The 72,089-nt window shown below is 42.9% G+C and overlaps 4 protein-coding genes across 5 annotated transcripts in view; 2 read left to right on the top strand and 2 right to left on the bottom strand.

Annotated features, from left to right (window-relative positions):
• Positions 1-12,372: 12,372 nt before the first annotated feature.
• slc32a1 (solute carrier family 32 member 1) lies at positions 12,373-14,925 on the top strand (the record flags this gene model as incomplete). The annotated part of the gene is made up of 2 exons (XM_080845446.1): positions 12,373-12,777; positions 13,738-14,925. 2 exons carry the CDS (start codon positions 12,373-12,375, stop codon positions 14,923-14,925), a joined length of 1,593 nt encoding a protein of 530 aa, XP_080701572.1.
• Positions 14,926-19,143: 4,218 nt separating this feature from the next.
• Positions 19,144-26,327, bottom strand: aurka (aurora kinase A; the record flags this gene model as incomplete). Its single annotated transcript, XM_080845742.1, has 9 exons — positions 26,240-26,327; positions 25,830-25,895; positions 24,748-25,045; positions 24,541-24,571; positions 24,262-24,453; positions 24,001-24,139; positions 23,659-23,807; positions 20,835-21,009; positions 19,144-19,329 (listed from the first exon to the last, which is right to left on the bottom strand). The coding sequence occupies exons 2-9, from the start codon at positions 25,890-25,892 to the stop codon at positions 19,144-19,146; spliced, it is 1,233 nt and encodes a 410-aa protein (XP_080701868.1). The 5' UTR covers positions 25,893-25,895; positions 26,240-26,327.
• A 2,205-nt stretch (positions 26,328-28,532) lies between these two features.
• On the bottom strand, positions 28,533-35,800 carry prelid3b (PRELI domain containing 3). 2 transcript variants are annotated; one of them, XM_080846223.1, is made up of 6 exons: positions 35,687-35,800; positions 33,302-33,470; positions 31,698-31,787; positions 31,378-31,448; positions 31,088-31,190; positions 28,533-30,739 (listed from the first exon to the last, which is right to left on the bottom strand). In XM_080846223.1, exons 1-6 carry the CDS (start codon positions 35,716-35,718, stop codon positions 30,623-30,625), a joined length of 582 nt encoding a protein of 193 aa, XP_080702349.1. In that variant the 5' UTR covers positions 35,719-35,800; the 3' UTR covers positions 28,533-30,622. The 2 variants fall into 2 exon arrangements, with proteins under 2 accessions (XP_080702349.1, XP_080702350.1); XM_080846224.1 differs by having other exon boundaries at positions 35,683-35,756.
• A 16,582-nt stretch (positions 35,801-52,382) lies between these two features.
• Positions 52,383-72,089, top strand: part of camk1b (calcium/calmodulin-dependent protein kinase Ib) — a 41,533-nt gene continuing 21,826 nt past the window's right edge. The window contains exons 1-2 of the mRNA XM_080846656.1: positions 52,383-52,494; positions 57,289-57,405. Coding sequence (XP_080702782.1) covers positions 57,320-57,405 — 86 coding nt within the window. The 5' untranslated portion in view covers positions 52,383-52,494; positions 57,289-57,319. The remainder of the gene's footprint in view (positions 52,495-57,288; positions 57,406-72,089) is intronic.

Consider the following 72,089-nt stretch of genomic DNA (forward strand, 5'->3'; position numbering starts at 1 on the left):
GAGTGTCCAGTGGCCTACTGGTCCTGAAGCTCCTCCGGGGAGATGGAGCACTGGCCAGTGCAGCTGAAGTGTCCAGTGGTCTACTGGTCCAGGAGCTCCTCTTGGAGATGGAGTGGAAATGCTCATTCATATTTACAATGTTGATTCACTGCAACATATAGAGTAGGCCTACACCTACTCCACACCTATAGAGTGTCAATACGGTCATACAATATATTCTTTGGAAACCATAAAAGACTACTGAAAAACATCCAGTTGATGACCAGCTTTGTTTAGCATTCTGCACTCATTGGAATTAGCTACAGTATTACAAGCACTGTCTCTCCCTCTTCTCTTCCATGATTTGGTGACTAATGTCGACGTGTCACGGACAGAATGTTGCACGCTTGGTCACAAACCCCCTCCTCTAATTAGCATCTGGTGGATGCGAGGTGGCCATGACTACACGCGTGACAGCGGGGAGTCTGCCCGAGTTTGCGTGAGCCACGACACAAGCTGCCTCAGGCTCTGACTCATTCCACTGGACAGCAAGAAAATCCCATTCCACCAGAACCGTGGGAATACCGACCAGACCACGCTTGGATGCCGTGACTGTTTCACATCCCATCAAATGCCATCCTGCAGCCTTCGACATACACATCATCAGCCTACCTCAAGAAACAGAATGAGAGAGAGAGACTTGCGTGTTTGATCCTGCTTCATGCCAGTTGAGTTGGAGATGCACACAAAGCTTCAGACTAGTGCAAAGCAATCAAGTACTTTGGAAATGTGAATCAAAGAAATTGAAATGTGACATGTTTTATCATGTGCACTATCATAAAGTATCTAAGGAGTATATTTATGCAGATGATGTGCAGTTGGAATATGTAAGGAGTGTATTTATGCAGCTGATGTGTGGTAGAAATGCCTTTACTGCGCCATTAGACTTGAGGGCTAATTCATTACACGCCAAACTTTCCAAGTGACTTTGTAAATTTTGCTGACACTGCAAACTTCTGAACCATGACCGTAGAGAGTGAAACAGTGTTGTTTCGTCAGTGCTGCGCTGAGTGTTTGCCCTGAGCTCAGGAATCACTCCTTTAGGACGTGACTACACAATGGCATTTAGAGACATTTGGCATCCCCATGCCCAGCCAGCCCTGGCGTTTGTACAGGGCTTCCATTCCCAATCGTCACACACGGAAGAATATCTGCTCCGCAGTCAGCGCAAACAGAGCCTTCTTTGTTTAAACAGACTCCAATCTATTAGGATATGTATTCACACATCCTTAATGAGATAAAAGTCCTGTTCCACCAGAGACACAGTAACCCTCAGAAGGTTGACCTTTATTACAGAAACATCTTGTCCACTGTGGTTGTTCCCTTCTACAGTAGGTTTTTCAATAATATGAAATATGAACAGGTTATTATTATTATGTGCACGTAGACATGTCACCTTTATATGATACTGGACTTTAGATTAACCTCTTTTTGTCATTTGTGATGTGGATCAAGCGGAAGCGGATGAGTGATTTTCATGCGTACATATACAGTCTGTGTCTCTCAATAGATCTGACACTGGAAATGAATTAAGGGGTTTGGACTCCTCAGCTTTTCACCTCTCCAAAAAATATCAGTTGCCACATGAAAGGGCTCAAGGGAGAGGAGTAAAGTGAAAGAGATCGAAAAAAGGAGAGTGACAGAGCGAGTGAGAGAGAGAGAGAGAGAGAAAGAGGAAAGGGAGGGATAGAAAGACAGGAGGAGGGAAGGGGGCTATTAATCTCCCCTCCTTTCACTGCTTTAATGAATTGCAGCTGTAGCTGCAGATAAAAATGGAGCTTTTAAATGGTGATTATCTCCAATCTGGAGCTGGAGCTGGGATATAGGAATGATCACACTACAGCAGAAGGACAAACAGAGGAAGAGAGAGAGTGAGAGAGAGAGAAAGTGAGAGAGTGAGAAAGAGAGATTGTGTGTCAGGACAAGAAAAGAAGGCCCCCGTTGTTAATGACAGGGGAGATGCTAGAGAGGAAACATCAAAGTCATTTGTGTATTTTTTAGTGTGTGTGGTTATGTGTGTTTGTGGGTGTGTGTATGTGTGTGTAAACTGCACATGCAGGGGTTTGTGTATGCATGTGTGTTTGTGTGTGTGTGTGTGTGTGTGTGTGTGCGTGTGTGTGTGTGTGTGTGTGTGTGTGTGTGTGTGTGTGTGTGTGTGTGTGTGTGTGTGTGTGTGTGTGTGTGTGTGTGTGTGTGTGAGTGTGTGTGTGTGTGTATGCATTGCACATGCAGGGGTTTGTGTGTGCATGTGTGTGTGTGTGTGTGTGTGTGTGTGTGTGTGTAACTGCACAAGTGTGTGCGCCTATACATGCATCGAGCGGGGGGGAAGCAGACTGTGAAAATGATAGCAATTGCGTTGCCTGGTACACTCACAAGAGGAGACAAAAGGCTGCGAACTGCCTGTGATTATGAGGAGAGCCAGGGCCACTCACACACCGAGGCACGGGCATTCAGCCCCAAATTACCCCCACGCCAGGGGAGGAGCACGGCATGAAAGGAACACAGCCGCCAGCCAGGTCAAAGAGAAAGAAAGAAAGGTAGAAAGGAAGGGAAGGAAGGGAAAGAAAGTGAAGTTGGATGGATGTGTGAATGAATAGGTGTACAGATATATGGAACATGTCAAAAACGTGGCCTGTGTGTTTTTTTTAAGAATTTATCATTTATCATCCAACATGGTTATATTACCTTAAGATGAAATGGAAGTGCAAAATGGATTTTTGTATGTATTGTGAACCCATTCACTGTACATAAAATGTGACACTACAAACATATTTAATCTTCTAGCCTTTAGCTCCTCACTGATGAGATCATATTAGTTTACTGTCAACACAGCCTTCATTCTTCATGGTCAAATGTAAATATGAGATTGGAAACATGACAAAGAGAGACCACATTACCACATTACCAATCCCCCTTTTAGTGAGCCACTCATCCCCTTCTCCTCTCACCTCAGTGTCTCCTTCACAAATCCTCTGTGCTAATGCTCAATGTAGAAATGATTCAAATGCTACGAGTACGAAACAACCGACCAGTTAACACTCTTTGTGAAAGCAAGAGATCATGTACACAGCATTTTATAGGAAAATATATGTGTGTGTGTGTGTGTGTGTGTGTGTGTGTGTGTGTGTGTGTGTGTGTGTGTGTGTGTGTGTGTTCCTTGTATGGGCATGCTACAGACCCATTTGTCCAAGTGTAGCTTCCAGACAGAAAGGCAGCCATGTTGTGACAGGAATTGATTCCAAAGGCAGCCCGTGGTCAGAGATAATGCAGGAAGAAAAATGAGTACGGAGCTATGGAGAGTCCTGAGATGAATAATAACTGATGGTACCTATTTTCAAAGCCGGAAAGACTGATATCTTCCAGATCTATACATTTGCCCCTGCAATTCCAGTGTGCAGAGATTGGTGGCTCGTGCTTCCTGCATTTTATCATTTTTATGAACATCAATTAAGGACAAACGTCACATTTTACCACGGAGGGAGTCAACCCCATTCAACCCACTGAGAACATCACTCACTTTCTGGTTTTGTCAGTAAGGTGCGGCACCCGCCTTGATCATTTCACTTAAATGGCATCAGATCCGCAGCAGGCCTTGCCGTGGGGCACAGGAGTCACAGACCAACACTGACAACACACACTGTAGCCTCGGTGACTCACCGTATGAATCAGGGCAGTGGGACACAGAGCCTATGTCCCTGTGTGCCAGGGGTGGAAGCCTCGGCTGCACTTTGGTGTGATTGTTGTCGCTCCGATTTGACTTGTCAGCCTAACCAAACATTACATCTGCAAAAGCTCACACTTGACCTTTTACCGAAATCCTCCCAGGAAAGCTCCATTTAAATGTCATGTGTCTTTGTGTGCGTGTGCATGTGTGTGTGTGTGTGTGTGTGTGTGTGTGTGTGTGTGTGTGTGTGTGTGTGTGTGTGTGTGTATGTGTGTGTGTGTGTGTGTGTGTGTGGGAGCAGGGGCCCTGACGGTGTGTCACCAAGACACCTCAGGTACACACCTACCAGGGCTGTGTGTGCATGTCCATGTGTGCGTGCTTGCCAGCGTGCGTGTGTGCATGTGCCTGTGTTTGTGTTTGTGTGTGTGTGTGTGTGTGTGCGTGGTGCCCATGCATACCACACCACACCGCACCACACTGCATCACACACACAAACACACACACACACCACATCACACCACACCACACATGACTAGTACACATGGCTGACTATTGATGACTGTCTGGGAGGTGTTTAAAGATGCCCCCGGCATTTCACCTCTATCCACAAGCAAGAGGCCAAAAGCCCATGTCAGGGGCAGATATGACAGGAAAGGGGGAGGGCAGAGAGCAACAGTCTCAGTGGGAATCTAGTTATTGATCGCAGTGTTGTTTTCTGTAACGCTAGAAGGACTGTGTTGGCCATCGTTTGGTCAGTGGACCCCAACCTGAGCAGGTCCACACAGAATAAACAGAAGATATTTGAATTGTCATAATTACAACAACTGGATGAATAGCTCTTTCCTCATGGCACCCTCATTGTCAGTTAGTGACGAGGGTCAGATCCAGACTAAAGCATGGTTAAGTGCTTGTTTGGAGCCAGTAAAAAATAAATAAATAAACACCTTTCCGGGCAACAGCATCCTGTTTATTGTTCCGTCTCTCACATCAACACAGAAATCAATAACAGAGGCTATTGTGGAGGGAGGTGTGACTGGTGGCGGATGACAAGCACGGGAGGGGAGTTTTTGCTAAGTGTGATTTTGCGTCAGACAATGGCACTTAATGATGTTCATGAGAGGCCGGAGAGGTGGAGTTTGAGGGGGGGGGGGGGGGTGCTGTGGAAAGTGGGTAGTGGTGGGGTTGGGGTTGAGGGGTGGGTGCTGTGGAAAGTGGGTGGCTGTGGGGGTGGGGGTGCTGCCAGGGTTTATTCACCGTCAAGCTAGCCTCCGTGCACGCTGCAAGTGCACTCTTCAGTTCCATTGGGTTTTAATTCATACCAAAGGTCCCCGTTCTCATGGTCCAACACAACCCACCAGAGTCAATCTGCAAGGCAGCCTTTGAATATCAATGAATTACCTGGAATTGGCAATGTATGCAAATGAAAAATGGTTTGATGCTAATTATAGCGTGCAGTGATGCAGGCATAAATGGCTAAAAGCTGTACACAGAGAGACCTTGATAGGTTTTTTTTTATTCATTTTATTTTAAAGCTACAAGCCTCCATCCATCTAAAAGACTGAAATAAACTCATGGCATGGAGAGGGCGTGAGTACTATGTGGCTGTTTTGAGCCCACAGACGATGTTTTGAACATCACATCTGGCCTACTGTCCCTTGCCTGTGAATGGCAGAGCCTGCATAGAGCAGACAGGTGGAGACAGTAACGGAACAGGAGCAATCAGAAAAGCACAGGGGCTGAGCCACATTAGGAGGAAGAGAGAGAGAGAGAGAGAGAGAGAGAGAGAGAGAGAGAGAGAGAGAGAGAGAGAGAGAGGTGTCTGGCGTTTCCTATTGTCCTCATGCATTAATAATCTCATATATGTCATAGTTTATGTCATAGTGTGACGTGTGTCTTTACTGGTAGGGAAGGTGGTGGTGGGGAGAGGTGTAAGTGGTGTCCAGGGAAAAGCATTGATCCACATACAAGCATCAAACTTTAATCAGAACACACTTCACACACTATTCCGCAGGAGCTAGCTGTGTGCCCTGATTCATTCATGCACTCTGGACACAGAGATGTCCACACACTCTCAGTGCCATGACACGCACAGAGTGTGTGAGAGTGAGAGGGTGGGGGTGGGGGGGGGGGGGGGGACAAGAGACCAAATGGTATATAGCCTTGGGGCTCCAAACTCCCCTCTGAATAAACCATTGTTTGTAAAACATCCATTGATTGGTTTTCAGTGTAAGTTGTTACAAATGTAATTGATCTTATTAAGGTGCCAGAGAGTTTAAATATGCAGAAAAATAAAGGCAATGAGATAGTATCATATCACCATCATATCTCCCTAATCTAACTCACTATGCCTTTGTGATAATAGGGAAAATGTGAGAATATATTTTTTTCAATGATAAACCCTAGACAAACTAAATATGTCTTTATGAAAATGACTGGTGGTGTGTCATAAATGTATACTGGTAGTGTCCAGTACAACACATTTTCTTTTATAGGCAACAGTACATATCTAAGCAATGGACTGAAAAGACCAATCCAGACATTCCATTATAGTATTTTATTTTGTTTTATTTATATTATTTGAAAAATGAAAAATGAATAAAGGCAATACATTTATTTCGGTAGCCTACATGTAATCAGTGCAACTGTATCTGTGTTGTTCTTTTGAACCATTGTATAAATCAAAATAACCTCTACTATCCCAAACCCAGTGTGTAGACTGTACAGATTTTTAATGGCTGTTATGGTTGTAGTAGCCCCAAAAAATGGGAAACAGATTGTGGTGGAGATTGTGTCGGCCGCGGGCTCTGGGCCCCTTGCGGGAAGGCAGAGTTTGGTGTGTTCAAAAACGGGGGTAAAAGGCAATTACAATGTTAATATACAACAGCGGGGGGAACTGGGCGCAGGGGCTGTCAGGAGAAAGCGAAAGGTGATGGAGTGAACTGCAGTCATTCAGGTTAACAGCAAGCGGCGTCTAGGGACCGAGCAGACTTGCCCCAAGCCACATAACAACAGGACAATTTTTAATATTGTTGCAAGATGACTAATGTCAGCAGAGTCAGCTAATGTATAAAATGATTGAATTGCAAACCATGTATTAGTTATTAAAACGGGATCTCGTGAAGACGTGATTTCATTTTTTTTTTAGGAAAGTCATAATCAAAAATAATGATTTTCGAAACCCGCAACGCTGAGACGGAACTACTTTTTATTAAAGGTTTCGGCACTGTATTTTTGTGACATTATTCTTGTCCTAGCGAGACTGTGGACAGAAAATCCCCCCCCCCCCCTCCCCCCTTACATCTCTCTGGGGGCCTCATAATAAGCCATTAAACAGGCGCATTAGGATAAATGAAAAGGCTTTTAAGCAGTTACCACAGGGCCACCTGGATTTCTCTCTAGGGGGGAGTGTGTGTGTGTGTGTATGTATGGGGGGTTTACCAGGGACCGCTTCGGTTTCAAGAGAGCTATCAAGATGCAATTTTTATGCTACAGAGCACTAACCCCTCTCATGGCTTCAAACACACTGGCACACCTCTAACGCATATTCACTGTGTGTTTTGTTGTATGTTACCTCCACTGGTATTTATTTTTGTGTGTGTGTGAGAGTAGCCTACTCGCGTTTCAAGCTACTGTACCACTATGTTGTGTTTACATTTCTAAATAAACGCATTTGTAGGCAGACTGCATATTACAGGCTGCAGAGGTTATTTTGAGCGGGATGAAATTGACTACCACTGCCAATTTCAGTACTACCGGCTAATCAGTGCGATAATGTACCTGTGATTGTGATGCAAATGGTAATGGATTCGGAGAGAGGCCAGCGCTGCGCATGATTGGCTGATTCTCCGCGGCTGGAGCCCCTGGAGACGTGTGTCTTTTCAGTTTGGCTCATTAATTGAAGTGTGTTATGTGTTATTTTCTGCCTCGCTGAGCTGTCTATGGACGAGAGCGATGGATCCAGCCCCAGCCACAGATTCGAAAGAGGCCATGATGTGATGTGATGCTTTCTAAAACGAAATACTCCTCTAAAAGTGCATTTTAAATTCCGTTCATTTCATTGCTTCATTTTGTATCACATGTTTGAAAAAGAATAAAAGCGTGGCTTTAAGGGCTTATTTTAGTGATACAATGTGAAATAAATTATTTAACGTAATGCGGGATGTGTACATTTTATGCAATACCACTGAAGAGGAAAGGAAAAGAAAAGAAAGAACGTTGGAAAGCGTGTGTGTGATTTTAGTTTTGTCCACAGACATACCGCCTGTGGTTTTGTGTCATGCAGACAATACTCTCTCTGCAAAGGAGCAGTGCTGAAGCTCTCGTGATTCAAGTGCTCCAGTCAGAGGGCCCGGTGGAGCTTATCCTTCTTTCGCAGTTTCACTATCAGTCTCCTCTCATATTTCTCCCTCTGCAAGTTGCTGTCACAAACCATCCTTCATCACTCAATACTCAAGGCACCTTGCCACCTTCATGTTTATAAATGTAGGCAATAAGGAACGACACACACATACACACACACACACAGGCCAACATTGAATCACATAGCCTAAAAGGCTCGCAGAAGCTGCCACCTCGCATGGTGCATTTGAAACCCATGTGCATAACACAGTTTGAGTACATATAGGTCACGGACTTATAGGCTATCTATAACGAGTCAGTAGCTACACTTTTGTGTGTAAACAGAGCCAAGTATGAGGTTGTGATGCATCTTGTCCCCCTCTGGATGGAATATTACCTTCTGTGAGAGGCTAATTAATTATCTTCCTTTGATACAGGGTGGGGGTGACATCAGGCCTGCCAACACAGAGCCAGCGCAGCCAAGTGTGAAATGGGAAAAAGGAACGAGCAGACTCTCAAAGCCTGGAGGGAGGGAGTCGGAGGAATAGCAGAGCGGGGGTGGGGTGGGGGTGGGCGAAGAGACGCCGGCTTCTCACCATTGGTGAACAATTTGATTGACACTTGACGACGTGCAAACCCAGGGTTTTCATTCAAGACATAAATGCTGCATAACCCAGATACAGACCGCGGGATGTCTGTATATTGCGATAGAGACAAGGGGATGATGCTGAGTGCATGTGCGGGACATACCACCCAGGGACTGATTATCGTTATCACTGATCTGCAGGCTGTTCCTTAGGGGATCGGACTGGGACACCACATCGGTGCAAAGAATCTCCCTGGTCTGCAGTCAGTCTCTTTGTGGAGAAAGACGATGATGCGGTGTCAAATCTCCTAGGCCGGGATCCTGACCCCTCATTGCCCTCACTGATAGGTAATAAACTGTGAGCACTGAATGAAGGACATCAGTTCCGACCCAGAGAGCTGCGCTGTCAGCTCTTTCACAACTCCCCTTCACGCCTCGCCTTTCCTTTTTCTGTCGCAGACCCAACACACGGGAGCTAGTATTGATCAGGGGAAAAGAGTAAATGACTCTTATCAGAAAAATATATTTCACCTCATCAGCACTCCCTTTCGAAAAAAAAAATCTCGAAATATTTTGCAAACATCCCACATAGATGCACTATAAGAGGCGATATTGCATGTCTTCATGGCGTGCCCATTCATTCACAAAATAAATGGATAAAAGTGTGCCGCCCTCAGTAAGGTGAGCAAGGACATGCGCCCTGAAATGTATCATGACACATTCCATCCAATACACTCTGATGAGGATGCAGGGAAGGCCAGTGCTCCTCCCGGTCAAGTGAGCGCACATCTGCATCTGCAGGTATGAAACACTCCTTCCATGACAAAAGACGGCATTTCCATCAAAGGTATTTATGGTGACGATAACACAAGTTGTCAGCATATCACCATCCAATTCTATTTAACAAAATAATGTTCACAGATGTGTCGACTGAAGCAAAAGAATACAAAACAAATACTTGGTTTAAATTCTATTTTTCGATATTTAGACCTCTATAAGGGAATATCCCTTACATATATGTCGGTGTGATGGTGGGGTGCGATGGGGGGGATAAACGCCGATTTAACAGAAAAAAATAAGAGTCGTCTTACATTATTGCTTTATTGTGGTCGCACCTGCTCGCAAAATGTACCCTGCACTTGATGACACCTTACACTCAAACCTTCTCGCATTTTGTGTCACTACTGTTCTTTTCATGATTCCACTGCTTTTACGGTGTATTAAAGCACACGGTCGTAAGTACATATCAAACGAGGTCTGCAGGCTGCTGATAAGACCGCGACTGATTAACCCTTCCCTCTCTCCAAAGATTGCGTCCTCTGAAGCAGTCACAAACGTCTTGGTAGCAGATGTGATTTAAAAAAAATTGTACAATAGGTATTAGTCACCTAAAATATAGTAAGCTTACTGAATGAAAAACGGCAGACATCATCTATTGCACTTCCTCGTAAAATAATACTACATAAAAATCACATAAAAAAATAAAATGTTGCACATGCCTGAGAGTGAACTTGATAAGAGACAAAAATGAAACGACAATGAGAAAAATGAATGAATTATATTACTGTGTGCCTGGGGAATGCACTACCACATAGACGACTATTGTTTGGATACAACTCCGCTACACTGAGCACCAGTCGAATTCTGCGCAGTGTTTCAATGTGCGCGCGTAGTCGCTGTCCAATGTGCACATTGTGCTGAAACGCAATCATAGCACCAAACAAAAGGGTCAGCCAAAGCAAATATTCGCCAGCGCCATTTTCTAGACCTCGCTCTGTCGACTGAAGTTTATTAGTTAGGTGATCCACTCCCATATATCTGAATACCATAAAAACCCGCAACATTCTCCCTCTCGACGTCTTCATTTTACAAATGTTCCATTCCAAACGGCTCTTTTCTGAATACAAATAAAATGCTTAATTTCAGAATTAAATGCAGCATATAATATATTTTGAAGTTCAAACAGGAACTGCAATGTACCTTTGCGTTGCAATGTCAGTTTCAAATGGATAGACGGATGATAACTATTTTACTGAACACTTTTTTAGCAACTATTGACATATTTGACCGTGACAATGCATTAAAAATAAACGATTCAATGTTGTGAGAAGGAAAAGACATTTCTTTAAGTGACGTGGGGCGTGCACTAAAGGGGCAAGTATTGCCAAGAGCTTTATTAGGTTTGATGGAATGTACTCAAGTCTGTGCCATGATTTAAATGCATGTGTGTAAACAGTAACATGAGAAAGGGGTGAGGTTGAGGAATTACCATCATAAGGTTCATTTTCCGATACATTTTCGATTTAAGAGGAACAAAAGGAATAAAATGATATGTTCAAATAAAATGCGAGAAAAAGATTCCATTGAAAAAAATCCTAAAAATCCACTCATAGGTTCTAAACGAAGTTAAACAAAAACGAACTGGATTACAACTCTAAATAGCTGATAAATGAACGAAACTAAAATATCGGACGACCTAAGATTCTTTTTAAAGACAATTTGTAAGATTATCATCTATAGCCTTCAATGAGATTGCATGGCGAAGGCCGACATTTTATGATTGAATGAATGAATGAATGAATGAATGAATGAATGAATGAAGACTACCAAGTGGTCACTTCATTCAGCCGAATCACCCAGCGAGTGACGCTAAACAAATAAATAAAGGCAGTAAAGGAAAATGAAAACAAGCGAGCAAGATAGGATGAAAGACACAAATAAATCCACAAGTGAAACATTTACGCTACATAGCTAAAACCTTGTGCAACTTGTACACACTAATTTCTACAGTCCTACGATGTGGTCGCCGTAGAAATGGCCACAAACACTTGTCAAATAACAAGTGTGCGCTTCCGTTACAAGTCTGTTTGCAGGGTCTCTTCATCGCATTTGTTTTGCATAGGTTTTTTCCTCTTGCAACTGCATAGCCAAATGAAAAAACGCCTATGTTGGGTTAAAAATGGAAAAATATATTAGCCTACCGCAAATATGCACCGATTCACCTGAAAATAAACGATGAAACTAGTCCATGAAGTTCAGAGTTGGCGCACGGCGCTACTCACTTCTCTTTATATACACGTAAACTTACACACGTACCCAAGTCTGGACATGTCATTGGGTGCCATGATAAACTTTATTGTGTCTGATGAGAATGGGAGGGGGTAAGGGTGCAAGCACCTCCCCTAGAAATGCAGCAAACCTCTCCCATGTTCTGGCGCGGGATTGCTGCGCACAGTAGGGGCTAGAGACGTGCTTTGCGCGGCAGTCATCGCATTGGCAGGCTGATGATGACACGTGTCTCCTCCTCGCCCCCCACCCCCAGGCTCCTGCGCACCGTTCGGGCATCACTAACGGCTGAGGGGAACAGTGGAAGCGCTGCTACAACCACCACCACGGACTATTCATCCTGAAAATCGAACCACTTTGTCCGTGGCACAATTTGCAAGCGAGCGGACGGATTGCGGGTTTCATTGCGCAAAACGCAGGAATTATCGTGAATGACCAAATAGAGCGGCGCGCGATAATGATGAAGGAACCGAGACGCGACGTCTGAAGGTGACATGAAACAAGGGATTATCAATAGCAGCAGGTGTACTTTTAAGAATTGGAGATAACAAGTGAGGCGTTGGCAAGTTTCCTCTTCACAAGATTTTATTAATGCGTAAAAAGAAAGCCTAAGTATAGAGCATTAAAACTTGATTATTCACAGTAGTATATCAATAGGTTTTGTTTTAAAAAAGCAAACATGGCAACCTTAATCCGCGGCAAGATTTCGAACAAGATAACCAATGCAGCCAACACCGTGTCCAATAAATCGCAGGCGAAGGTTAGTGGGATGTTCGCCAGGTTGGGTTTCCAGGCCGCCACAGACGAGGAGGGTCTGGGCTTCGCCGCATGCGATGATTTGGATTATGACCATAGGCAGGGGCTACAGATGGACATAATGAAAAATGAGGAGATGGGAGGGGAAGGCAGTGGGGCAATGGGCGGGGATGGCACGGTGGATGGGGACAGCCACTACCAGAGAGACGGTACCGGACCCCCACCTTCCACCTCGAAAGACGACGGACTTTGCGCTGAACTGGCTGCTCAAGATAAGCCAAGCATCACCACTTGGGAGGCAGGTTGGAACGTCACCAATGCCATCCAGGTAAGAGAACGCACCCGAAACTAAACACGTCAAATCCTTAAAATGATTGATGATGTAAAGTTGCTAAGCACAGTCATTAGCTCACGGTTATTAACCTAATGAGGGTGTTCTCTAAGCACGATTACATTGCATCTGAGGCAAATTAATATATTTAAATGGTTGATCTGCCCCTACCTCTACCCCTGCCCCAATGCCCATGTAGGCTCACATCGTATCGTTGACATTTCAATAGCCAAATAATTAAATCTGACATTTGCAGTTGCTCTTCAGGAGGCCAAACATTCTGGACGCATAATTTCGATTACTTAGAAAATGCAAACAGTAATTGATTTCGCTATCTCTCCACTCTCTATCGCTATGTACCCCCTTCACAAATGACCAAGATAATCCTCAAGGTCAATAAAATATATTTGTATATATCTAAGAAGCTCAAATGCCTCTTTTGATACAATTTTGTACATAGCTGCCACATGAAAAAGGGAATTCCAGGATGTTTTTGAAATCACAAAAGTGCATGCTCCTGTGGCATTTGGAATTACTCGACAGAGCATTAATGTGTTGTGTTGGAAAGAAAGAAATAGAGTGAATGAAACAGAAAAAAAGAGAGGGGGAGAGAGAGAGAGAGCGGCGTTTTATGCATAATTACGCACGGTGTGACCACAGCCGGTCACCGTTACGTCATTCTACATGTCTTTGATCCTTCCTCATGACGACAAATGATCTGAAAAAGGATGCGCTCCCAGCTAAGTGGAATACCCCGCTATGCAGGCAATGCATACAGTGGCTGTAAATAAATAATATACACTTTAAAGCTGCACATTTAAAATAAAAATGAATTCACGAAAGCCTGTTTACAGTCAAATCACACATACCACACAGGCAATTTCAAAAATCATGTTGGAAATCTAGCCGTTTCCAATAATCACACTCATGCTCTCTATCCAACATTTTTTTTTTCAGGGAATGTTCGTTCTTGGGTTACCATATGCCATTCTCCACGGCGGATACCTCGGACTGTTTCTCATCATTTTTGCCGCGGTGGTGTGCTGCTACACGGGCAAGATCCTCATCCAATGTCTGTATGAAGAGAACGAAGATGGACAGCTGGTGCGAGTAAGAGACTCGTACGTGGACATTGCCAACGCCTGCTGTGCGCCCAGATTCCCAACCATCGGTGGTCGTATAGTGAATGTAGCCCAGATCATTGAGCTAGTGATGACCTGCATTCTGTACGTGGTTGTCAGCGGCAACCTGATGTACAACAGCTTTCCCACCCTCCCTGTATCACAGAGATCATGGGCCATCATCGCCACCGTGGTCCTTCTCCCCTGCGCCTTCCTCAAGAACCTCAAAGCTGTGTCCAAGTTCAGCTTGCTGTGCACACTGGCTCATTTTGTCATCAATGTCCTGGTGATCGCCTACTGTCTCTCTAGGGCGCGAGACTGGGCCTGGGACAAAGTGAAGTTCTACATCGATGTCAAGAAGTTTCCCATTTCAATTGGGATTATCGTGTTCAGCTACACGTCGCAGATCTTCCTGCCGTCGCTGGAAGGGAACATGTCAAATCCCTCCGAGTTCCACTGTATGATGAACTGGACGCACATTTCTGCTTGTATCCTCAAAGGCCTCTTCGCCCTAGTGGCCTACCTCACCTGGGCAGACGCAACCAAGGAAGTCATCACAGATAACCTGCCAGGAGGTATCAGGGCAGTTGTCAATCTCTTTCTGGTGTCCAAAGCTTTGCTCTCGTACCCTTTGCCATTCTTTGCTGCTGTAGAGGTCTTGGAGAAATCGTTTTTCCAAGACGGGGGACGTGCCATATTTCCAGACTGTTATGGCGGTGACGGACGCCTGAAATCATGGGGCCTCTCTCTCCGATGTGGCCTTGTCGTGTTCACCATGTTCTCGGCCATCTTCGTGCCCCACTTCGCCTTGCTTATGGGCCTGACGGGAAGCCTGACGGGCGCCGGCTTGTGCTTTTTGCTTCCCAGCCTGTTTCACCTGAAGCTTCAGTGGAGAAATCTCCTGTGGCACCAGGTGTTCTTTGATGTTGCTATATTTGTTATTGGGGGTATATGCGCTATCTCTGGTTTTATTCACTCAATGGAGGGTCTCATAGAAGCATACACACTGAACCTTGAAGATTAGTTTAGTCGGTACTAGAAGTTACCGCACATTCCCACAGAATGAGTAAATGAGTTTCCCCATGCGAGTGCCGTCCTCTTGCTTTGACTAAAGTTCATGCGACACCAACTTCGCGCAGTCACTCACAATGCACACGCAGGTGTGCGCACACGGATAGCCTGCTACTACATGCCAGCACGCACACATCCACACCCTCTGTCTCTCTCTCTCACACACACACACACACACACACACACACACACACACACACACACACACACACACACACACACACACACACACATAAAACATGGACCCCGAAATGTGTATAAGTAAGAAAACAACAAATTCATTTAAAACATGTTTCAGTGTAGTAAGTTTACGAAAGAATAGGTCGGCAAAGATGTATTGGGTTGTATTTTTGATCACCCTTGGGATTTTCCCAAATCAAAGATCATTTCATTTGACATATTGAGTTTGGGGAACCCTATACGGTGACAAAGAGATGCTACGAAAGTTGTGAACTGACATAAGTGATTTCTTGTTCTGACCCTCAATTCTTAATTTGCAAACACACGAGACAAAAAGATATTTTGTGGACCATTAATGGTAATAAATCGAACGAATTTAGATTTTCCGTTTCCGTGTGCTAGTATGTAAAAAAAAAAAAAAAAAAAACGCTGACGTTATAATTCAGACACTAGGCTATTTCCAAAACACACAAGGGCATTTTATTATCGGTGATCTGGATTTCGACCAATTCGTAGAGAGGGCAAAGGTATTCGAGTAACTATAACTATGCATTATGAATGTACAATATTCATGCACTGAATTGTCACTGAAGCTGGCTGGGGAGTTATACATATATTTGCAGTGTTTCATTTCCAAATGTATTATACATTGCACCGGTTGAATTAGTAGGCTACTCCACACATCTGAAAGGAAGAACAGGGGGGAAAAACAACAGGATAAAATTGTAAAGGAAGAAAGCTCTTCAATTATTTATATCATTGATCGATTCATTTTAATATATTCCCGTTTTCTTAATAAGACTCGTCTTAAAATGGCGATGTCCCCAAGGAAGTTGATTTGTTAATGGTCCAGAAATTACGTGTCTAAATCTTATTCTGAAAAGATTAAATGAGATGAAAACGTGCATAAAGACATTTTTCATTCTGTGCAATCCAAGGGTCCTGTGGAAGTGTAATAAAACCGTATGTGTAGTGTTATTGTGGTTTCAAAAAGATGGAATGTATATCACAAAAGCGTTATTATATATCGTGAAAATGAATATATTGAAGAATAAAGACATACGTGAAATTCTATTGTATAAATGTGTATTGGTTTTATGTGGTGACAACGAAAAACGTGAGAAATATGTATTTCCCTCCAAGAATAAAATCTGGAAACATCAGACGGAGAACATTGATGAGGAGCATTTATTTCAATACATCAGATACGATTATGACAGCAAGATAGCCGACCTTTTCCAAATAAATGTATCATACTTAGTCTACAAAATGGCATGCCAATATTAAAACATAAAGATTACGAAGTGGGAATGTAACAGCTATGTTCATACATTTTTAAACATTTACTTTATGTCGCTTAAGTTGGGCTATAGGCTGCAAGAAAGGAACACAGACAGACAGAAAGAAAGAAAATTCAATCAAGTTGTAGCCTACCCCTCGATCATACCCACGAGCTTAAGGTTACTTTGTCTGTCCTGTCATCTGCGTGCCTGTTGGAAATGCAACAGCAGTCACAAGTATGAGAGTGAAAAGAACTTTGGACAGATTGTGGGGCAGATGTTTTGCTGACGGGCTCGTTAGAGTTACCTGTTTGCTGACCGTGAGAGATTTGAGTAGCCCACTGCAGTCAACATCTGGACGGTCACATTTGTAGTCATTTTAGGTGGGCCTGCAACAACCGGCATTGCTGCAGCTGGAGTTTAATGCTTAATTAGATGTGTTAGGATTGCATGACATAGAGAGAGAGAGAGAGCGAGAGGAGAGGAGGGTGGGTGGGTGGGGGGGGGGGGGTATTCTGCTAAATGTGCATCATGGAGCGGACAGTCGTTCCTCCTGCGCTTCAGTTGCCAAATAGTGACAATCTAACATTGTGCCGGTTTAGAACAAAATGGAATGCAATACAAACAATTGTTGACAACAACGAAGCCAAAGCGAATTGACTGAGGCTCATGTTGACTGGCTTTTTGACGGTCAACAATTTCATCCATGTTGAAATTCAACATGCTTTTTAGCCTGCGCTACCCCCTAGCGACCTTTTGCAAGAACAACAAGTCTTCATATCTTCTTAGCGCATGCTGCTCCGTTAAAAATTAGGAGACCACTTCAAAATGATCAGTTTCTCTGGTTTGACTATTTATTGGTATGTGTATGAGTAAAATGAACATTTTTGTTTTATTCTGTAAACTACTTACAACAAGTATCAAATAAAAAACATTGTCATTTAGAGCATTTAAAAATGACAACTGGTCAAAATAACAAAAAATATGCAGTGTTTTCAGATCTCGAATAATGCAAAGAAAACAAGTTCATATTCATTTTTAAATTACACACAAAACTAACGTTTTAACTCAGGGAGATTTCAGAAATAACCTTGATTTACAATCACATAGCTTTCATGCGTCTTGGCATGCTCTCCGCCAGTCTTCCACATTGCCGTTGGGTGACTTTATGCCACTCCTGGCGCAAAAATCCAAGCAGCTCGGCTTTGTTTAATAGGTTGTAACCATCCATCTTCCTCTTGATCACATTCCAGAGATTTTCAATGGGATTCAGGTCTGGAGATTGGGCTGACCATGACATGGTCCTGATCTGGTAGTCCTTCATCCACACCTTCACTGACCTGGCTGTGTGGCATGAAGCATTGGTCTGCTGGAAAACATGGGGAACATGGTCAGAGCAAAAGGAAGCAAGTTTTCTTCCAGGACAACTTAATACCTGGCTTGATTCATGCGTCCTTCACAAAGACAAATCTGCCCGATTCCAGCCTTGCGGAAGCACACCCAGATCAACACCAATCCTCCATCAAATTTCACAGTAGGTGCAAGACACTGTGGCTTGTAGGCCTCTCCAGGTCTCCGTCTAACCATTAGACGACCAGGTGTTGGGCAAAGCTGAAAATTGGACTCATCAGTAGGATGACCTCCAGTCCTCTATGGTTCAATCCTTATGGTCTTTTGCAAACCTCAGCCAGGCCAAGTACAACGTTGTCCTGGAAGAAAACTTGCTTCCTTTTGCTCTGACAATGTTCCCCAATTCTGAGGAGTGTTTTTTTCAGCAGGACAATGCTCCATGCCACACAGCCAGGCCAGTGAAGGTGTGGATGAAGGACCACCAGATCAGGACCCTGTCATGGCCAGCCCAATCTCCAGGCCTGAATCCCATTGAAACCTCTGGAATGTGATCAAGAGGAAGAAGGATGGTCACAAGCCATCAAACAAAGCCAAGCTGCTGGAATTTTTGTGCCGGGAGTGGCAGTCGCCCAACGGCAATGTGAAAGAGTGGCAGAAAGCATGGCAAGGCGCATATATATATAAGGGATTTGTAGAGCCGAACTCATTGTAATTTGGCTGTTCACTAGCATTCAACGAAGCACCTACAAAAAGGGCTCACACCAAGGAAGTTTAAATCCCTTAATAGCCTTGCACTTCCTCCATGTCTGAACTAGACATGCTGAAAAGCCATTATACATGACTTAACTAGTTAGGAATGTCCAAATAAAGATCAATAATAATAAAAAAAAAAGTCAGCAGTTTCAAATGGCTAGCTTTATTCAGTCTAAAACGGTTGAACGAGGCAGTGATTGCAATAAACCCATGGACAAGGTAAAACACTTAATCTTGGCCAAACAATTGAGAACATTGAGATCCAGACAAAACAATATAGGTCACATCTCCCTACAGTACAACTTAATATATATTTTAAATGATCCCTCATATGCCACACATCTTGTTAAAACCTCTTTATTGGTTCAAGTAATAGATGAAAAGGTCAAATATTTAACATTCATAATTTCAAAACAGTAAAATATATACAGAGAAGCATAAAATCTTGTTTACACAAAATAAAAGGGACAGTACAAGGAAAGTGGCACGGGACATTAAGACAGACGTTCACATTAAAAGCCCTTGAAGGCATCATCAAGAGAAAGTTCTCCAGGAGCAGGAGGCCCTCACAAGCCCAATCCATCCCAAGGTTATGAGGCATAACCACATCACTGGCTGGTGCCCGAGTTGGGGTCTGGAAGGGGGATAGTTGGCTTCTTGATCGAGTTCTCCGCCACCCAGGGGTGGGCCATCACGCCCTGGGTCGGTAGCCTGTGCAAGGGGTTGTGCTTCAGCAGGCGAGAGATCAGGTCCTGACTGCCAGCACTCACGTGTGGAGGGAAGGCGAAGTCGACCTGCAGGGACCAAGATCAGGTCAATCACAATACCAACTATAATTGATGCAGGGCAAAAATAACTTGTAAGGACCAGTTATAGCAGGGCTGCCCAATTTGGGGCCCGCGGGCCAAATGTGGCCCGCGCTGGATTTATTTTGGCCCGCGCTCCGGTCAGAATTATAGTTAGAACGTCATTTGTTAGACAGCATTTTAACCCATTTTTAACAGGGTCTCTGTTTCAACGTCATATTTAACTAAGACTGGTTGCAGTTCACTGCTTGGCCACAGTTTTAACATGGTTTCAGATGGGTCAAGGGGGGCGCTATTGACCTTTTGTCAATACAGATCCATATCTATGGTTATCTTGTTGCTATGCTAGCTAACTAGCTAGCTTTTACCTTAACCTTAAACGATTTAAATGGAAGAGCTCCGTTTGCATGAAATGATAGCTAGTTATCTAGCTGATGTTATAGTCTTCTCAACTTACATGTATAATGGGAAAAGGTAGAACAAGTTCATTCATGTGTTCAAATTCACACATGTCAACACGAGTTTAGCAACTGCCAACTGTAAGTACCTTACTTATGTTTGTGTAAAGAATGTTGAAATGAAATATGAAATCAACCAGTAGTCAATGTGCAAGCTCTCTCTCTCTCTCTCTATCTGAGTTGGGGCAGTCTGTCCTTCAGTTGAGGTCAAGGCATGATGCTCTCTTGCTACAAGTTTCACCTGTTCGTGTTGGCTTAACAAATGTTTGTGGAGGTAGCCTTTGGAGTCAAGTGCTGTCACGGCGCTTGTTTCCACGGCACAGCTTACACGTAACTGTTATATCTTTCTCTTTTGACGGATACAAATAGAAAATAATGGGAGTATTTCCATCGAAACATCAGTAGTCACTCTTGTTGCCTGCAATCATGTTTATTAGCCTTTAACTTGCTGTTAGTTGATTGGCCATTATATAAGTCTCCTACCTATCTTCCCTGTGTATACTAATAGATTACATTAAATTAGTATGATATGTTAATAAATGTTTCTTTTTTTAACCTGAAGCAAATGTTATCTTTCCCCATTATTTTCGTCTTGGAGTATACCAGAATGCTTAATTTACATGTTAAAATAACAAAAAAATCTGGGGGGGATACCCCCGGACCCACCTACAGGGGCTTGGTTTGTCACCTTTTTTAGCCCTTCTTAGTTTGCAGGTAAGAATATTAATGGTAATGTTAATTGGGTACACATATGCACTACATTTCAATATAATGGGACCTGACCTAACATGAAACTCTGGTTTTGGCCCGCGGCCCTCCACTCCGATTAATATTTGGCCCCTGACAAGAAAGAATTTGGGCACCCCTGAGTTATAGGAATGAAACACTTGAAATTAATTAGTTATTTATGCAACAAAATCTAAGCGATATCTTAGGGGGCCTGGATTCAAAGGCTAGCTGCACACTAAAACAAGCACCACTGTAGCGTTTACACCCCCCCCCCCCCCCCCAACCAACCCCAACCATCCGGCTCACCCTGGATATCTTGCGATAAGTTTCTTCATGAGTCTTGGTTTCAAATGGTGGCTTTCCGACCAGAAACTCGTAACAGAGCACACCCAAACTCCACAGGTCCACTTTTTCATCATGCGTCCTACCCTCGATCATCTCTGGTGGCAGGTAATCCAGAGTGCCGCACAGAGTAGACCTCCTTTAGAAACAGACAAGGAAATCTCTTCAAATGATAATAGAAAACAATGGTGTAGTCAGCTTCAACAATAAAAATAAAAAATATAAGACTGAAAGATACATTCCTGTTGAAACTAAACTGCTTTACAGGCACTGGGTAGAGTCCATGATTGTGATCACATACACTTTGGTTCAAAATGGTCCTCTAGGCGCCATATATATATATATATATATATATATATATATATATATATATATATATATATACAGCCGCGGAAAAAATTAAGAGACCACTTCAAAATTATCAGTTTCTCTGGTTTTACTATTTATTGGTATGTGTTATGTGTTAAAGTAAAATGTACATTTTAGTTTTATTCTATAACCTACTGGCAACATTCCTACCAAATTTCAAATACAAATATTGTCATTTAGATAATTTATTTGCAGAAAAATGACAATTGGTCAAAATAGCAAAAAAGATGCAGTGTCTTCAGATCTCGAATAATGCAAAGAAAACAAGCTCATATTCATTTTTAAACTACACAATACTAATGCTTTAACTTAGGAAGAGTTCTGATGAGTCACAATTAGTATTGTGTAGTTTAAAAATGAATATGAGCTTGTTTTCTTTGCATTATTCGAGATCTGAAGACACTGCATCTTTTTTGCTATTTTGACCAATTGTCATTTTTCTGCAAATAAATTATCTAAATGACAATATTTTTATTTGAAATTTGGTAGGAATGTTGCCAGTAGGTTATAGAATAAAACTAAAATGTACATTTTACTTTAACTCATACCAATAAATAGTAAAACCAGAGAAACTGATAATTTTGAAGTGGTCTCTTAATTTTTTCCGCGGCTGTATATATATTTTTTTTTATTATTTTTTGCTTGGCACACTCTTGGCATTGTCACAATCAGCTTCATAAGGAAGTCACCTGGAATGATTTCCATTATACATTTTGTAGCAGTTGATGTCAAACCACCACTGATGTCCCTGTAGCACTGACGTTTTAGTACTAGTAAGAAAGACTTGTCAAAATGGTATACAATTACTGTTCCCCAGAACACAAAAACAAACGTCTGTAAGACATTGGAATGTCGTTTTACCATTTCCTAGAGATTTTCAAAGAAGAAATTACTGGTTTCAGCTGCCACTCAGAGTTTATTCATTCAGTCACTGCAGCTCAACATCCACCTGTAGTAGCCTATATCATTCATGAATTATATGAAAACCTTCAGCTAGAATCCCAGCATTGGAAATAATGTTACGGCTTAATAAATTAAGCAAACGGGAGATTAAACTGCTTGCTACAACCAAGCCTAAATATTTTTGCCACAAAGTCCAAACTATCAAAGCTAATCTTTTAGTGATCGGTCTTGAAGTGTAGCCCCCACGCTTTCCCAGTAGCAGAGAGGCGTTATGCTGTCAGGTTACGGTACTCAAGTTGGATACCAGACTCAAAAACCTGTTTTGGTCGATTTGTAACAGTCTTGGCTTTAAAGCCCTTGAAGGGAACACATTATGACTTTCAGCGCTACATCTGGGTATCTACAGTGCCTCCCACACCAGGAACTCTGAAATAAGCCTAACCTGGCAGTTTGTTTGGGACTGCCCAAGAACACATGCTATTCAGCAAGCCATTCAGATATAGCTCCAGCTGGAGTCACATCAGCTCTCATTAGAATCTGAACAAACCCAGTTTGCAGAAAGGTCAGTCAATTTTACACATTCTTGCTCTAGCTTTTTGAGTCTTCAGTGTTTAAATGTGCCGTAACTACAGTTAGTTTCAAACACATTGCTTCATTTCAATGTCATTGAACTTGGCAATCACCACTATTTGCTGATTGGTGGGGCCCAAGAATAGCAATCGCTTCATCTTGTGAACATCTAGTCCATGATCACCACACAAAAACTGAGCTGGGAGCAATAGGCGAGCAGAGCCAAGCCACTACAACCATCCAGAAAGCTGCCCAAATTAGGGTAAAGGGCAAGCATCAGACAGTCAATGTACTCGGGAGTAAGCTTTGCAGGTAAAAGGTACACCATATGGTATAGGACAGTCTTGTTTTACAGCCGCACTGATATATGAAAACGAGGACACAAGTGGTGTCCCACAATCCAGGGTACATTCAAACTGGAGCTTATGGGGCAAACAAGTGTTTGATAATGTAATGTGAAGAGACCGGGGGGGGGGGGGGGGGGGGCAGGGTAGTCCATCATACTTTAGTGAGTTTGGGGCAGAAATAGACCAAACAGCAAGACAGGCTTCACAGAGACACTCCTATTTCCAGGTGCCCGATGTGAACAGTTTCGCTATGGAACGGTGGGACTAAGGAAAAGCTAAACTGCTGTGATGAGTCTTTCTGCTTGCACCTTGCTCAAATAAACGTCAGGCGCAAGGCAAAGCCCAAAGTAAAAAATGAGTTGAACTTTTGCAGTTGTGCTCCCCCACACAAACCCTAACAATTGAATGCAGGTCTATGGGGCTGTTAGGTTAAGATTATCAATCCTAACCATAAGATATTGGGGTTCAGTTTGTTGTGCAAATTGGATCAAAACAGAATCCCCGTGTTGCTTTATGACTTACTTTCACACATAAAGAGGAGTTAACAGCACACAAATTGACAAATGTAAGGCAGGCAAAAGCAAATACATGGATTTTACCTTGACGAGGGAGTGTGAACAGACCAACCAAAATCTGCTATTTTTAGCTCGCCATTGGGTCCAAGGAGTAGATTCTCAGGCTTGATATCTCGATGGATGACATCCTTCGAGTGGCAGTAGTGCAAGGCATCAGCCAGCTCCATGATGTACTGAAAGAACCAACAGCCACAACATGAGGTACTTGGGCCAACTTTAAAAAAAACAAACAAACAAAAAAAAAAAACATTGCCACACTGAAGGTATGACCAAAGTAAATTAATAAAACCACCAAGGGCATGAGTTCCAATGACCCAGCCTATATTGGATTCTATGGTAAATCTGAATAGGGGTTGCATTCTATACCGTAGCACTCCTCTGGTCATTGAAAGTTCCACGGCGCTGGAGTTCACTGTAAAGCTCTCCTTTGGGTGCAAACTCCAGTATGAGGTATACACGGGAAGCATCATGGAAATAGCCATACAGACGAAGTATATTGGGGTGTCTACAAACAGAAAAAAATAAATAAAAATAGGCTTGATTTAAGACAAGCAAAAATATGGTTTAAAAATGTTGCAGATTATAACAACCTGCATACCCACTCCCAATCAAAGAGGCACTAATCACCTGAGATGGGACTGAATTTCTACTTCTCTTCTGAGCTGATGCTCAACCCCAGCCTTCTCCAGCTGCTTCTTGAAGAGGACCTTTAGGGCCAGAATGAACATTGACTGGCGTTCCCTGGCCAAATACACATTACCAAACTTGCCTTTTCCAAGAGCTCGGCCAATTTCAAAGTTTTCCAGATTCCAGCGACTCCTGAAATTAACAAAAACAATGCATTATACCTTGTCAAAATTGGATACAATGCTAAATAAGATGGTATGGCAAAGCATTTAGACTTACTTTGAACTAGAGGATGTGCCACTAGATAGCTCTAAAGGGGGGGGAGAAAATAATTGGTAAATACTTAATATAGAAAGTTCACATACATATTATTTATTCCAACAATAATTTCTCTGAATACCACAAAGTGCCACCTGAATCACATCAGAATACATTTAACACGATGCATGAATAATTAATGAAATTAGGGTGTTTGTAGATTCTTACGGCTGGTCTTTTCAGGCTTTGACTTTGCGACCCTTGAAGTATCCGTGGCAACAGGTCCCTGGTTAATCTTTGTTTTGAGCTGAGGTGGGGGCTGGGTTGCAGAGTGGGCTGGATTAACGTTCTGTTCATCAGGACCAGCCGGCTTCACTCGAGGTGTGTGATGCACCGGTTTTTGGTGGCTAACGGGTCGTGGAATACGCTGTGGTCCATTTGGGCGGTCTGGAACGCGCTGTGATTGAGACACCATGGGCTTCACATAGGCTTGTACCGGAACCCGTTGAGGCCCGTTGCTGCTTATCTAAACAATAAGACATTTTACTTGTTGTTAATCACTTATCCGCGTTAACCACTAAACTGGTTCAAAAAGCTTGCCACCCAAGGTTAGTCAGACAGCCATTAGGTTTGTACTTTTCCTTCAATTGGCAGGCTCGTTATACATTTTCCGACACATTTCACAGCGCAAGCAGGACATTGGCCTGATGCAGTTAACAACTAAAGTTTACGTTACCTAACAAACACATTGTGCAACAAATTGATATTTTGGAGGCATGTTATGAGCAACAATGAGATTATGCAATCAAAATGATATGTAGATTTAGTCATGTGAAGGACAGATAAGCACGCGTCGTTCACAGTAGCCATCCATGCTAGGCACTATGCAGTTTTGTTGAAAAGTTTTTTATTTTATTTATTTATTTTTTACCAGTACTGCTGATAAATGGGCTGGCGGTAGTGTTGGCAACGTTTTTGCATGCCTTAAGCTAGGTAGGTTATCTAGATCGCTAGTTTTAGAACAAAACTCCTTAATTCTGCTATAACGTTAGGATGAGCCATCCAATCAAACATCAGTTTTCAAGTACGCGAGGCAGCCCTTGGAAACGACCAGTATGAATTATGATAACTCAGCTAGCTGCGGTTAACCATACCAGTTAGCTTCTAAGTAACTTTTAACGCTATGAATAGTATCGGTTTCTGGTGTGTCAATCGTCCAGGTAACGTTGAACAAGTATTGAGCGTCAAAGATCCTACAACATCTTTGAGTAGTAAATAAGTTGGTGAATGATATGTAGCAAGTAACTAACCTTCTCAGTATCTGTTCCGTGCGATTTGAAGTCTTTGGTCGGCTTGATCATTGCTGCATCCATGGCCTGAAATGGTAAGATTTAACGAGTTAAAAATCAACGTGAACATTTATAACGTTAACCTTTTAGTTGGTCATAAACACATAACGTTAGAGTTAGATACAACATACAGCGACATTAGCCTGCCAGCTAACTTAAATTGAGACAGGTGCTAGCGCTAACGTTAAAATATAAACGTCGTCAACAACCAATACCATTCAATATCTATATCTGCATGTTTATTTGACAAGATTAAGAAACATAGCGAGGGTCGTTGCCAAGACCACAGGGCAAACAATTCCCCTCACATTTAGCGGATCGCTAATTCAACATTAACTATCGTAAGGTTAAGGTTAACCAAGGTTACTTACAGAGCTCGAAGACTCCCCGGATTGTTGACAAATCTAGGAACAAACCACGATAGGAAATGCCTAATAATATTACGAATTTTAAATTCGACTCAAACCCACCAGAACCAATTTCAAGTAATCAGCAAATTAACTATTTCCTATGCAGATGTGTGCGATCTGCTGTTTCGCAAGTCAAGTGAGCCACTTCCCTTGTTTAATTTCAAAAAACCCTCTTTTAAATACCTTTAAACAAGACTACGTCTCTGGTTGGTCAAAAGGAACCGCTTTTCCTGTTGCTTATTGGCTGGACGTTGGTGCGTGACTGCTTCGATACGACTATGTTGACGTAGCACGCCGCATGGTATTTTGGGTAATATAGACTCTATCTTGACTGTATTTCCCTTAAAACACTAGATGGCAGCATTGTTAGGTTAACTGCTGTGGAATTACTCGATTGGCTTCAAAGTGAGAGCATTTCCTTGTTTGAATGCATGTACACATACATTAGCGCGAGACTCTAATGTCAAAAATAATCTAGAATAAATACAATATTTATAAGTTTTTCATTCTTCAGTGCTTAAACAGATGAATCAAGTGCCCAACTTTAGTATATCTCCCCACTAATTTTCACCCCAACAATGGCATCTGCACAGTGTCCTCCAGAATTATTGGCACCCCTAGTGAATATACGCAAAACAGGCTTTGAAAAAATGTCTTTGCTGTTTATCCTCTTGGTCTTTCACTCAAAAATATTCACAAAAATCTTACCCTTTCATTAAAGTTAAATTATTGAAAGAAAAAAAAATATATTGACATTGAATAAACATTTTTCTCCAAAAGATGTTTGCAACAATTATTGGCACCCCTAGAAAATAGTACTTCTTAAATCAAACTGAAGTATATTTCCAGTCATGTTTTACATTTTTAAGTTAACCTAGGAACTCTTAAGTGGCTAATCATGTCTTCCTGTTTCACTGGGCTATAAATATGAGGTGACAAGGCACTTTCCTTTAGTCATTCATCACAATGGGAAAGACCCAAGAACACAGTGAAGATGTGCAACGAAAAGTTGTTGAGGTGTACTAATCAGGAGATGGACAAAAGGAAATCTCTTAATAGTTGAAAATACCCATTTCCGCTATCATGGAAATAAATAATAAGTTTAAAGCGACAGGAGATCTTAATCTGCCTGAAAGAGAATGTGTGTGTACATTGACCAAAAGCACCGTTAGGAGGATGGTTCGACAGGCAAAAGAATCTCCAAGGATCACAGCTGGATAATTGCAGAGGTTAGTTGAGTCTTGGGTTCAGAAAGTCTCCAAAACTACCATCAGACGCCATCTACATCACCACAAGTTGTTTTGGAGGTTTTAATCAACAGCAAACTAAAGCGCCCACAGTTTGCCAAATGTTACTGGGACTTTCAATGGGACCAGGTTATATCGTCTGATGAGACCAAAATAGAGCTTTTTGGCAACAAACATCAGAGGTGGGTTTGGTGTATACTGAAAGATAGCCATACAGAAAAGCACCTCATACCCACTGTGAAGTATGGCGGCGGATCTTTGATGTTGTGGGGCTGTTTGTCTTCCAAAAGCCCGCACATCTTGTTAGGATACATGGTATCATGGACTCCATCAAATACCAGCAGATATTAAATGAAAACCTAACGACCCCTGCACCAGGACAATGACCCGAAGCACACCTCACAACCTTGTAATCTAAAGGATCTGTAGAGCTACTTTATCGAGGAATGGTCTCAGTCATATCCCGTGCCATGTGTTCACCAACCTCATCATGATTCATGCATTATAGAAGACGACTCAGAACTGTTATCTTGGCAAAGGGGGGCTGCCCAAAACATTTAATGAAGAGGTGCCAATAATTGTGGCACACATATTTTTGCAATGTTTCTTTCAATTATGTTACTTCAATTAAAGGTTAGATTTTTGTAAATATTTTTAATGAAAGATCATGAGGATAAACAATCAAGAAATGTTCTCATCTCGTTTTGCTCATTTTGACTCAAGGGTGCCAATATTTCCAGAGGGCACTGTATGTATCAATATATCGATATATTACATATGGGACCCTAATTTCATTGATGGGCGATGAGTAAAGTGTGTTGCTATTATATATGTCCTATTGTGTTTAATAATAGTAAATTAGCAAGATTATTCTGGCAAGTTATTAAATAAATTCATGCACAGCGGACTTGTTGCTTGTTGCCCATCAACCAAATTAGGGCCAATGATGTGCAACCTTGTTCAACATTCAACATTCGTGCAAATCTTAAAAACATCAATGAGCAAAGTTTATCTTTCCTTTTCTTTATTTTAAGCAAATAATCCCCAACCAATGACTTAAAATGAGTAAATGTGTTACAAAACAAATTAGATATGCTTTTCCAGTAGCCGTTGTTAAGTCTGAATGTTGTGAACATTGTTAAATGCAGTGCACAATTTAAAAAGGCTTCCTTGAGGTACATTTACAAGTGTAATACTGAGAAAACACTGCAAACAGGAGTCAGTCTAGAAGAAAAATGTGTTAACAATATTGTATGCAACATCCTGTCTATTTTGCATTTCATACAATAAAGCACATTGACCTTCAAGATAACAGTGTTTTGGAAAGTACATTAGTTGCATCTTTTTTTCCATCGCCATCACCACTGCATGGAAAAACATATGAAGCCCATCATATAAATAAATAAATATTTATTTTCCAATGTCGAAAAACTAACCAAAACAAAAGAAAACTGCAGATTTTTTTCATCAAAAGATGTCTACATCTACATGTTTACAACTCACCACATGTCCTGCCATACTTTACATATTGGCCTCTTAAAAAGACAAGCTTTCCTGACAGTTTCCATGCCTTCCCCACCTACAGTTTAAATCTGTATGCAGTCATAGCTCTTCCTCTACAAGCAAACTAGCATTTTCATTCAGAGATTGAGTAAAAACAAAACTTCAAAGAAAAACGTAACAAGTTAGACAGATGAGTTTTTTTGTGTGGAAGTATTTTAGAAACAAATACAGTACCATCATTAGACACGGCTTGGGGACAACAATCTGACAACTTTATCAAACATGCAACAGCCACCCTCTTCAAAGGTGACCCCAGAAGGATAACTTGTCCAGACAGACACCGTGTAACAATTTCTGATTACTGCTTTGCCTTAAATGCCTTTGAGATGTAGATCAAATAATATAGTTTTACCTTTGCTTTAGATAAGACTCAGTTCTGAATATATTTCAAAACTGGATATCAAATGGTGGGGGAACTTAATTGGTATTGCAGGCAGTTTTCTTAAGGAAGCCACCCTGCTCCTCAAGGGCAGATCTACTCAAAAAGAAAACTGCCACCTTACACATCAAGCCAACACTCAATACCTAAATATAAAGCATTCAAGATGGTCCTCTCTGTGAACTATTGTCAGAAAAAGAAAACAAACCAGATTTTGTTCCCTTAAAAATAATTTCTCTTGAATAGACATATCCATAATAAAAAATAGCCATGACAATGTCTAAGTTATTCACTATTTATTATTGTTATTACTGGTACAGTACTTGACATTCAAGTCTGGAGGAGCCAGAAGGGAAACCCTTGCTAGCTCTTCCCCACGTTAAACAAAATAGCTGTTGAGACTGGACCGAGGTGTTCTGAAGACAGCTCCTATGACCAGGCTTAGGGAGTGCTGTTTCGATAAGAACTCCTGTTGGCACTGTACTGCATAAAGCCATTGCTGATCCTTTCATAACCTGACACCATTAGTTGTTGCTGTTGTGGTTATCCCGCATGTGTGAGCACGGAATGAGTCAGGTGGACTTGCACAGTGACCGCTGCTGTTTTCCAGTGCAGCCCTCTTAAAATAAAACCACTTCCACTGGTCAGAATGCTGGCCATGTGACAAGAGAGCTACACAACTCATCCCGGGCAAAGGCTAGATGCAAAAAGCTTGTTAGGGATAGCTCCTGGCACTGGCGTCCTTTGTTGGTACCTTTTTTTATTGTCATTGCATATCCACTTCCCATTCCTACCCTGTGACCTGTATGAGTTCCAGTCCTTAAGTGTCCACCCAAAGGCAGGCTCGAGAGTGTCTGTCTTGAGGCTGTGGTATGAGATCAGCCTCCTTGTGTGTTGCCATTCATGTATCCCTTCGGCGTCTAATGTAGAGGCCTGACGAAGGGAGATGGATAGAGTGCCTTTCCATGAATGGAAAATAAATAAATAACTGAAAGAGTTACGGAGGTATTAGCAACACAGAAGGGGGTTGGTCGCCAGTGCGGACACAGGAAAAGAGTCCAGAGACAGAGAGAGAGAGAGAAAAAGAGAGAGAGAGAAAGAATTGAGACAGAGAAAGAGTGAGAGATGTTAGATAGGTATCGGAGGGGGATAGGGTCATTTCTCAGTGACCGCTGCTGCCATTGGGGCTCGCATGGTTCCACGGGCTGTTGCGGCAAGCTCTTCGATCTCCGTGTTCAGCTTCCGGATAACCCACTCCATTGCTTCCCTACCCTGTGTACAGAAATGACAATGCATAGTTGGTTATTCAAGGTGCAGAATATAGTTAAGTCTTGGGTAAGTAGATTCTTTAATGTCAGTCTACTGTACGATTTCCAACGGGTCATAATACATCTTTTATACATTGCTGTGGTCTACGTGCATGAGGGTATGTCTGCTCTCAGAAGGCTTTACTGCATTGATCCAAATTTACGAAGATTTTTTTTTACATTTAATAATCTTTCTTTGCAGCGTAAACCCTGACCTCGGCAGGAAAACTTCTGTTGACATCTTGCAAAAGTTATTGGTATCGATGAGATTATTACATGACTGTTTCTTGGCCCTGCAAAGGCACTCACTCACCTTGCCCGCATTTGTCGATATGGTAGTAGCCATGACCCCCTCCAGGTAGCTACTGAGACTCACTCCCTTCACCGAGATGAGGGCCTCTTGTGTCAGTACCGTCCTGCAGAGATTAACAGAGTGAGCAAAACTGGGACACTTATCCCTGTACAGTCACTGTGTGACATTAAGAGGCGAGTAGACCAGGACAGCACGAAAGCTCAATTCAGACGTGTGCTCTACTTGGCAGAGCACCATGAAACGTTCATACGAGAATACATGACAAGGATGAAGAATATTGAGGGTCTTACTTCTCTGGGTCGTCTGGGTGCGGCCTGTATATCAGCCTCTCATCAACTGAAACCATGTTTGTAAATGTGAGCTGCAACGGCAAACAAAAAAAAAAACAGTCAAGTCTCTGTTCACTTCCAGCCCTGTGAAACGACTCTGTGTTCTGCCCTAATCTGGTCAGGTCTCATTCCAGAGATGGTTCAACTGTAATCACCCATTATTTAAGCTTGCAAACACTCATGCATGAACACCTAACCCCCACGATGTGAACATTAAGGCTTTGTATTTATAACGTGGTTAGGGCGGGTTGCTGTGGTAGAAGTGTTGTTGGGGGACTCACATTGGCCGACTGCAACTCTAGTGTCTTTTCTCTGGGGTCCACCACCGAGTGCTCCTGGATGTAAGTGCAAGTCCGTGTGTTACCAATGAACTGAGGGGACACAATTAAACATACAAATTCAACAAACCAGATGACCAAACAATACATACAATGTGTGCCACCTTTATAGTGTTCTCCCCTTAGCTGATACTGGCTGAGTGGTCAACCGAATCTACCTAGCAACAGAACAGGTAATCCTCTCACTCAGTAATTAGTCAGACAGTTGCCCTTCTTATTTCAAGATCCCTCATGCATATTAGACAGAGCTCTGCTTCAATCACTTGTTGCAAGTAGTTTTAGTTTACCAGGGTGAGGTTCCTTAGTTTTTAGAAGGGCATTTATAGTGAGTGATATTGGAGTTTACTTTTCATGATATAGCCTACCTCATGGAAAGTAAGAGGCGAAGAGTGCTCATGGACTTAGGTATGTTATTAATAGATGACTCGTACTACCTTTTGTGACCTTTCATGGACCTACGCCAAGAGGTGCACACTCATTGGTCAGCCTAGTTCACTCTATTGCAGGCATCCCAGACTGATTAGCTTTAATCATGTAATACTGTATGGACACGTGATCAAATTAATAGGTCAGTCAAGCGGTCCACCATAGAACAGAAATTTTAAGACTTGAAGATTTCCTCTTTTGTTTTTGCATTTTTCATGTATTCTCATTTACTTTATTGCCACTCCACAATCTCCAAATGGTCAAAGACAAATAGTGCTGTAAAATATTTCCCTAATCAGCGTGACTTTCAAATCAGAAAGCTCACACAAAAATGAAGAATTCCATGCAGTAGGGCAAAGATTAGGTTCACTAATTGAACCTGGCCTACTATTGTAATCACTTCTAGGGCAGCAGCCGTGTCAGCATTTACACAACATTTTCAGACACGCAGTTTATAGAGGGGAGCTCATAAAACTGCCAATCTTTCAGTGACTGAGCTAGATCAATGTGCACAACAGCACTCTGCACAGGCCAAGGGTAGCACACGTTGTACAAGTCCAAAGGTGAGGGCCTTCAGAGTGCCTCTCTGTCTGTGCCAGCCAGAAAAAATACTACTGGTAGAGCGCTCTTACGTCATACCACAAGGGTTACAGCTCCGTTCCCTCAGAATGGCCCTGGACAGCATGTGCAAGACTCAGGAATGAACTGGCAGTGAGCCCTGCATGTCACCCCTCTAGCAGCCTTTTTCCCATACAGAAATAGACCTTCAACATGGTCAGCTGTTTGGACACATTACCTGGCAGCTAATGTGGAGGGAACTTAAATTTGGCACTGTATTGTTGGATAACGTGAGTGAGCCCAATGCTGACTGAGAACTAAGGTAGTGGTAGGAAGTACCATGACTACGACAAAAGGAAGTGACACCTGAGGACATCTTCTGGCTAGGTCCACTTGCTGATAAACATGTCAATTAACATTAACACATTTAACTAAATAAATATATATAAAAATAAAAGAATGCTGGCTTACAATTGGTAGAGGACTACTCATTTAAGACATCCAGAACTATTCACTCAGGGATATAGTGAGTTTTACATAAGGCCAGAAGCACTCTCACTCACCGATTTGACTATTGATGGAAGACCCCAATCTGTGCTTAGTAGTCTTTTGCTGTGGAGCCGTCCCTGGGCGTCCACGCTCCTGTCTAGGACGTCCACCCCAACCACACTGGGGTTCATGGGGTTGGGGTACTTCTGCATTGCAGCTTTGGTCACTGTCTCCCATGGGTGGCTGTAGAAAATAGGACAGACACAGACTTTTACCCTGACTGCCAAATACACGTGGTGTAGCATTCACCTCAGTTGACCTGGTTCTACAAAGTGTGCTTTATGTGGGACCTTGGATAGCCCATGGTTGATATCAACTGGTACTGTCACACTCTCACAGCAAGAGATGTCATGCCTTGTTCATTCTAGCCACATGATTTGGAGTTTCACCTCACTATAATGTAAACCTTGTGAGTTGCATAAGATCAGTGAAAATCACTGAACTAAGGCCGGATCTCAAAGCTAGCGTAATACCAAGACACCTGGATAACGGAGACTAACCTCACACATGTCAATCCATCTACTCTTTCCACATGGTTTTTGAAATACCCCATAAACTCTTTCCACATGGTTTTTGATGTACCTACAACCAAAATTCAGCTTTAGCTTGTAGCCACTCCAATTGTGATTTCCTAAAAGCTCAATAAAGGAAAACAATCTAAAGCAATACTCATTTTAAATGCAGAGGAAATGCCATCTAGCCTGTTAACTTCAGCGTTGTAAAGGAAAAAAGAATTCCATAGGAGTACGATTAAAAATATGTGATTATAATTAATTTAAGTTTCCATTTGAAGATGTAATAATGGACTTAAGCCACCATTATGAATGGCAGTCAATGTAAGTTCTAGATCTGTGCAGTGTAATTCTGGAATGCCTTACAAAAAGAAAGCACTCCTCAAAGTGTTAACTGTGGGAGCTGTTGCCATGGTATTCGCTAGAAACCACGTGCACGCTGACGCAAGTCAGGAGGCGCGGCAAAATCTGGGGAAAAGGTTAGCAACTAGCTGTTCAGTCAAGGGTAGTTACGCAATAAGTGAGCATGTCGTAGTACGACGTTATAGCTGACATTGAACGCCGGTCGGACTCGGAGGTGACAATCACACGCACCATCCAGAGATCTTCTAAGTTTTAAGCCATAAGGTTACTAGCCAACTGTTAAATACAACCATTACAAATGAACTGGATTGTTAGCCGATTTCGGACTGAACCCATCCCATGCTCCACTGGTTTGACCCCTGAAAAAAAGTGTTAACATTGAAAGGGGTCACGTTAGTGTAAACATATTTCAGAATTAAGATTGTGTGCATCAATCGGCTACATTCCAAACACCGTTAAGTGCCGTTATATTGCAAAGCTCCTTTTCTACTTGCTACCGTTAACTTAATCTACATGACATCAATCTCAAATGGGTTTTAACAAGCTCAAACTTCTGTAAATGTACTTATTTCCATACATATGTTTGACATTGGGTAGATGAAACCCCTAACCTACCGGCTAAAAACTAACGTCAATTCATTAACTTTCGAGTATCGCTAACAAAAATACATGCAAGATCATATCGGGTTCGCAAACCAAAATGGCTAACTAGATGGGTACGGTGGACACTATATGATGTCTATGGTGGACACAGTAGCTAACGCTAGTCCGTTCAAGGCATAGACATCCTATTACGTAATAGGATGTCTATGGTTCAAGGGCCACCCGGCTAACATTAGGAATAGCTAATTTAGCGCTAAACTGGAGGTCTCCATTTCAGTGTAACTTGCACCAACAGCTTAATTAATTCCACTAGGGATCTTCAAAAATAAAATAATAAAACTGCAATGTTCACGTCTGACGTGTATTAAAAATAAACAAGGTCGAGTACCTATGTTACACTGTCAAATATGCCAGCATTAAATCCCGGGCACCGGCAAAAGTTTAGAACCCTACTGACAGACAGCAGGTCGTCAATGCGATCATATAACTCATTGCAGGTATGCAACACATACCAAATAGGACTAAAAACCTAAGCAATGTCCCTATCAAATAACCCAACGTTATGCATGTTTGCCATTCGTTACTTTTACACTAAACGTTACTGTTAGCAGTGTTAGCTAGCTAGCGTAGCTATGACAGTTATCAGCAGTTTGTTAAAAATCGGCCATTCTGTTAAACGATCGATATGCTAAGTTTAATAATAGATTACCATGACAACGCGAACATAGCCGATAACACACGGATGACGGTATTTTACCCCGTTACGATGTATATGGCTAATATTTGCAGGCTAGAACAGCTAGCTGGCTAGCAAAAAGCTAGGTTATTCAATGGCAATTTCACATAGTTTCATAAAGAAATGTAGCTTAATAGAAAACAAGTATAATTGCTGTTAGATAATTGAAATGTACGAAGACCTACTTAAAAATGTGTTCAGAGGTCCAGATCTTCATGATGGTAGTAGTTATGATGTTTCCAAGTTAACCTCCTGGTGAGTGTAGCCACACACTGACAAAATTCAATGCCTCACAGTCTAGAAAAGTACATGCAGTTCCCTCCTCCTGTCACATGAGTTAAGCACTTCCGCTGGCTTCTCGCTTCAACACTAGCCAATCGACTGCGCAGGGACTGACTGGAAAAAGACGCACCCCCGCCACGTTCTTGACCTGAAGTTCCAAGTCAAATGGGTCAAAAGGTATACAGTGCGAACCTTCACAGTGCGTTACATCAGAGGATAACCCGTATTGTTACATCAAACGAACAATATGTCCTCAGTAGTCAAGGAGAGAGCAAGGGTTTTGACATGTTTGGTACCTAAATGTAAATATAACTTTTGTGCCTTCAAACATTTTGATAATATTAGCTGAATGTTATGTTTCTAATAAGGTTTCATACAAAACAGCGTTTAGTTTACTTTAGCCTTGCACTGCAAGACTACCTCTCAATAACTTAAAGCCTATTGTAGTCTGGAAATAGATAGTCTATAGACCTAGTATTCCTATACTTTACTTAGTTTAACATTGTTAAACAGCCGTAATGTGACACGCTATAAAGTGTCAGCTACCAATGTCCAGGCTACGGTTATTTATCATGTTGACCTTGAGTGTCATGAAAACAAAAACATTTAACTAAATGTATTTCTATAAAAAATAATAATAACCATAATAATAATAATTTATCTACAGATATTTCCATAGATTCACCCACAATTCCATTGATGTATTTATTTTGCAAGGATCTAGCAGGTTCATATTGGTTTTTCTGCCCTTCAAATACAAATATCTCGCGAATTCAAAAATCTTCAAGATCAAGGATGCACAGGTTCATGACATGCGTAAGCTACATTACTTTGAAACTTAATATAAAGAAGCTTAAAAATAAACTAATAGATCAAATCAATCACTGTCTTAAGATTACCTGAGCAAAAGTCTGTATCTGTTCACCAAGAAGAATTTGAATGCGGACCTCACCTCCTCTATCCAACGGTATTCTGAACTTTGAGTGAAGGCAGGATAGTTACTACGCGTATATTGTTTGATCGTGACGTCACTACCCATAGTGCCGACGGGACGGGAAACGATAACCCATTGTTTCCTATGGGAAACGGTAAAATACAAATATCTCGCGAACTATAAATTCAAAAATCTTCAAAATCAAGGATGCACAGGTTCATGACATGCGTAAGCTACATGCGAAATCTCATAACTAACGGAACTACCGTCAGGGAGATACGCCCTAGACAGACTGACACTGACACACACACACACACACAGAGATTCCTGGATTTATAGATAGACTAGTGCAGTGCCCGTAGGAATTATGCATTTTGTAGTGTTAGCAGACATAGGTGTTGCTGTTGGTTAGTGTAATAGCAAGACATATTTGCACATAGGTACAGGTTACACTGAAGTATTATTGTGATGCAGCAAGGGGGGGATTATGTCAACTGAATGTAATTTATATTACCTGTGCAATTCAATAGGGAGACAGATTTGCTGAAGAAGTGCCACGACCCATGTCTCATCCATACAAAGAAATGTCTTTATTATATACATGTCAAAATATAAAATACATGTACAGTAGGACTATAACGGTCACAAAAGATGGGTGGAGGGGGCCATAATAACAATTAAAGGATCAAGTGTTAATAGAGGGGTGATATTGATTTTCAGGGAACCATGTGGAATTTTTTTTATTGTCTGAAGATGGTTTAGTGTGTCAGGACTTCAGTGAAAACAACATTGCTCAGAAAATGGCGCTTTTTCTTTGTTTCTTCGTCTAGAGCAAGTATACAAAGTCTGTTTGATTTGCCAACTCTGCTTTGCAACATAGAATTGTCCATGGCTGAAGAAGTCTCTTGTGCAGAAAACACCAACACGCTGTAAAGATTGACCCTGTGACTTATTGACAGTCATGGCAAAGCAGGGTCTCACTGGAAATTGTTTACGGCGTAAGGTAAAGGGAAAGATGTTGTCAGACGGTATGAGAGTGATTTGTGGAATTAAAAGAGTGCGTCCAGCATTGACCCCAATCACAGATTTTGCAACTAAGAGGTGTGGCAGTATTTGCTCTATGATATATCTTGAGCCATTGCAGTGTCCATGTTGTTGGTCAAAGTTTCGGAGAAGCATGATCACCATTCCAACTTTTAAAGTGATGCGATGAGGTGGCATTCCGGAAGGGCAGAGTGTATTTAAAAATTCAGTAGGGTACACATGGTGACCCTCAGAATCTGCTGTGTCAATGCTGTTGCAAACATGTTCTTCTCCAGGGAAGATCTTGGTCATGTATTCATTTACTGTGTCGACTTCAGAGTTAGTTGGGCATAATATGACACGTTCACATAGCCATGTTGGACTGGAAATGTTGGCCAACATGTCTTCATACACCCAATTTACAATGTCCTTTAGTTTGTCACCAGGAACTGTTTGTGTGCTGTTGAGTTGAATAGCATATTCACCCAATTCAGGAATTGTAGGAATTTTTGCTTCGCCAAGGTCTAGGAGGAATTTGGCAAAGTCTTCTTCTTCAGCTTGTTGATGTTCAGCAGCTTGAGAGATCCTCATGTTTATTGTCAGGCGAAGAGTTTCAACATGTTTCCACAGGTATGAGCTCTTGCAACATCTTCCTATAATGTCGGTACGGCTACCGTGTGGTATATAGGGAAGTATTTGCCTCCAATCACCACTGAAGACCATTGTGATTCCACCAAATGGTTTGTCAGATCCACGGAGCCACTGAAATGTACGGTCTGCTGCTTCTAACGCACGACGATCCATCATTGACACTTCATCCACAACCATCAGGTGCGTCATCCGAATGAGTGTTGCAGTGCTGTCATGTTCACTTATAGTGCAAGTGGATTCATCAGTGAGGATGATAGGACATTTTGTCCTGCTGTGAAAAGTGGTGCCTTTTGGCAACAGGGTTGCTGCAATGCCACTTGTGGCAGTTGCAAGAGCCACTTTGCCTTGTGTGCGCACTTTGTTCAGGATGTGGCTCAGTATGAAGGTTTTTCCTGTCCCACCACTTGCATCAAGCGCTATCATCTTTCCAAGTCCCTGTTCCACACTCTCTAAGATTGTTTTTATAACAGTATGTTGTTCGTGATTTATTGTTTGTTCTGCTTGAGTGATATGAGCTTGAAGTTCCTCCAGGTTGTGTTCTGTCTCGTGTTGGATGATGTGGGGTGTCTGACTATGGTCATGATGTGGAACTGGTTCAGGGAGTCCAAAGTTTCCACTCATTGTGAATCCGTGTCTTTCAACATGGTCTTTGAGCTGGAGAAGTACTTGATTCAGAATGTTCTCATTTGGCTCACTGACTGCATCTTTGTGCATGAAGTCTTCACTAAGAACACGCTTGTGTCTTTCCCAGAACTGCAAGTGCTCTCCTCTGAGCACAAACATGAGTATGTTGGCAAATACTTCACGCAGTGCTGGGCCAAAGGTGACGCTCGCTGCTTCCTCCATTACAGAATCAACTTCCTGGTCATTGTCAATGATGCCATGAGCAATGCAGGCAGCTAGATATGTGTCCATGACCACATCTCCAACTTTACGGAGGTCCTTGAATGAAGTTGGTCCTGGGACTCTGTATAAAAGGATGCGGAGATAGAACAGTTCAGCAGTGAGTGGGTTGAAGGCAACCATCGGAATGCGTCCAACAGTGTTAGCCATGCGGTCATTGCAGGAACTTAGTCTCTTTTTTCGCAATTGAAATGTTTTATGTGTGAATGTGAAGTGTTGAAATACATCTGGGTACACGATGTGTTGCATGTGTGGATGTAGAGACATTGCTTGAAAGAAGGCAGTCAGTGTAGTGGCTGGTGGCCCTGTGTCCAATATGTTCTGGGCAGCGCCGTCATCATTGAACATAATGACTTGTTCATCTTCCAGGTGAATTGCCAGCATTCTTACAGGGGGTTGTTTTTGTTGGATAGGGAAATCGTAGATTCTCCAGTATGACTCTGATGCAGTGATGTAACGTCCCAGTTCATAGCATGTTACCTCATCCCGGCGAAGTTCCTCACGTCCTTCTTCAGTAACATCTAACCTCACCAGACATTGATCTGGGCCCTTCTCTAAGTACTTGTACAGATACTTGACACTTGAGACAGCACAGACAATTTCAAGGTAAATGTGTGCATTGTATCTGAGAAGGAGGTAAGGATTGTACGGCACAACCCATGCATTGTTGATAGACACCTGAATGTTATTTTTGATTGTCTTTAGGATGGGTGAGCCAGGAGCACCTTCGGATCGTCTTCTGTACAGTGGGTAAGAGTTGTCTGAGAAGGTTGTGGTTTGTCTCAATTGTAGTCCTTTGAACACTTTCTGTCGACCATGCATGGACAGTCACGGTTCCATTCTCCACATGGCCCATGGATCATATGTGATGTGACAATGTGATGTAGTTGTGGATTTTCGTTCTTGTCCGGAATCTCCGCAGATATTATGCGATCAATGTCAGTTGTGGTCCTTGGTTTGTCACGTGCCACTATGGTGATGAGCATATGTATATGTGGAAGATGTCGTTTTTGAGTTTCTTTCACCATCACAAATGCATCAACATGTCCCAGTATGTCATGCTTCAGGAGGTCTGTAAGTAGAGCGTCAACCTTCATGTGGATGATGTCTGGTCTTTGACTGGCCTGTTGGCCTTCAAAAAGCGATGCTTTAATCTCAGGCCAGTTGGGGTTGCATGTAAAAGTGAGGAAGAAGTCTGGTTTGCCTTTGACTCTGACTAAAGCCATGGCGTCTTGGAATTCTTTTGCATACCATCTTGGTGATCCATAAATTGTGGGAGGCAGGATGGTTAGGCGTCCTGGGATGATCTCAGCGTCACTATTCAGGGCATCAACAATGACTTTGTATTTTTCTGCCTTGATAGATTTCTGGTTGTGGCGAATCCAGTTCAGACGTAGTGATTCAATGTTGGCCATCATGTCACATACATACTGTTGTGTGAGTCGTCCACCGCGCAGGAGCAAATTAAAGTGATCAGAAGTGTTGCGCACTTGAAGGTGGAATCGGTAAAAGCTTGTGGGGGTGATACCTTTCAGTTCAGTGTGGTATCCTTGAGAGCCCTGTGGCAGAAGAAGCATGATATATGATATGATAGTGGGTCATATGCTGGATGAATGGGATTTATTCTTTGAAGTTCTCCTCCTCTGAGGTGTAGAGTGACATCCAGCTTCCCAAACTGCTCAGACAGAGTTGTTCCTGGAGCAATGACCGCAACATCGCTGCCCAGTGACGGAAGATTTACAGTGCCACGATGAATGTCACGACGCCGAGTGTGACTTAGGACAATTCTCAGATCATCTTCAGTGTCATTATGGGTCATGTACTCAATTGCTGACTTAAACTGTTGCACATATGGGTTGGACTCGTGAATTGCCTCTTGTGCTCTGAGCAAATATTCTTCATTCAGACCTCTGTTTGAGTCATGATCGCGTCGAAATTCCACTTCATGGGAAGGATCATGGAAGTAAATCTGAGCAAAGTATGGCTTTTGACCCTGTTCGGGAAGGGGGCCTGCAATGTAGTGATAAACTTTACCTTGTATCTTTATACCTGGGTTGAAGCCAGGTATAGCAATTTCTTTTATGCCAATGCTTGCCATTGCCAATGCATTGTTGTATTGTTTAGCTTCTTTCACAAAGTTTTGATTCATGAAAAGGTCCTTAATAGCATTTGGAGGCTGTGGTGGGATTGAGCCAGGTTTGGGATTAGTGGGGTTGTACGTGAGGTCTATTTTTCCAGAATTGCAACAGAATCCCTTCCTCTCTTCTTTCCATACATAGGCATTGCAGTGTATGCATGTTGGACACTCAAACAGTGAGGTGTTGCTGAGTGTGTGTGTGAAACAGCCATATACATTTTCTTGAAAAAAGTCTAAATCATCACACCGAGCAAGGTTGCGATTGTCTTTGCGTGCCTGTTCTACACGTGCACGATGCATTTCCCGATGAAATAGGGCATCTCTTCCTTGTCGTTCCACTTGGTGTTGAGGGGTCTCGTTCACTCTCTGGCGTTTCGCATTTTCAATTAGGCGATTACTTCTCTGTTCCTGTGTTTCAGCTGAAACAAGGTTATTTTGTTCAAACGTTCAAACGATTACTTCTCTGTTCCTGTGTTTCAGCTGAAACAAGGTTATTTTGTTCAAACGGTAGATACGTTAGTTATGATATTTCGCAAGTAGCTTACGCATGTCATGAACCTGTGCATCCTTGATTTTGAAGATGTTTGAATTTATAGTTCGCGAGATATTTGTATTTTACCGTTTCCATAGCAACTAATGGGTTATCTTTTCCCGTAGCAAGTCCCACTGTGCACCGAAATTACGTCACAATCAAACAAGCTACGTCACGCTCAGAACCTATAAAACCGGATGGTCAAACTCGATTGTCAGTTTTTGCAACAAGACAATTAGCTAAGTGGCTTATTATTTACACATACTGGAACAAGAAAACACAGACTACATACGGCAGTGAAACAAGGTGAGTTTCCTATAGAAATACTCTGATCTGAATAAGTGCAGTCTGAATGGAAACCATATGGGACCATCATACCTTTCAGAGTAGTCTGTCTAGGGCGTATCTCCCTGACGGTAGATACGTTAGTTATGATATTTCGCATGTAGCTTACGCATGTCATGAACCTGTGCATCCTTGATTTTGAAGATTTTTGAATTTATAGTTCACGAGATATTTGTATTTTACCATTTGCCGTGCGTTGGGTTTAGCGTCGCTAAACCCAATGCATTTCAATGCACGGCAAACGGTAAAATACAAATATCTCGCGAACTATACTGTGGCGAAGTAAAGAATGCTCTGAGTCACAGATGAGGTTCCAAACTCTTTACTGTCTCGAACTTCGAACTTAGACAAAGATTACAATAACTTCAGGGATTAATAATGACATTACATCTATTACACAAACACGGTGGCACTTCACATATATCACAAATCACAACAGGAACCATTACAATCGGGTATTTACATAGATACACATATAACAACAACATATAACCAAGACCTAGCATTGCGGCTAGGCTAACAGCTGCGATGTTTGACTCCCATCATACACCGCGGCATAACAATAACACTTGGCCGTGCAGCGGCATCCCAGCTACGCTACATAGCCCCCTCCAGGCGGGTTACATGTCCCCATAAACCCCAGCCTGCATGACAAAGTCCTGGAGATGGACAGGGGCCCTGCGGGTCGCCCTGAGTGGTTCACTCGCGTCCTCGTTGCAGGCGGAGATGTTACAGTCCCCGTGGACGATTCCCCCACAGTTTCTAATTCCCCACTGATGCGAGCTAAGGGCCGGTAGGGTGCTAGACGGTCACGGTGGAGGACCACAGTTCTTTTACGCCCCGTTAGCTGCACACGGTACACCACATCGGAAAGTTTATCTAGCACAACACATGGCCCTATCCACTTGCTAGACAACTTTGGACACATACCTCTTTTCCGCTGCGGGGAATAAACCCACACTTTGTCGCCCGCAGCAAAGTTCTGTCCAGTTGAGCGGTTGTCGTAGGCACGCTTCTGACGTGTGCCCGCCGTGTGTAGCGCCTCCCGGTTGAGCTCATGCGCTTTGCGGAGTTGGTCACGCAGCCGGTAGAAGTAGTTTAATCCCGGCTCGACCGCTGGCTCCGGGGGTGGTCCAAACGCCAGATCCACGGGCGTCCGGAGCTCGTGGCCGAACATCAGGGAAGCGGGCGTGCATCCGGTGCTCTCCTGGACTGCGCTCCTGTACGCCCACAGGACCATGGGGATGTGAAGGTCCCAATCTGCCTGCCGATTGCCGGTGATGGTCAACTGCTCCGCCAGCGTTTTGTTAAAGCGTTCTACCAGTCCATCGCTCTGCTGGTGTAGTGGGGTTGTTCGAGTCTTTTTCACCCCCAGCAATCGGCAGACGTCCTGGAACACCTCTGCCTCGAAGTTCCTCCCCTGGTCGCTGTGCAGTTCCTCCGGGGCGCCGAAACGAGAGAACATCTCGTCCACCAGGAACTTCGCCGTTGTTGCTGCACTCTGGTCGGGAGTGGCGTACGCCTCGGGCCACTTGGTGAAATAGTCCATAGCCACCAGGATGTAACGGTTATTCCGCTCCGTCACGGGAAACGGTCCCAGGAAATCCACGCCGACGCGTTCCATGGGTGCCCCGACCTGGTAACGTTGTAGTGGGGCATGGGACCGCCGCCCGGGCCCTTTCCTGGCTGTGCAGGCGTCACAGCAATGCACGAACTGCTCGGTGTCGAGGCGGCAACCCGGCCAGTAGAATCGCGACCGGAGTCGGTGTAGTGTCTTTGAGATGCCGAAATGCCCTACCCCCACTGCGCCGTGGTTCATCCGTAGCACCTGGCCACGCACACAGGGAGGCACCAGCAGCTGTAGGATCTCGCGCTGACCTGATGGTGGTTGCCAGCGGCGATACAGCAGCCCTTCTCTGATGGTGAAGTTGGGCCACTGCGAGTACAGCGTCTTGGTCTCCGGATCCAGAGCGGAAACAGCAGACCACGGTGGACGCTGCCCCTCTCCCACCCAAGAACGGAGCCTGGCGAGGACAGGGTCTTGCTCCTGCATCTGCTGCAGCTGTTGACCGTCGAAGACCTCACCCTCGTCGTCTGCGATCGGAGCTGCGTCCGCGGCGTTGGCTGACCGGACCTCCGCCTCTGCCGGATGCTGATGGTGTGTCGTCTCGGCCGCCGAGCTCTTCAACTCGTGACGCTCACACTGCCGACACTGCGTTGTAGCACACGGTCGCCGAGACAGCGCGTCCGCATTGCCGTGCAGTTTGCCAGCCCGATGTTGGATGTCAAAGTCGTAGTCTTGCAGTGTCTCTAGCCACCGAGCTAGCTGCCCCTCTGGCTCGCGAAAGTTTAACAGCCAGGTGAGGGAGGCATGGTCAGTGCGCAGGACAAACTTTTGACCGTAGAGGTAAGTCCGAAACTGCTTAATCCCCAGCACCAACGCCAGTAGCTCTCGTCTCGTCACGCAGTAGTTCCTCTCCGGTCGGCTGAGGGCTCTGCTGAAGTAGCCGATCACCTGCTCTCCGTGCTCGCCGTGTTGTGATAGCACTGCCCCAACACCCACGTCGCTGGCGTCGGTGTCAAGGATGAAGGAGCGAGTGGGGTCAGGGAATGCTAACACGGGTGCCTCCACCAGCGCAGCCCGCAGCCTGTCGAACGAGGTGGCGCAGCCCTCACTCCAATCGAAGGGCTGAGCTTTCTGCGTCAGCCGATGTAGCGGGCTAGCTATCTCTGCGAAGCCCTTGACGAAGCGCCTGTAGTAGGACGCCAGCCCCAGGAAGCTCCGCAGCTCAGCGACGTCGCGGGGTGTCGGCCAGTCTCTCACCGCAGCGACTTTGCCAGGATCGGTGGACACACCGGCCTCACTCACGATGTGTCCGAGAAAAGCCGTTTTCCTCCGGAATAGATGGCACTTCCGTGGGTGTAGCCGTAGCCCCGCTGTTCGGATGGCCTCGAACACCTCCTGCAGATTAGCCATAGCCCCCTCAAAGTCCGCCGCATGGCATAGCAAATCGTCCAGAAACACCACACAGCGACTCCGCGGCACACCCGCGAGCACTCTCTCCATCAAGCGCTCGAAGGTGGCGGGCCCGTTGCACAATCCGAAGGGTAACACTCGGAATTGCCATAGCCCCTGCCCGATGGAAAACGCCGTCTTGGCGCGGGCCGCTGGCGTGAGGTGTACCTGCCAATAGCCGCTTCGGAGGTCCAGCGAGCTGAAGAACCTCGACCCGGCAATGTCGTCGAGCGTGTCGTCGATCCGTGGCAAGGGGTAAGAGTCTTTACGGGTGACATCGTTGAGGCGTCTGTAATCGACACAGAACCGCCATGTGTGATCTTTCTTCCTCACCAGGACCGCCGGCGCCGTCCACGGACTGTTGCTCGGCTCGATGACCCCAGCTGCTGCCATCTCTGCGATCTGCTGCTCCGCTGCCTCCCGTTTGGCTAGGGGGAGCCGCCGGGGACGAAGGCGAATCGGGCGAGCATCACCCGTGTCAATGTCGTGCTGCACCAACCTTGTGCCAACACACTCTTCGTCCCGTGCAGCAAAAATGTCAATAAATCCCAGCAGAAGTTGCTGTAGGCAAAGCTTTTGGGCAGGCAGCAGCCCTTCCTCACTACGAGCACACAGATCTTTGACGGCTTGTAATGTTTCTTCAGACGCCGGCTGTGGTGTTGTAGCGCTGAAGCAGCGAACCCCTTTGTTTTGCTTCCGGAGTGATGTTGTACATCCGGAGCCTAGCTCAGCTGTGGCGGTGGGAGGGGACGGGGACCAGCCTGGACTGGAAGGAGCGCCCTGACTGTGAAGCGGACCTATGAGAGGACTGCCGTGTTTCGTTTGCTGGGCAGCTGCTGACAAGCCCGGACTGGAAGGAGCGCGCTGACTGTGAAGCGGACCTATGAGGGGACTGCCGTGTTTCGTTTGCCGGGCAGCTGATGACATTGCTGCCGGCACAGCCCCAACTGCTGCAGCGCTTCGTGTCTTTGTTACTTCCCCAACAGCGCGCAGACTCACGGTCACCTTGCCTATGTGAAGCAAAGAGTCTTTCAAGTTCACATTAGCCCCCCACACAGTCAATAAGTCCAGGCCAATGATGCTGTTGTCCTGAATATTGGCCAGCCAGAATGAGTGTTGCACTGTGCGGCCAGCGATGGAGACCGTCAGTAACTTCCTCCCTTTCATCGACGCTTGTTCTCCAGTCACTGTCGTGATGCGTGTAGTTGTAGCCGTCCAGCCCGGTGGTGTGGGCTGGTCGGTGTTGGGTAGGACACCGGGTCTGATGATTGAAATGGTGGACCCGGTGTCCACCAACGCCCGCACGGGCACGCCATCAATGTCAATGTCCACAAACAACCCATGTGTTTGGCCAATACGGCCTAGTCTCTGTTGACCGGGGGAGGGGGCTATGATGATAGGCAAGGGTGGCGATCCTCCCGTTAGACCACCCTTCAGCAGTTTAAAGACGGCTGCCGTGGTGCTGGTGCCAAGCAATGGCGGGCCAGATGACCAGGCTCACCACACCGATAGCAGCCGTCGTCTCGCCGCCGCTGTTGTTGACCGGGGCTCCGTCCGGGGTATCGCCGTGGGTTAGTCGTCGCTGCTTGCCTCGCCTCCACCACTTCGTCCTCGCCGAGCTCCACCGCCGCGTCTGCCTGTCGTACCTGATGTCTGGTTACGCACAGGACATGCTCGACGCGCTCGGCTTCGTCCAGTGCTGTAGCCAGGGAGCGGGGAAAGTTCATACGAATGTGCTCCCGGAGCCGTTCCGGGCGCAGGCCTCGCACAAACGCCTGCAGCGTAAGTTCCTCCTGCTCGGCATCGGCAAAGGTCGAGTAGCCTCTCCGAGTGTAGAACCGCAGATCAGCGGCGAATGCCCCGAGGCTCTCTCCGTCCCGTCTGCAGCGGTTGGTTAGCCTCTCCCGAGCATCCTCCGTGAACACCCGCTGTCCGAAACGGCGCTGCAGAGCGTCTCTGATCGCCGGCCAGCTGGCGTGCTGGCCCGGTGTCAAGTCCATCAACGCCTGCAGCGCCTTCCCTTCCAGGGCGAGTGCGACCTGCACGCCGGTCTCCTCGCTCGACCAGCCGTTGAAGTTGGCCGCCAGCTGCACCTGTATGAAGTAGGTCTCCAGCGGTCCCTCTCCATGGTACTTGGGCAGCTTCGTCGTCGCTCGCCTCGCCGGGTTGTAGACGGGTTGGGCGTCCAGCGTCGGCATCGGGAGCTGCCTATCCTGCAGTGGTCCCGGGTAGATCGGCTCCAGGGCGGGCAGTCGATCCAAGGCGGGCAGGGTGATGTCGTCTCCCTTGGCGTCGCTCCTTTGCCGCAGTCCGCTGGCTCCATCGAAGAGACGTCGCGGTGGTGCGTCCAGCGGTGACTCCTCCATCCCGAAGGCTGGTAGAGTGGTCCTCGAGTAGTTCGGTTCGATGACACCTCCAGGTGCTCCCCATGGCGTGTACATCCTTCAGGCTTCGTCCGATCCCACTTCTGACACCAATGTGGCGAAGTAAAGAATGCTCTGAGTCACAGATGAGGTTCCAAACTCTTTACTGTCTCGAACTTCGAACTTAGACAAAGATTACAATAACTTCAGGGATTAATAATGACATTACATCTATTACACAAACACGGTGGCACTTCACATATATCACAAATCACAACAGGAACCATTACAATCGGGTATTTACATAGATACACATATAACAACAACATATAACCAAGACCTAGCATTGCGGCTAGGCTAACAGCTGCGATGTTTGACTCCCATCATACACCGCGGCATAACAATAACACTTGGCCGTGCAGCGGCATCCCAGCTACGCTACAATACATTCAAAAATCTTAATCTTATTGGTTACCAATGGTCTTACATTAAAGTGTTCTCAGAGATTCTAGCCCCGGATCTCAAAATAATGATATTTAAAAAGTGCCCCGTATTATTCTGATAATTAAATACAGACTTGCCTAAACTATCCTGCCTTCACTCAAAGTTCAGAATAGCGTTGGATACGAGGAGGTCCGCATTCAAATTCTTCTTGGTGAACAGATACAGACTTTTGCTCAGGTAATCTTAAGACAGTGATTGATTTTATCTATTCGTTTATAACTTTATATTAAGTTTCAAAGTAATGTCTAGAGTTGTACAGTCATCTAACAGACAGGGAATAATAATCCATCAAAATATTCATATTGTTTATTAGTATAGCGTATTTTTACAGTACATTTCTGCACTTATTCGACTTACAACTTGGCAAACTCATTTCATAAGCATGGTTGAAATGTAACTGTAATTACAGCACTTATTCATGGCATATGCAAAACGCATGAATTTTACTCTATACAACTCTCTCTCTGAATTCATAGTTCGCGAGATATTTCTATTTTATCGTTCGCGTTAGGCACTATGGGTTATCGTTTGAGTATACACCGCTTCAAATGGTAGCTTATTGATAAGCCTCGGAGGCTTTCAGATTGTGATGTCATTTTGAAGATTTTTTAATTCATAGTTCGCGAGATATTTGTATTTTAAAACGATGCATTGTGAGGTCATATTGTAACCATGTATTTGAAAATGGTCAACTCTGTCTATTAAGATCTTTAATGTATGGTTGTCAAGGTTGTACTGAGAAAACAAACAAAAATAGTTAATAAACTTTGAAGTGAATTAAAACTCCAGGCCTGCTCCGGGGAAGGATTGGTGGAGGGGGTTTTCACTAACATAAGTACTGGCAACTATCTATTTTATTTATAGATAGATAATACTTTCCAAACTAAATCCAGAAATCTCTGTGTGTCAGTCAGTCAGTGTGTCAGTCAGTGTGTCAGTCTAGGGCGAAACCCACCTAATGGCATTACTTCATTTAGGCTACAGCTGCAGATTTTTCAAGTCTGCTTTTAGCTATTGATTGCAGGATTACACTGATCCATTTGTAAAATACAAATATCTCGCGAACAATAAATTAAAAAATCTTCAAAATCAAGGATGCACAGGTTCATGACATGCGTAAGCTACTTGCGAAATATCATAACTAACGTATCTACCGTCAGGGAGATACGCCCTAGACAGACTGACACTGACACACACACACACCCACACACAGAGATTCCTGGATTTATAGATAGATGGTTATTATTATTTTTATACATGGGTTTCTCGGCTACGTCATCACTGGTTGCGTGCGCAATCTCGCGGCAGAAAGAAGCAAGATAACGTTGAAGTGGATGAGAAAGCTGTGGAGGAAGGCAACATGACAGGGAGTTGTTGTGTGGTGAACTGCTCTAACAGAGTTGGTAAGATGTTCAGTATACCTAGGAGGAAGCATCCGTTTGCCAAGAAAAATTAAATATCAAATCAAATCAAATATAGAAAAAGGCTCAACAATGTACAAGGTTACGTTTGGGAATATGTTGAGGGTGTGTGCAAGCATTCATGGCAACAGAATAGGGATCGGTAGTCTAAATAAGTAATAAACAATACATTTAAACTGGATTTTCTGTATTCATTTGTATTAGGGTAGATGGCTTTCTGCCGCGGATTTGCGCGCGCAGCCTTCAATGTTTGTATACAAGAAACCCATGTATAGAAAAACATTTTGTTTAATGGCAGTTTTCATGACACTCAAGGTCAACATAATAAATAAGCCGTAGCCTGGTCATATACCATTTTGTTCTTTGATCATACTCCCATTACATGGTTGAGTCTGATTTTGATCCCACTGGCTGTATTGCTTAAAAAATAGCCTTTTCTGACTGAGTTAGCTATAAATATGGCTAATCATAACCTAGGAGGGCTACAAGACTGGACTTTGAACCAATATTACAGTTTTTGCATGGTGTGATAGTTGTAAATAGCTTGATGGTATTGGATGCTCCTAAGAGTGTCGAAAGTACTTGTGTATCAATTTTAGTGTCAGGCACCGTGACTACATGAGTGAGATATCTGCAATATTTCTGTAAGACGTTTCACATGGGTTTTGCGTGTAGACCCATGATGGACACCTTGTCAGACCAGACTGTTTTTGAATGCCAGACAGTGAGCTGTATGGTGTATTTTAGGTGATGAGAACACAGAAGAGCCTTCATCTGAAATGCGAATAGGACAATAGCTGCTGTTGATGAGGTTAGAAAAGACTGAAGCTCCCAACACAAACCGTATGCTCCCCGCCAACCTGGGCCTCGTTTCCCGATAACGACGTATCTTAACGGCCTACGTGGATTTTGGCGACATCGTAGACTCATCATAGCCGTAAGTGCGGCGTCGGGAAACCGCTCTGCAAGGATCCCTCTTAAGACCGATTTCAAGTCCTTTTTAGCGTTCGGGAAACTAGGCCCTGGTCAGTATAAGATATCCAAGGACTTGATCATTTTTTTGAACATGTGGTTTTGGCTCCACCTAGTTGAGATATTGGAAAATTAGTGTTCTTATGCAAAGTCTTTCTGGGAAATTATTGGCAAAAGCAAAGAGTTGAGTGCAGGATAAGTTTACGTGTTTGCAGAAATTTTACAGCTCCACCACAAGTATCAAGAGTCAAGTATCAAGTATCACTGATAGTCCAAAGAGTGTCATCTTTCATTCCTTGATTTTAAGTAAGTCATCATTTCGTATTCTTCATAATTTAGTATTTTCTATTAAACTGACCAAATGTTGTTGTAACATTTATAAGACAAAGGAGTTATTCACATGCATTTGAAGACAGAAGTGTGTCAAGTTGCACATTTCCAATCCCACATTCATGTCTCCCTCTTTCATTACTTATGTCTGCAACAATCAAACTGAGTGCAGTGCCAATTATGTTATTGGTCATGTTTCATTCAAGTGTATTTTAACGCATATAGACAGCCTCCTAAACTCCTTTAATTAAAAAACGCGAAGTCAAGATGTAGCCTGCAAGCTCCAGGTTTATTGATGAGAAATAGTACAACTGAAAGTAATACGAAAAATGTGGTTTTATATTTAAGTTGCTGCATTAAAAGTCTCTCAAGGTCTCGAAGATACACACTTGAAGGGCAGAACAACCAATATGAACCTGCTAGAGCCTTGCAAAATAAATACATCATGGAATTGTGGGTGAATCAATGGAAATATCTGTAGATAAATGGTTATTATTATTTTTTATAGAAAAACATTTTGTTTAATGGAAGTTTTCATGACACTCAAGGTCAACATGATAAATAACCCGTAGCCTGGTCATATACCATTTTGTTCTTTGATCATTATGTTATTGGTCATGTTTCATTTTAAGTAATTACCCTATTGTTTTCTGTATTTTGCTGTTGTTACACTGAAGTCTGTAACTCATATGGGCCATAATCCATAATCCATATGCTTTGGACCATAATCAAGACATGTCCATAGGTTGGTTAATTTAGCTTTGAAATGCATGTTAGAGTAAGTTAAGAGTAGCTAGTAGATTAAACCACTCGAAGCATCTTTGTTGATGACGATACTACAGATGGTTCACTGAGAAATTTAGGTTCAATGTGAACTGAATTTAAAGATTCATAATAAATTGATAACAAAATGAATGTAACAGGTTTCATGATAATAATTTTTAAGTAAGGTCTTAGTTTACTTAGTGTTAAAAAAAAACCCAGGTAAACCAAGTCGAGTAATGCAGCTCTGGAGCAGGCTATTGCGTGAGGTCCTTCACCCGCACCGCTAACCCTCAACTGTTGGGAAAGGAAGAACTTCAATATCTCCCTGGTTTACTGTCTGACTGTTTCTCAAAATGGGCACAGCGTGGCGCAGTTGTTCAACAATAACGTGGCTATGGAATTGGGATTCACATCCTTCAATTTCACAAGTTGAATTAGTCGTATATTTTTTCATACCACCTTAGCTAGATACACTTTGAAATAAAAATATACTTCGTAAAAAAACAACAACAATCAGTTACAATAAATTCGTTGGACGAGTGTACGCCATGTGTGTACACCGTTCCTGGCAAGATGCCAGAGCAAAGGTAGCGAATGATGGCAACGCTACAATTACCTGTGAGTCAAATGGGTCTCTTATTGGTTTAGGACCGAACAGATCGTCCCCTTCCACCGTCAAGCCACTCCCTCTGATTACTCTGACGTCAGGAAAGCACTGCTGGGTTTGTCAAAGGATCCAGTTCTCAGCGAACAGAGGGCAGTTCTGTTCAAGACAATCAGACAGAGGAGAATCCCCAAGATTCTGTAATTTACAGGTAAATGAATGTTTAATGTTTACGCACTGTTTAGCATTGCAGCATGAACGTTAATCTGAGCGGCGCGAAAATCCTCTCGCTGGTTTTGGTAGCAAGTAGCCGACTTTTCAAATACTGACTTGAGTTGCACACTGAATAGGGGTATGGGCGTACTCATAGCAGTAAGAATGTGTGCAACGAAACAGACTTTAGGACTATTATACGAGTATTACGGATTTTTTAGGAGATTATCAATAATTGATAGCTGAACATCACTTATGCATATGGTGCTTGTTTATACACGGCTGTTCAACTAGAGGGCTCGTTCTCCCCTTCCTCATCATCAGTGGGTTAAGAAAGACGGACGTCAGGATTAAGAAGGCAGGAGTGATCGGTGAAATAAACCCCCACTTTTCCTTTTCTGAATTTATCTGGATGACGATGCATGAAGACGTTAATTAATTACGATTTTTATTTATGTAGACGAGCAAGGCAATGAAGCATTCTTTTTGAAGAAATTGGGGAATGTTGAACGAACAATTTCAGTTTGCAACTCGACCTGTCAAACTACAAATAATCCACTTTATTTCCTGAACTAAAAAACGTCTGGAATGCGCTGTCTGTCTCTACATCTCTGAAAAAACAGGTGGGTCATCTGTTCTGAAGTGGCAGTCTGTAGGAGAACCAATCACTAATTAGGAGAGAAGAGTTTTGTTTTGGTCTATCCCTTAGGTGCTCTGATCATTTCATCTCGAAAATGTGAGTGTAGGCTACTCTGTATCTTGGTATGCTTCTCCTTGGTTTGCATATAGTTCACCCATTTTACTGTCTCAATGGAGATAGGCTCAGCGTGGTTTATTCACCATGACTTGTGGTCTAAATATGGTCCAGACTTTATCATTGATTGGACTCTAGCTTTAGTTTTTAGTGAGCTGGGACCTTGATGCTGCTAATTGACGGCATAGATGACAGATGGCTGATGATCATGCAGCATTAGAAATGTGTGCTTAGTTGCCCTGCTGAACAGGTTTATTGTAGGCACACTCATAATATCCCTAACCTTTTTTTAGCATTGCCTTTGCATTCTCTGGTAGGCTGTCTTCACTGTTAGTCAACCTGGGGTGTATGTAATGTATGTGTATGCGACTATTTCTTAATTCTGACATAGAGGGGACCTCCCCCAAGGTTGCTGAGCTCATGACTGGAACCTCTGCTCTGGCATTGTCAAGCACTGCTGTGCTGCACAGATATCACGCCTTATCTATACGTGGAATGCCTCACCTTCAAGGAACCGATTCTTATCTGCGAATGTGGCAGATAAGGCAATAATATAACTGCTTGAAATGCCCAGAGATGATTATTTCTGTGTCATGAGCCCCTAGCAGGTTTTGCTGACTGGTTGCTCTTTGGACTTAAATTCCAGAAGACAGAGCTGTCCTATAAAAAAAGTCCCCAGACTGTGTTTGCGAGCTATGTTTGTAGATGTTCACAAGTGAAAGCATTTTTGTAATGGCAGCTGTCAGAAGCATGTTGTTACTTATTCGGCCTGATGGTGAAACCACGCATGGTGTCTTCCACATCCTGTCAGAATGCGCGCACCGTGGTGTCGCACCTAAAAGGGAAGTCCTGAAGTGCAGCTCTGAGGTGCCGCAAAACTCACCGTGTGTCACAGGTTCTCATGACCCAGGCTCCTGTCACCCGACCCAGCCTGTTAAAGGTTGTTGTGTCACTTTCTTATTGTCTCTTCTGTCTACTGCGCAGCAATGGGAAATCAGTGAGTATCAAGTTCATCTGTATGTAATTTACAAGATGCGTATGAGAATGTTGCATGTAAAACAACTGTAGATATTAGAGTTCATGTGTTGAGATATTTATCCGGTTCTTTCAAGACTCCTAAAAGACAACTTTCCTTGTTAGTTGGTACCTCGCATATCCTGATGGACACAAACAATCCACTCCAACTCTGGTTCCTTGTCGTAGCTCAACCTGCATGCACTCTTCTCAAACAATTGTTCCTCTACCCATTCCCATGAACAAAATACAGAACAATCCGTGCCTGTATTTTTTCCTTGAGTTTTGTCGTTCAAGCATACCTCTCTGTTTCATGAATGTCCATTTTCTTGCTTGTTCCAAGCTGTATGTTCTGTCCAGGTGAAATATTTAATGACAAAATACCCTTGAGTTCTTAGCATGACATTAGCTCCATAGTGTTGCATTTGGTTGTAAGGATGACAGTGCCAAATGAAAATGTCAAAACATGAACGTCATCTGGAATTTGTTTGACATTCATACCCTAGCCTGGACGTTGCACAGACCAATGTGAGAAAACAGCATGCTCAATTTCTAAAAGAAGTAATATTACTCATACCAAAACAACAACTGAATCTTGAAATGTTGTCGTATTTACATTTGTGTAAAGTAAAAAAAAAAAAAAAAACATTTGCCATGATGATCTTCATGCTAATGATGGATGTTGTCATTACAATGAAATAAGGTAAGATTTGTGCAAGTATACAAACCGCTAGGTGTGACCAACCTAGAATGCAAGTTACCACATTAGTACATCAATTATCTTGAAATGAATATTTCAGTCACTTATTTGCAGTCATTCTCAAAAGGTGCTTTTAACACCTCTATTAAATGCTGTGTTTCTTTGAGGTAGAATTATTTTGACATTTAATCTTAGATTATACAATGATTTGACAAAGTTATGTCCCCTATGTCCCCCAACTTGCTGTTTGCAGATGCTCCAAATTAATATGTGCACCTGTCACAGTTAGTAGGCCAGAGAGTTTGTAAAAGTCGTGCTATTTCCTGAGAGAGCATTAGAGGTTAAAATGAAGCCCAGCTATGGTCTTGAACACAGAGCAGACTTCTGTAGTACATTCTTGGTACTTCCTCTAGCCTTTTACCAAGTCGACACTTCCTCCAACATAGCTGACTTTTAATGAGGAACCGATCCTCTACAGGGCCGTGTTAGAGGTAGGCGGGAAGCTACAGATACAGAGTGTTTGCGTTGAGGCCAGGACTAAAATAAACAGCGCACCTGTCGCTTTTGTGCGAGTGCGCAGTTTGGTTTAGCAGATATTGTGGTTCCTTTCTTGGGTTTCCATGGAAACTTGCACAGCTCCAACTCCAGTTTGAAGGAGGGCCTTGGATGCAGTGGCAGTGTGGCCAACATGGCACTGATGCCACTCCAACATGGCACTGATTCCACTGAACGCATCCCTTAGCTAAACCAAATTTCCCCCAGGTTTATGTAGTACAAGTCTGTGGACTTTGTCATGCATGTCATGATGTGGTTATGCATGATCTGCAAGGGCATGGTAGCTTCTGTTCCACAATATCTATTTATTATCAACCAGGCTGTTGGGACATCTGTACATAACCTATGGTGTTATGGATTTTGTCTGTAAATTTAGGATTATAATCCTTTAATCTCCTACAGCCTCTGCCAGTCAAAGCGTACTCGGCGCAACAGAAAGAGATCTGAGGCTTAGAACCTTTATATTTGATGCTTCTATGATATTGTGGATCACCAAGAGGTGTCTTGTTGACCTGTAGGCCTACTTCCTGCTAGGTGGTTAAGATTAGTTTAGACATATTTAAGATCTTGTAAAACTGCAAGTGTGGCCATATATATTGCTTGTTGAAGTCCAGAGTTCTGTGTACCATCACTCAGTCCTGGCTTAGACACTTCTAAATGTGCGGCAGTCAGTGGACTTGGCACAGCAGTATCAGGCAGCAGTACACAGAAGAAGCCCTGATAGAAGCTGTCTGACTGTTCTTGGAAAATTCCAATGGCTGGAATTGTTGTTGTCAATTGGCAGACATGTTGTTACTAAAAATGGACACAAATAGAAAGGTTATGCATTTGTGAAGGAAAATCTCGATGCACCTCTGACAAAATATTCCTCTCCCACCTTTCCCTGTTATAATGTAACTGTAATGATTGTGAAAGACTTTGATGATGATTTAAAATAAATTATAATTACTTTCTGTTTTTACTAGATATTGATATCTTTATTCAACTGAAAAAAGTAACCTTCATTATTTTATGGTAATCAGTAATTTGGTAATGGCATTTCCCCCAAAATCCTGTCAAGCTAGCTGTTTAGTGCACCCAGACACAGGCACATCATTAATTAATGCAGGAACTAAACTGGAAGGACTCTGTAAATGTGTCATTTAACCTAAGTGTCCTTGTAGAGCTTTTCATGTCTTTATGTAACTAACGTTTGTAGGACATGATTATATCTGACACGAGTGGTTTTAAATTGTCAAGACAGTCAAATATAATAGGTCAAGGATAGGATAATGGGGGAATGCGAAACTGAAGTCATGATAGTTATGCATCTGAAGCATTATGCATAGCAAGCGAAAATAACTAAATGATCCTAGTATGATACAACTGCATTGTACCTTTAATATATACAGTTGACCTGTAGGTACATCTCACATGTTGACCAAAGATTTTAATGCTTTTGGCTTCTGGTGTCATTCCATTCAATTTCAGAGCTAAATATACAAAAAGTGTCTTGCTTTCAGTACTTTTACTCAGAGTAAAAGACCTATTCTATGTCAAGAGCCATACAGTAAGTAGACATCAACTTTTCCAGGACTTAATCTGCTTGAGATTCTGTTTACTTTAACTTCCCAAGTATCTGGAACTTTAACTAAAAGAATAACAGAATGGAATAGAATAATATAAATCTGTCTCTCAACATACTGTTCATGTCCATTTAGCCCACTGTACATGATACAGTTCGACATGTTGATTGACTTGAAATATCTTCTTTTTTATATTCTCTTTAGCATTCCTGTATTGGACCGTAACAACAGGAAAATGCCCTTGGGTCAAGATGGACATTCATGGAAAAAGAAAACGTCTGACGTCAAGGAGATTTATGACTTTAAAGAGGTTCTTGGGACGTAAGTACAACATTTAGACCTTACATTTCAGCTTGTACTGTATAGACGGTATCATATCAAATATGCCCATAAAATGGATTTAAAAGCAAATGGGGAATAACTTTGAAGTCCCTGAAACTCAGTTATGTAAAAAGGAAGGAGAGCATCATGCTGTAACGGGCCACTTTAGACCATGGTTCAGTGACAGTTTAAAGAGGTTACAGATGCAGCGGACTACTTTTAGCTGTTTACTCTACGGATGGGGCCCATTTTCTGGGTGACGTTGCTGTCAAGTTTCGTAGGGTAGATGTGTGAACTGACCCTTCACCAAACCGGCGGGGAAGTGCTTCCCAGTGTTGATCGGACGGAGACTCCAGGCCCTCCTCCCTGCAGAGACCCTGAGAGAGGATGGGGGAAGGGGGCTCCAGGCAGAAGAAAATATGTTTCTGCCAGGGGAAAAAGTCAAGATGTGTTTAGCATATCCTTTTCACTCTGTTCTAGGCAGTTTGCAGCTTTTATACAGGAGAACTGCTTTGCAAATAGATTTCCACATTACAAATTCACAACTCACTTACAAATGAAATAGAGGAAGTTTATGTTTGCTTTTATTTTGTCATCCATGTGCAAAGATACCTTTACATGATTCAATTAGGAAAAACATGCTTAGGTTTCAAGTGAGGCTCATTGTAAATTGGAAGTGGAATATTTCAAACAGTTTTTTTGTCTTTTTTAAAGTGGTATTTGTTCCTTTTTTCATATTTGTGTCATGGTTATCAGTGAAGTAAATGTTTTTGTTTCACTGACCTACTGCACTCAAAGTGACATTGACAATTATTTTCACAGCTAGTGCCTATTAAGTACTTTTTTTTGTCTACTGAGACCTCACAAGCCAATCTGTACTGGCCTGAAAAACTGTTATTGTCACATTCTGGTACTGAACATCTGGATTTCATATTGTAAGCGTTACTGCTATTCTGAATTGGCTAGATCAGATGAGATGATTAGCTATGATAGCCTTTTATACTATGATAGCCTTTGTTTTTCTGTCAATTTCCCCGTCCCCCATTGTCTTTCAGTTGTCCAGGCTGTTTATGTAAAGATCACTGGCTCACTGCATTGCTTAGTGGAGAGTTCATCGTGGGCTGGTTGTCTTGGCAACAGGGAAGACACTTTCCATATGGACTATAACAGTTGCTATGGAAACAAAGTTTTTATTTTCTATTAATAATCTGGCTTGTGAATGTGCAACTGAATGGCGCAGTGTAGCCCTCCAGTCATACAGTACGCTACGCTCATACTCAAAACTGCAAGTGGTTGATTCTGATTTTCTAAATTCCTTGAGCGTCGTGCTCTGTCCAGAGTGCAAGAATGAGGAATCAGGATGTAGTGATCACTCGCCTCAACACTCAACCTTCTTCTGTTTTCTCGGTGGCCTGTCACCCTCTTGCCTCATTTGCCCTCCTTACTTGACCCCTCCTCCACTCTTTCTTTGCTGGCAAATGGCCCCCTTAATGTTGTCCTGTGCTTAGACAGTGGCTCAGTGAGTTAAGTCAAGTCACGTTTATTTATATAGCAAATTTAAAAACGACAGCAGTTATACCAAAGTGCTTTCCAGTTGAGGTTGATCAATAAGACATTAATAGCAATATAAGAAAAATAATTCGAAAATGGCTGAGAAAGTGAATATAAGCAAGCAAAATGCATACCCATTAAATATGGATAATAGAAGGGAATAAAACCACAAAAACAATAAAAACCACAACAAATAACAGCAAATTAAACTAAACTTGACTAAAAAAACATATAAAAGGCCAACCTCATACTGAATTACAGCTAAAATAATCCATCACCAAGTTAAAATCCAGAGATGGACAGTTTTCAATCTGAATTTAAGTGTCCTCAGAGGACCTTAGAATCTTTTAAGGAATGTAAGGGGTCAGAAGGTTAGAACATGAGTTACTCCATTCACAATCATAAAAACAAACAATAAAATCTTAAAATCAACACTGAACCTTACTGGGAGCCTGTGTAGTTCTCCTAAAACTGGTGTAATGCGGTCAAGCTTCTTGGTCGCTGTTAAAAGTTAAGTTAGTGCATTTTGGACCACTTGTAACTTTATGAAGTGATGATTGGCTTATCCCTGAGTATATTGCATTGCAATAGTCAAGTCTGGAAGAAGACTACCTTCTCACAATCTTTTTGGGATGGGAAGTTTCTCACAATTATTTCTCTGACAACCAAACTTACAGTATCTGCCTAGTCAAAAAACACAACAAGATTCTTTATAGCATGCTTTTGGTATGGTGTGAGAGGACCAAGCACACTACTAATATCAGGGGAGCCAGAAATCTCTTTTTTATTTTGTCTGAGTACCATCAGCATAGCAGTAAGAAGAAATCCCTTTCTGATTAGCTGTCTGAGAGGCAATGTATAAAGTGAGAAGAAAAGGGGGCTTAGTATTGAACCTTGTGGGACTCCATGTGAGGGGGGGTGGCAGGGTTTGAAAATATGCCATCCACAATGAGGTGTTTTCCCCTTTATCCCAAGACAATGCTCCAATCGCTCAAGCAACATTCCATGGTCCCACTGTGTCGAAAGCTGCAGTCAGATCTAGGAGAACAAGAAAAGCCCTTAGAATCAGCTGAGTGAGGGATCCCTACACCTTCACTGGCATTGTGAGTGTGAGTGGCTGCTTTGAGCTGGACTGGGTTGCAGAGTGCTTGGAAATTACGTTTGAACTGGTTCTGCATGTTTCAGAAACGAAATAAGATTTAATGTTGCATTACTCACAACAAGAGAGGGATTATTATTCATCGGAATATGAAATGTGTACACCTGGAATTTCTTGTTGATTTTGATCCTTTCCATCAGTACACAGAGGATGTTCTTTGTTTAAAGGTGTGTCCACTGCCACTATAAACAATATCAACAAGTAAACTGGTCAGGGGGGAAGAAATGCTCTTATATTACAGATGCTTATCTTCATCTTAGTGACTCCATTTATTCAGGATGTGGTGACAGCAGTGTGTAAATATTAGTTCTAGTAGGGACCACTACACAACTTGATGATAATCTTGTCTGTATGAAATGCTTGAGGTCATTACACCTTTTAAGATCATTTAGAGATTAGAAGAGTTCATAGGACCCCCTTGAAAACGAGATGATTCATCTCAAGGGATTGTTCCTAATAAAGAATTTCCAACAAGAGACTTCGGCATGCACAGTAGTTTATGTCCGCATGCCCAAACCGGGAGAACTGTGTGGTTTAGGTTTGACTGCTTCTCTGATCTCTCTTTAAACGTTACAGTGTTGCTCGTCTGGTCGTGCAGAGTGGAGCCTTGGCTTTGCGGCTGTGCTTGCCAGTAATTAAACCAGACGAACAATTAATTAGGCACACAAAAAGCGCTCACATTGCCAAGGAAGTGAGTGAGCTGTGACTCTTCACATATCCCACTTCCCTGAATGACCCACTCGTCTCTAACCAAGCCTTTTCAGCAGCCTTGTGTGTCCATGCATACCGTTTTGCCTGGAAGTCCCAATGATAGCTCTTGCACAGGGGTACTCTATCTGGGCCTGTGGGCCATTGCTGAAAGGGTGGGCTTTATCAGTTGGCTTGTGAAGTGTGGGTATTAATGGGAGTGGTGAAACACAAGAGCAGGTATTGATTTTGGCCGAGCCTGTTGACACAAATGTTTCTCTGCTCTCCGCAAATAGACATGAAATCCACTCGGAAAAAGTGGAGCATTCTACAATTCAACCAGCCCCACATCTGGTCATAAAAGAAGTGGAAACCTGCCGTATTGTAGTAACCTGAATGCCTGAATACAGTGAGTGTAAATCCAGTTCAGTGACACCCATTGTTAGAAGCTACTGTGGATAAATGAGTTATGAGTTTGTTTCTGGATCAGATCCAAAAATGTTGCTTCGCCAGCTAGGTCAGTGCTATTTTGGCATAATCAGCTATCAAACAGAAAGAGACACTTTTCATCACTGTGAAACACCATAGCAGGAAATATACCATTTAAATAGTTCACCAGAACCACTCAACATCATGGCTGGCTAGAATAGCCTGTAATGATACTGGTAATGTTTTGGTGACTGATCAGCTTTCTTCAGTCCTAACTCTAATAATATGTATTTGCCTGAAAGGCTTCATGCAAACAGTCATTACTGGGTTTGTATTAAAGGAGCTTACTTAAGCTGTTACTGGTAGTTATACATATCAGACCATTGACCGATCCTTTTTAACTGATCTGATAGAATCAGATTTCAAAAGACCTTGAGCAATACCATCCAAAATGTCTGATATTGCTTCAGTAGGTTGCTTTGGGATTATGGTTATTCACGTTACAACTCTGACATCACATTATGGGGTTAAGACTGTCTAGCTAAGGTTTTAAAGGTCAAGTTCTAAACTTAGAAACCAATCCATCACGACCCTTTAAGCACATTACAGGTAAAAAAAATAGAACATGTATAGCTTAAAGTAAAAACACACCTCTGAGAGTAAAAAGCTTCCTCATTACAATTGGTAAAGGATAGGAAACAATCTATCCTCTAATGACTGAGGGAGGAAGGGGGGGGGGCAGTCATTAGCAGACTAGTTTAATTTCCAGTAAACCTGCCTGCAGATGTAACTAGGCTAGCTGATGTTACTGATGAGAAGGTTTAGAATGTTTATCAGTGTATGTTGCTAGGCTAGCTGATGTTATTGATGAGAAAGTTTAGGTTGTTCGTCAGTGGATGTAGCTAGGCTAGCTGATGTTATTGATGAAAAAGTTTAGTGTGTTTTTCAGTTGGCCATGCTGGCCACAGCCGAGCAGCACGTCCACAGATTGGATGCAGTGAGGGGGCAGGCTCTGGAATCATCTGAAATCAATAGGCCTGATGGAGCAATGCAGTGCTCTCACACTGTTGAACGGCTGTTGGATATGGGGCTTTCTCTGACCATCACTAGGACGGCCAGTGAAGGAAGTGACTAGGAGGCAGACTCCAGTTGTTTGGCGTTTTGCCATCTTTGTAGAACACAGCTGTCTGCAGCAGTTTGTCTTTGGACACAGAGGTGGAACTTGATTTAGCGGTGCTTTTCAGTATGTTGAGTTTCAGGGTTATTTATGTGTTTCTCCTCCCCTCAGAAGGTTAAGGCTGGATAACTACTTGTTCTGGTGTTTTTTTTCTCCAGATAATTGACAACATCCTTATCTGCATATCTGTGGATACACCACACTCTGCCTCCCAGACATCTGAATGTCTTATGTTCACCTTTACTGCTTGAAGTCCATTTCAATTACTACCAAGTATAGAGGTCCACAGCAGTGAACGTCCCAATTCTGTCTTTTTCTCCCTCTGCTTCTCATTTTGTTTGTCTTTAGCCTACTGTCTGATTCATTAGTTTGTTATTTTACTCCCTGCCCTGTTGAGTGGACAAGTGGCTCAGCTAAAGTTTTCCTTCTCTACCACTTCTCAGTGGTATATAGCCCTTAGTGGTGGTTGGATCAACCATAATAGCTCCGCAGTATTGACAGTGAGAGTCCACTCAGAGAGGAGATGAATAGTTTTAATAGCCACACTTTGAACAGGGGGATGCCGACAATGATATTGAGTAACCATACTGGAAAGAGGTCGTGTTTCATTGATTTTGAGCCAATGAATGGAGCTTCACTGTAGTAATTGTACACGAATCAGCTTGGTGTCATAACCCAAGCTGTAAACCTATAGGGTAGATCTCTAGAGAATAAGGATTCCATCCAGTGCAATCACAACAACACAGGTGGATCTAAATTGTTTCTTGCAACAGCTATGTGCTTCAATTAAATTCATACCAGTTATATTCTTCTAAATGAGGTACAACTTGTGATTGAGCATAGATATGATTGCTTTCAAGGTGCAATCCGGTCATTTGTCAAGAGCCAATATGTTTACTGCCTACAAACCCCTCCAGTGTTCACCCACTGTTCCCATATCGGCTGTTTTCACAAATGAAGCTCTTCTATTCCCCACCCCCTTCATGGAAACCATAGAGAAGGTGTACAGTTTGTCCATGTAGTATGTAGTATGAAGAACACTCTGCTGTGCTGTGGTCCCATGGTGGGTGCCTTCAGCAGTAGGTCTCCAGTGCTTAGTGCCCTGACTGACTCGGCTCTCCTCCGCTCTGATCTGCTTGCTGGGTGAATGAGCTGCGAGCAGGTGTTATTACCAGCCTGGGAGACACAGGGAAGTGTCCCAGCCCCATCTATAATTTAGCTGCCATCCATACACACACACACACACACACACACAAGCATACTCACAAAAGCATACTCACACACACACACACACACACACACACACACACACACACATACTCACACAAGCATTCTCTCACACACACACACACACACACACACACACACACACACACACACACCTACACACACACACACACACACACACACACACCCTTTGGCTCATGGGGAGTGCTCACTCTCAAACTATGGGAAACCAGCCCTAGCTGCTGTGCTACACCCTGAGCCCCGATAAAAGAGAGCCACATGGTCTGTCTGGATTCCCAGTATAATTATCAGTGAAAATTATGATGAATCGCACATTCACACACATATCTCTTCATCTGTCACATCTATTTTCTGGGCTCTGTTCCTGACAATGTGGAAAAGACTGTTGCTTGGTGCTAGGATTGTGAGCTAAGACCATAATCTGATCCCCAACCTTATTTTAATGACGTGAATAGCGAGTAGTGTTCATGCTATGTGTTACACACTGACAACCTGTATCATCCCCTAACTTGACATTTGCACCTCCATTAAAGCCTATGGGATTCCATCTTAGGAACATACTTTCCTAACAAGGGAGATGTTTAGCTATAGTGGTACGTCTCTGATGGGCATGTTGTCATGGGAAAACTATTGGTTATATATGGGGCAATTAGTTAATTAGCGCGATTGTTGCACCTGAGGTTCTCATACCTATTGCCTCCATGTTCATGCAAATACCTAATCAGCTGCCCCAGAGAGGGCCTAGATCCTAAATGGAAACACTCTGCACTGATGAAACAGTACTGTGCACAGTTACTGAGGAGCCTCCTCGGCTCTCTTTGCTGAAATGGTTAATTGCTAGACTCCCAGATGGACAGTAAACGGAGATTGGTTTTATTTCTATGGTGTGTCCCCCACTGAAATGGAAGTGTTCTGCTCCAGTATGGGTTCCTCATTAACAGTATTCCTCTGAGATGACTGGGAATTGACCTTCGTGTCAAAAAGAGTTGTTTACGGAGACGCAGGCACTATTGTTTTGATAACAGGGAAGTCCCGCGGAAGCAATCATTCCAAGTACTTAAACAGAAAGCCTGTTTCATGGAATTTGCTGCAACATTGGTTCAGGAGTCCTAATGCCAGGCTGACTTTGAACATCTTCCAAGAAGAATTTGAACACAGTTCAATTGAGGAAGTATCTCTGTGAGAAGCTTCCTGCTTTAAAACATCATGCGTTGTTATGCACAGGGCTTAAGAACTGTTGTTTGCTCTTTTTTCCCCACTCTCTGTGCTAGTGAACCAGTTTTTCCACTTTGTCACATTTGATTAGACAGTCTCTGCAAATTTCACTGTTAACATTTAGCACTGTCCAGCCCTTGGCTCATAGCCTCAACAACGAAAACCACGGTCACAAGAGAACAACTACCATATCAGTGCATGTAGACCATGTGGGCAAATATGAGAACACTCACTGCACACGGCACGTTTCTTCCTTTTTGCCTCAGTGCCTGTTAGGATTTGATATCTGACAAATGTCCCCTGTGGAATTGTTGAGATCATGCATGGCTTACATTTCTTTTCTCCCCCACCCCTTTACTGTCAAACATTCAGTGTTGAGGATTGGTCAAAGGCAATCTGTTTAAACAGGGCACATTTTTAAAAGGAAAAATATAGAAGGATATCCCAGTATCTCACCAGGGGCGCAGATAGGTTTTTGAAACTGGGGGGGACGATGCAGGTTTTTACCTAGATAATAATTTCTTACGAAGTGTATCAACACTTAGCTCAGTAAGTCAGTATAACGAAACTCTGGAACTATTATCACCATGACAGCTGAAATGTTTGTGCATAGTAAATGCAAGTTCCATCATACATCTGATTTCCACCATAGAGAGACAATAAATATATTTACATTTGAAGCACAGACAAGATTTATTGCAGCCGCAACACACACAATTAAAACAAGCAGATTAAAACTCAGCAAATACCGCACAATTCAGGTGCACTCATGGATTAACACGACCTTTGGAGGTAAATTACACATACACAATAAGACAAATGTCACTTGGAGCCTATTTTAAGACTTCTCCAAGCTAAATGTAACACACTAGACCCTTTCACGATAAACAAGCAAACAAAAACAGAACAACAAAGACACCGTCATATGTCTAGACGTCAGTGGAGCCAAAATATAATGGTTGAGCTTGGTTGCATCTGATCTTTTGTGTGATGTTATGGCTGCAACGTCAAAGGTCATGGCCGCAACAGAGCAAGCACACTCTCGCAGTTCGTTCACGAAACGCATTCTAGTTAAAATTACTGTTCATAGTAAATTGATCACGTTAGCGCCACTGCAGTGGCATTTGTCTAGCTCTAAAGTTCGTTTTTCTCATGATTCAACCTGTAACAACTTACACGCACCATTAGGCTTGGCATTGGTACAATCAAATAGGCCTACTGTACACATTTCCGAAAGACCCCCGACAACTCCAGAAAGTTGCAATTGCCGAAAAATGGATAATAATAATGAATGTCGAGTCCCCCTTGTGATATGATACCGTAATGCACAGTTTACTTACAGTTGATGCCTTTTAAAAAAAGGATGAAATTGTTTTGTGCTTTTTCGGTTTTAACCATGGAAACCAGGCTCGAGACGTAAACGCCAGAGACCGGTTACTTTTAGATTAGAATCTCTGACGACGAACTGACGAAGGCAGCCTGCCCAGCTCAACAAAATGATTGTCCGTCTTTGATCTGACTGTTTTATGAGAGTTGTTGCAAAGCAGTAAATTAGAACTATTCTTTTGATTTTCTGTGAGTTTAGCCTTATGCAAAGACAGAACGCATTCTTTTTTTCAAATAAAAGTGAGGGGGACGGATTGAGGGTCATTCGAATGTGTGTACGTCAGAACCCCCCTGACGTACACACTATCTGCGCCCATGTATCTCACATCTAGTCTTCCCAAGACCTTTCTGCAGTCCCTAAACCACACAAAAGTGACTGCGGGGTTCTAGATCATTCTACCCTGACATCGTTTTCGTCCCTTTTTTCCATGTTTGCTCGTAGGCAGTTCAACCGGACTAACCGACACATTAAAGCAGGTCGCCCCCACAGTTTTTCCCCTCTGCTTTGATGTCCAAAAACCACATCATGGGAACAGCAATTAGGAATGCACACTAGCTTCAGCAGTGTTGCCTAAAGCAGTACACCCCAGTGACTGCTATTAGACGGCTCCTAGTTTGTCCACTGTGGCACAAACTTGGATGCTGGTTTGCCTCTGGTTGACCATCAGGCTGTGGCTCATTTAGCTCTTCCCAGTCTGCAGCTGGTTTGCTTCTATCACAGACACGGACCCCACAGCTGCCCCTTTCCTTCCTGTTGCATGGCAGCCAGACAGACTTTGGCAGGAAATGAGGCTGATCTGGTGGTGATAATTATGGGAAGGTGATGAACTGGGCCTTTTGAGTGTCACAAGATATGGCAATGAAAGAAAGATAAAGAATATAGTATTATTTGTACACAAAACAAATAACTGTTTTTACTGTTTTACTGTTACTTTTTTATTTAGTTTAGTTTGGCACCTCTGGCATCCAGGTTCTGACCCACTCCTAACACTTCAGAACGTTTCAGCACCACCCGCAGGTCTTGGCTGACGGAACACCTGGTGCTGAGTTTCATAACCCAGTTTGATTTCATGGAGAACAAAGCTACTTCTTCTTGAACTTTTAAGTTTTTCCAAGAGTTATTTTAAACTTACTCGCAGTATTAGTGTTAGTAAGTATATTTGTATTAGTTTTACTCTATTATTAGACCTATTTATTTATCTATAAGAATCAAGTGACTATTTTAAATAGGGCTATTATACCAAAAAGCACCACAAAAAGTCTATTGCTTTCATCTCAAAGTCCATGCTCATAGTTAAGTTGTTAAAGATAAAAAGATAAGGATGTGACAATCAGTGGATTTTTATTTGTCCATCAGTTCATAAAAGGCACCATTCCTTAACCAATGCAACATTAAAAAACAGATTTCAATGAAATGTCCCCATTAGTCCTGGACACTTTCACTGCGACCTTGGTGTGCATGTGTGTGTGTGTCCTGTGTCGCCACCCTTAATGCACGTGTGTGTGGCTGTGTGTCGTTTGTGCCAAATAAACTGATTTTGAATTTGACGTTTTTGACTTTGTCTGTGTGGTTTTGAAAGGTGTCTAGAAGGTTAGCCCTAAATGCATCCTCCCAGTCCACTGCCCTGGTTTTCAGCTTATCACTGCACATCCCCCCTGCACACTAAAATAGAAGCCTTTCCCTCTCTCTCTCTCCTGCCTTAATTTGACCATACCGTACTCAAGTGAGTCCACACTTCACCTGTGCTGTCGGGGTCGATCAGTGGCTCCTCCATCAGGGTCTGGGTGCTGAGCCGTGACCTTGTTCCCCCCTGCGCTGTGCCCACCCTCCCGCTGATGGCTTTTCGCACTCTCAGTGTTGAGCTCTTCCTTTAGTCTGTCAGGCTTGTGGCCCTGTCTGTCCTGTGCCAAGACAGTGTCTCTCACTCTCCACGGATTCAGGATAACCAGATGGACACGCTCGATACCTGTTGGTTTGTTTGAATCAACTGAAAAACTTTGTCCATCTTTCTCTTTTTTTCTGGTCCGGGGAGTACTGTGTACTTTGGAAAGTTCTCGATGACTTTCTGTTTGATCAGTTCTGGACAAGCCGAAATAACACAAGGTGTTATAAAAGTAGAACATGGATGTATGGCTGTAAAAAAAAAGTCACTAGACTGGCTGGGTTTTCAATGTCATCGTATTGATCGGCCCTTCTGTGTGAAGGTTGAGTGGTGTTCTACTCTCAGTAGAACTCTGATTAGTACTAAGTAGCAGTGTGTGGGTGTGTGTACTGATAAGGGTGGGTTGGGGTGCGCTAAAGGGGTAATGGGAGCTCCAGGTTGTGCCCCGAGATCTATCTGGGATGGGTGGTGTGTGGGCGTTTACCTGCTTGTGTGGGTGCGTGTATTGATGAGGGTGGGTTTGGGTGCGCTGTAGCGGTCATGGGGTATGTGCCAGTACGGGGTACGGGGGCTGGTGTTTTTATGCATGGATTCACTCAACCTGATGACGTCATTGTCCCACGTGATCCACATGCGATCTCCAACCAATATACAGTCGTATGCAAAAGTTTAGGCACCCCTCTAAGGCTGCATGATAATTTACTCTGTCTTCACCAAAAAAGATCACAGTGGTCAAATATTTATTTTGTAGTTATCACTGAGTGCTGGGGTGTTTTCCAGACAAAGATATTTAGTGTAGCAGTATTTATTGGTGTGAAATTAAATCAAATGTGAAAAATAGGCTGTGCAAAAGTTTGGGCACCCTCATAATTTTGTTGATTTGAATACCTGTACCTACTCAATGCTGATAAAATGCAACACAGAATTAGTCTGGTTAGCTCGTCAAGCCTTCAATTCCATAGAAAGGTGCATCCAACCATTAGAAAAGGTATTTAAGGTAGCCAATTGCAAGTTGTGCTTCTCTTTGATTCTCCTCTGAACAGTGGCAACATGGGGGCATCAAAACAGCTATCAAATGATCTGAAAACAAAGATTGTTCAGCAGTTTTGTTTAGGGGAAGCCTACAAAAAGTTATCCTGGAGGTTTCAGCTATCAGTTTCCACTGCGATGAATTTAATTATGAAGTGGAAGGCAACAGGCACAGTTCTTGCTAAGGCTAGAAGTGGCAGGCCAAGAAAAATAACAAAGAGGCAAAGGCGAATAATGGTCAGAATGGTCAAGAATAACCCTCAGACCACCTCCAAAGATCTGCAAGGTCATCTTGCTGCAGATGGTGTCACTGTGCATTGCTCAACCATTCAGCGCACATTGCACAGAAAACAGCTGTATGGGAGAGTGATGCAGAAGAAGCCTTTTCCACACACACGCCACAAACAAGCTCGCTTGAGGTTTGCCAAACTACATTTGAACAAGCCAGGCTCATTTTGGAACAAAGTGCTGTGGAATGATGAGACAAAGATAGAGATATTTGGTCACAACAAGAGGCGTTACGCATGGAGGCAAATTAATGCAGCATTCCTAGAAAAACACTTGCTGCCCGCAGTAAAATTAGGTGGGGGGTCCATCATGCTGTGGGACTGTGTGGCTAGTACAGGAACTGGAAATCTATTTAAAGTTGATGGTCGCATGGATTCAACTCAGTACCAGCAAATTCTTGACAATAATGTTCAAGAATCTGTAACAAAGCTGAAGTTACGGCGGAGTTGGGTGTTCCAGCAGGACAATAACACGAAACATTGCTCCAAATCCACTAAGCCATTTATGCAGAGGGACAACTACAATGTTCTAGAATGGCCATCCCAGTCCCCAGACTTGAATATAATTGAAAATACATGGGATGTCTTGAAGCAGGCTGTCCACGCAAGGCACCCATCAAACCTTACAGAGCTGGAGCTGTATTGTAAGGAAGAATGGTCCAAAATTCCTTCATTCAGATTCCAGACACTCATCAGAGGCTATAAGAAGCGTCTAGAGGCTGTTATTTTGGCAACAGGAGGCTCTAGTAAATATTATTGTGATTTTTCTGTTGGGGTGCCCAAATTTATGCACCTGTCTAATTCTGTTATTATACATTTGGCATATTCTCTGTTTATCTAATTAACCTTATTTCACTTCTAAAACATCACTGTGTCCATGTAGTATTATATATGTGACAAAGAAGTTCCTGATCCAAACGCCCAACAATTTATAAATGAAAGTAATAAAGATTATCAGGGGTGCCTAAACTTTTGCATACGACTGTATATAACACTTGTTGTCGCTTTACATCTCACTTATGGTGTGACTCGAACTAGGGCTGGGCGATATGGAAAAAAACATATATCACGATATGGATTATTTTATATCACGATAGCGATATATATCACGATATGCCCTCTTGCTCTACTGGATAGGGTTGTCCTTAAAAGTGTGATCCATCACGACCTGTACCACAATTACGCAGATTGTACTGAACGTTTCCATTGAATCTTTAAATAGTAAGATTAAAACAAAGTGCATGTAGTGACATTTAGTCCAGTGCTTGTGGCTTTCAGTGGTTCTTTAGTGTACTTTCAGAAGATAAATCAAGTGTTAAAAAACTTTCTTTTCAAGGTTTGTTCATATATTATAGCCATAATGATGAGAACATTTTCTTATATGGCCACGTATAAAAATAAGAAAATTAAGAAGTTGGCCATTACACATACGCCCCATTGACCGCTTCAGCCCGTTGGTGCAACAGTGAAGACGGTCCTGTAAACAAACGCAAGTAAGCGATGGAGCTGCGTTTTATCTGGATAAAAAGCATATTAGCGTTTACATTTCCCAACCAATTTCATTTTTATCTTCAAGGGTTTATGATCTACTAGGAGTACCAAAAAAAAACCTCCATGCTACTTAGAATCTAGATAGTTAAGCTATAAACGCCATAGACACACATGTATGCTATATGTCTATGATAATCGCTGCTAGATACTCACTGTTCTTGTGCTCCCACAGCTCCTTCACTTTTGAAATACTGAAAAGAAATCTAAACTAACGAAATAGTGCATCTTAAACTACTACTATTTGACCATCATTGAGAAAAATGGAACAGAATCTGCTAATAAATGGCTACACTTGTATTATACTCGTATTATACGGCTCTTCAAAATGTTCAAAAAAGTTCCGTTGATTTGAATGGGCCACCCCAGCATTTGCACGTCTGTAATGTCTTGATTTTCACTGCTGCGATAAAGTAATGACGCTTGATGACACCTTCCTGCAGCGCGTCCACCATTCATTTTTTTTTAAACCAGAATTAAATATCGCGGGCTCTCACCGTCAATCATGTCGCAAACGTATGATGCAAAGCAGCGTAATGTAAAGCGGTGTTGTGTCGCAAAACCACGTTCTCTAAAAATGATCTTAATATTCTTTTTTTTACAGTTATATAAACTTAGAGTTTGCATAGTAAGAAAAGCAAAATCTTATATTAGGATGTGAAATTATATTAAAATGTATATTAGGTGTAATAATGAAAAAAAAAGTTTATCACGATAGAAAAGATAGAGGAGAAAGGTCACGATAGACACGTTTCTATCGTCCTCACGATATATATCGTCATATCGCCCAGCCCTAACTCGAACTCACTCTCATTAATCCAGCCTACTGATTTTTGTTTAGCCTCCTATCTTGATCTAATTCTTTTTATTCAGACGTAACATAACTTTCATGACCACAACTATAAATTGGCCAGCGATTTAATTTGCTTTTTTATTCATAAATTGATGTAAAATGGTCGGAGCAAAGCCTCATGGGAAATGGGATGACAGACATGTCATGTTGTACTGTTCCAAACTCTTTATTATCAATAGAAAATAGAATTCATTTTCGCATAACCTTTAGTCTGAACACTGATTTTATTAAC

This window comes from Sprattus sprattus (assembly GCF_963457725.1).
Source record: "Sprattus sprattus genome assembly, chromosome: 10".
Taxonomy (NCBI): domain Eukaryota; kingdom Metazoa; phylum Chordata; class Actinopteri; order Clupeiformes; family Clupeidae; genus Sprattus; species Sprattus sprattus.

What these genes read in the sequence shown, in the direction of transcription:
- prelid3b (XM_080846223.1), bottom strand. Translation starts at nt 35,718, where the DNA reads ATGAAGATCTGGACCTCTGAACACATTTTTAA. An exon ending in ACCTCTGAACACATTTTTAA is followed by an intron (nt 33,471 to 35,686) that starts GTAGGTCTTCGT and finishes TATTTTCTACAG; the next exon opens with CCACCCATGGGAGACAGTGA. An exon ending in CACCCAGACGACCCAGAGAA is followed by an intron (nt 31,191 to 31,377) that starts GTAAGACCCTCA and finishes TAATCTCTGCAG; the next exon opens with GACGGTACTGACACAAGAGG.